This window comes from Elaeis guineensis, chromosome 1 (genome assembly GCF_000442705.2).
Source record: "Elaeis guineensis isolate ETL-2024a chromosome 1, EG11, whole genome shotgun sequence".
In the NCBI taxonomy this organism is placed as follows: Eukaryota; Viridiplantae; Streptophyta; class Magnoliopsida; order Arecales; family Arecaceae; genus Elaeis; species Elaeis guineensis.
Window position 1 is genome coordinate 100,752,176 of NC_025993.2, and position 72,089 is coordinate 100,824,264.

Here is a 72,089-nt window from a genome sequence, read left to right on the forward strand (position 1 = left end):
ATATGGTAACACATTCAAATCAAATTTGAACCTACCATAAAATATCAGATCATATCTGCTTTTGGATGTGAGAAAGGAAGGGTAGAGGACCTTTTGCGTAGAGAAAACTTTATGCAAAAAAGTTTTAGCATGGAGAAAGGTGGGCATCAAGAATTGGGTGGCGCAAGGAAGAAGAGTCCAATCTTTTATGGACTCTTGGTTTCCTTATTTGAATCCAAACCAAATCACATCTGGTTAAGTCTAAATAAATAGATAAAATTTAATCTAATTAGATTCATAATTTTTTAATCAAATTAAAAATTGATTGAACCAAAGTCCTGATCAAATCAGAGATAATTCTTTCTTAGCGATTAGGTCATCCCATAACCTAATCAGGTCAAACCTAATTGAATTTAATTCAATTAGATTTTATCTAATCTTTTTTGCTCAATCAAATTAAGCTAATCAATAATTTAATTGTTAATTAATTTTTTATTAATTCACTAACACTCAGTGAATAAATTTATTATAACTTTTGCATAAGGTTAACCATCAATCAAATTGACGATTAAACCCTTGAATGATTCTCAATTGTTGATCAACAGCATGATCAATCAAAAACTTCTTTTAAGTGTGACCCCAAAAGTTCGAACCTAAGTCAGTAGCATAGAAATAAATTTCTGAACGAATCGATGTAACCATCTAGTAATAGAATCCGACGTTCGAATAGGTTGAATGATGACGAAGCAATATTCAAGAACCTACTGGCATATGATTACCGTATAATTCATCTCTTTGACCCTAATACTCAAAGAGACCTAGAGTTTGACTGTCAACCTTGTAATAGTCATCAATATTATATTTCAATCTTTCAAATCCATCACATGGATTATCCGGGTCTAAATTTTGCTAAATTGAAATACATTAATACATTAACTCCTTATTCGGATGGGTCAATCCCATCTTGACTCATGCACCAACTTGACAAGTACTTGACTGTATCTAAAAATCTTTCATCACTGAATTAAAAATTCAGATAGTCTGATATCAAAATACAGTGAGTTGCTTATAAGTCACCGTGGTGATCTTCAGTCGGAAGGATACTTATACCCATACCCTTTGCGAGCCACTCTTGATAGCAGAGTGCTCCGTAGTTAGTCACGTTCAGTGATGATGTACTCCTATATCTCACCTGCATGCCATACCAATATCTTCACATCATTTGGTTACGAGGATAACCAACACATATGACACACAACGACTTACACTTGATATCGCTATCATCTTTGTAATAGCATATCGTTTGGTCATGAATCAGTTTAAGGACTATATGATAAATCCTTCTTTATCGATCAAAGTAATTCTAAAGACTTCATGACAATACAGAAATTCGTTAGAAGATATAACTTTATGATGAAAAAAATTAAATAACTTTTATTATTGATCCATTCATATACATTTATAACTAGTACAATCATCAAACGATTGGCTTTAGGATATATTATCCAACAACTGTTGCTTTCCGTTGTAAGTTGAATAAGAAAAAGTTAATGTATCAATGTATTTTAATTTAGCAAAATCTGGATCCAGATAATCCATGTGATAGATTTGAAAGATTGAATTACAATGTAGATGACTTATCTAGGATTGACAGTTAAATCTTAAGTTATCCTTGAGCATGAGGATCAAAGGGATGAATTATACGGTAACCATATGTCAGTAGGTTCTTGAATGTTGTTTTTCCATCATTCGACCTATCTGGATGTCAAATCCTATTGCTAGATGATTACATCGATTGGTTCAAAAATTTATTCTTGTGCTATCAACATAAGTTCGAACGTATGGGGTCACACTCAAAAAAAATTTCTGACTGATCATGTGGCTGATTAATGATTCAAAATTATTCAAAGGTTTAATCATCAATTCGATTGATGGTTAACCTTATGCAAAAGTTATAATAAATTTATTCACTGAGTGTTAGTGAATTAATAAAGAATTAATTAATAATTAGATTGCTAATTAGCTTAATTTAATTGAGCAAAGAGGATTAGATCAAATCTAATTGAATTAGATTTAGATTTTTAATTTGATTGGGTTACCTCTTCTTATTGGGTGCAATCAAATCTAATTTGATTGGGATCAAATTGAACCAATTAAGGAGAGTCCCATTGGACTGGGACTTTCTCTCACATCTCCCTTGTGCGCCACCAATATGAAGCCTGGTGTTGGGTATAAAATAACCCCCAGTCGAAGTTCGTATCAGGAGTGACCCTCCCGGGACTCTACCGACGTCCGACCTTGGGTGACATCTTTTCGAACCTCTCCGACAGTCGAACTTCCACAATGTTCCCAAGTTCTGCCGACGGATAAACTCCCACAGCTCCTTCCACAAGTGTCGACCGGATTCTCCTGGCGGACAAACTCCTGCCGCACCTCCCAGGCTTCTCCAACGATAAGCTTTTTCAGTCGTCTATCAGGCTGCTCCAAATGCTCTCTGGATTCCACTATTGGCCGACCTCCTACAATGGTCAACCGTTCTCCGGATCTCTTCCAGATCTTTTCCAATAGAATTCGATCGACTCCAATCCAAATTTCTTCCAGAACTTTGTCAGTGGCCGAGCTTTCCCAACAGTAGATCTCCACGACGGACGGACTCCATCCAAGTTTTTACGACGGTCGACCACCTTCTGAATTTCGTCCGAGCTCCTACGGGAGCCGGACTTCTGCCCTAAGCTCCTATTGCAGGAGATCTCATCCGAATTCTTACAAGGGCCGGACTCCGAGCCCCCACCATGGGCGATCTACTCCGAGCTTCTGCTGCAAGCGATCTACTCCGAGCTTCTGCTGCAAGCGATTTACTCCAAGCTTCTGCTACAAGCGATCTACTCCGAGCTTCTATTACAAGCGGTCTACTTCGAATTTCTACTACGAGCGGTCCACGTCGGATTTCTACTGTAAGCCTCCACCTGAGCTCCTATTGTGAATGAATTCCTTTCGAACTTCTATTGCAGGCAGGCTTCGGCCGAGCTTCCTCAACAAATGATCCCCATTCGGACTTCTACGGGAACCAAACTCCGACCGAACTTTTGTAGCGGACAGATTCCGGACGAACTCCTACGACACACGAACTCCAACAGTCGGACCTCTCCAGTGGGTGAACCTCTCCAGCGCCATCTGACATCCACTGTCGGTCGACCTTCTACCGGATTCTGCACAAAATCGAACTTCATCCACAGAAAGCCTCTGACCGAGCTTCTATAGCAAATGACCTTCGCCTGCAGTACTAGCGCCCAAGGCATCCAACGGTAGAAGGCTCGCCAGCAACATCCGAGCTCCTCTTAGACGGAGAGCTATCTCTCTCCACCAGACACCCCAACCGAGCTTCGGCTGACAGGCCTGGACTCCCTGACAGGCCACAGTAATGGCCACGACTCTGCTCCACTTCCTGTAACGGATCCCACGCGGCTCCATCATGCCCTGGCAAGTCATGACAACGGGCATCACTCCACTCTCTATAACAGGCTCTATGTGGCAGGTCCCGACGATGGCCACGGCTCTACTCCACTACTCTCCGTAACAAACTCCTCATGGCCCTGAACGACCCACTACCAGATGGCAACAGACGTCGCTGTCAATCTGTTACACCCTCTGCCTATAAAAAGGGGACCCCCAGATACGTTATTCTTTAAGCTCTAATCTCTATCTCAAAATTCTGCTGAAATTTTCGTTCGAGCACTCCATTCTTGTTGAGACAGAGAACTGACTTGAGCATCGGAGGGTCTTGCTGGAGCACCCCCAACTCCGGTTTAGACTTTCTTTGTAGATCCCGATGGCGACCGTGACTCCCTCGACTCCAGCTTCTCCAACGCCGGTGGATTTTTGCACCAACAGGATTGACGCTAGAGGAAGGGGCTGTGTCTTCGCGGTACCCTTGTTCTTAAAGGAGCGCTCAACGAGACAGCCTCCGATCATCTTCTCCGACATCTCCTCCTCCGGTTTTCTGCCTGATCTCCACCTAATGCCTCCCCGAAGGGCATCCAGCAGGCGATCCACGACCTCCGTGGCCAGATCTTAGCGAGCTCTGCAAGCCCCGGCCTCACCTCCGGTTTCCCAAGCTCCTCTTCCTCCGACGACGGCAGTCGGCATGGAGCAGCTCGATAATCGGCCTCCAACCGGTTTCACCAACACCATCTCGGGGGAATCCTGGCAAGGAACAATCGGTGTATTGGCCGGACCTCTCAAACGACAAAGGATTGAGGAATCCATAACCTTTACCGAGGAAGATGCTTGGGGAGTTCAATTTCCTCACAACGATGCGGTTGTAGTTTCTTTAAATATAGCAAATTATGATGTGCGCCGCATTTTTGTCGACAATGGAAGTTCGGCCAACATTTTGTTCCATGATGCATTTTCGAAAATATCCATTCCGAATGATCAGTTAGGGCCGGCAAACTCCCCACTGGTAGGGTTCACGGGTGATGCCATGCCCGTGGAAGGAAAGATAACCCTGACTGTGGTTGCAGGTCGATTTTCGAAACAATCCAGGGCGCGAGTGGACTTCCTGGTGGTAAAGGCACCGTCCGCCTATAACGCAATACTCGACCAGCCCGGCCTTAACACCCTCCGAGCTGTGGTGTCGACCAACCATTTAAAGTTGAAATTTCCTACGGGTCAGGGGGTTGGAGAGGTCAGAGGAGATCAAGTCCTAGCGAGACACTGCTACAGCATAGCCTTGTAAAGAAGTGACCAATCTGACCTCTGTCCGATTGATGGATTGGACGCCCGCGACGACCTCACTGAGGAAAGGGGTGGGCCAATTGAAGATCTTGTTTTGATTCCTTTGAATGATGGGAATAAAGAGCATGTGGTGAAGATCGGCTCCAACCTGGGGGAAGAAGTGCAGGCGCAGCTCATTGATTTTCAACAAAAGAATGCGGATATTTTCGCTTGGGTTCTGATGGACATACCGAGGATCGACGCAGAGGTCATGGAACATCGTCTGACCGTTGATCCCAAACATCGGCCGACTAAAAAAAAAATCTGAGGTCATGCACCGGAAAGACAAAAGACGATAGCTGAGGAAGTGGATAAACTCCTGAAGGCCGGATTCATTAAAGAAGTCAACTATCCTGACTGGATTTTCAACGTGGTCCTCATCAAAAAGGCAAACGACAAGTGGAGGATGTGTATAGACTTCAAAAAGTTGAATAAAGCCTGCCCAAAGGACAGCTACCCTTTGTCCAGAATTGATCAACTGGTGGATGCAACCTCGGGCCATGAGCTTCTCACCTTCATGGATGCATTCTCCAGCTATAACCAAATCAGAATGGCACCAGAAGATGAAGAAAAGACTGCTTTCATTACTAACCATGATCTTTACTGTTACAGGGTCATGCCTTTCGATCTCAAAAATACAGGTGCGACCTATCAGCGGCTGGTGAACAAAATCTTTAAAGAGCAGATCGGCCGCTACATGGAGGTCTACGTGGATGACATGTTCATAAAAAGTAAATCCTCAACGAACCACATCGCTGATCTCGAGGAGACCTTCGGCGCCCTCTGGAAATATAAGATGAAGCTGAACCCAACTAAGTGTGCTTTCGGGATGACCTCGGAGAAATTCCTGGGCTTCATGGTATCAGGACGTGGAATTGAAGTCAATCCGGAGAAGATTCATGCCATCCAGGAGATGACCGCCTTAAAGTCGATAGAAGAAGTTCAGCGCCTTACAGGGAGGGTGGCAGCTCTGAATCGCTTCATCGCGAGGTCGGCCGAACAGTGCTTACCCTTCTTCCAAACCCTCAAGCAGCCGAAGAACTTCTGTTGGACCACTGAATGTCAACAGGCATTCGAAGAACTAAAGAACTACCTCGGCTCACCTCCGCTATTGGCGAAGCCCGAACTCGGAGAGAGGTTGTTCTTGTACCTGGCGGTCTCCCCTATGGCTCTCGCAGCAGTTCTTGTTAAAGAAGAAATAAAAATTCAACGGCCGATCTACTACATCAATCGCACGTTGAGAGACACCGAAACCAGGTATACTAAATTAGAGAAACTAACTTATGCCCTGTTGATTGCAGCCCGAAGGCTCCGACCTTACTTTCAAGGGCACACCGTAACGTTACTCACCGACCAGCCGATTAAGGCGATTCTACACCGGACGGATGCTTCCGGGAGGATAGTGAAATGGATGATCGAGCTCACAGAATTCGACATCAACTATCAACCTCGGCCGACAGTAAAAGTCCAGATATTGGCAGACTTTATAGTGGAATGCACTATCCCGGAGGAGGCCGAACCTGAAAAAGGTAAAACTGATGGCCCAAAGTTCTGGCCGAACCCCTCCGAAGAAGGAACAGACCTCCCTGATTGCTTTTGGGCCCTCTATGTGGACGGATCCTCCAACATGGTGGGCGCAGGGCGCGGGCCTGATCTTGATCAGTCCGGAGGGGATCATCATGGAGTACGCGCTGCGCTTCGAATTCTCTACAATGAACAATGGAGCGGAATATGAAGCCCTGATCGCAGGATTGAGGATCGCCAGAGAATTAAGAGTTGATCGGCTCCAAATTTATAGTGACCCCCAACTGGTAGTGGGACAGGTCAACGAAAACTACGAAGCACGGGAGGACAGCATGGCCAAATATCTTGAAAAGGTGAAACAGATCGTCCCTGCCTTTAGTAGCTTCAACATCAAGCAGATTCCAAGAATGAAAAATATCAGGGCCGATCTCCTCTCCAAGTTGGCTACACTAGCTCCGGCCGAACTACCCAAGGAAGTCCTCTTTGAAGTTCTGAAGTGCTCAAGTACGGAAGAATCGCGGCCCGTGATGGAAATCGGCCATGAACCCAGTTGGATCGACCCACTGGTGGCATATCTTAGAGACGGAGTTCTTCCTCATGACGCAAAAGAAACTCGAAAGCTCAGAAATCAGGCCTCCTGATATATCCTTTATGAGGGCAAACTGTACAAGAGGTCATACTCTTTGCCCCTTTTAAAATATCTCCGACCTTCGGAAGCTGACTACGCCTTATGGGAGGTACACGAAGGAATCTACGGAAGCCATCTGGGGGCTAGATCCTTATCCCACAAGTTGCTCCGATAAGGGTATTACTAGCCGATAATGTACCGCGACTCCATTGAATACGTCAGAAAGTATGATCGATGTCAGAGATATGCTAATATCCAAAGACAGCCCGCCTCCGAACTTACACTCTTGAGCGCCCCATGGCCGTTCGCGCAATGGGGAATGGATATCCTTGGACCTTTTCCCGTGGCATCAGAGCAGAGGAAATTTCTTCTGGTAGCAATTGACTATTTCACCAAGTGGGGTGAAGCCGAACCGTTGGCAAAAATCACAGAAGCTAAAGTGCAAGACTTCATCTGGAAATCAATCGTTTGCAGGTTCGGCCTACCAAGAACCCTAATTACTGATAATGGGTGACAATTTACGGGAGCGAGATTTGCTGGATTTTGTGAAGACCTAAACATCTCCCACAACTTCACATCAGTAGCTCATCCTCAGGCCAACGGCGAAGCTGAAGTGACTAACAGAACTCTGCTGCAAGGAATCAAGACAAGGCTCGAAAGAGCGAAGGGAACTTGGGCAAACAAACTTTATCATGTGTTGTGGGCGTACTGAACTATCCAAAGACTACCCACGGGGGAGACCCCCTTTGCTCTAGCCTTCGGAACGGAAGCTGCTATCCCAATTGAGCTCAAACTCCCGTCAGCACGAGTCGTGGCATTCAACAAGCATCATAATTCGCAGGGTCTCAAAGCAAACCTCGACTTATTAGAAGAAAAGCGGGAGGCTGCTCAAGTTCGGATGGCAGTTTACAGACAGAAAGTCGCCCGCTACTACAACTCCCGGGTCAAAAATAAAGTCTTTAGAGCAAGAGACCTGGTACTTCGACGAGCCGCTGTCTCGCAACCTCAGAATCAAAGGAAACTTGCTTCGAACTGGGAAGGCCCGTATGAAGTCAGGGAGATAGTCCAGCCCGAAACTCACTACCTCAGAGAACTCGGAGGAGCAGACCTCCCGCGACCATGGAGCTCGAAATATTTATGAATGTATTATCGATAAATTTACTTTAAATAAAAGTTTTATACCCACATGTCTTCTCTCTTGGCATGAGCTTATATCGACAGGACAATCGAAACTAACCGTGTCAGGAACAGGAGGAGAACCTCATCTCGACACAGTCGAAGGCCCGATTTCTCTTAGATCGGATGGGGGGAAGGCCCTACAACGCCCTTATGTGCCCCCACAGCCATGTTAGGAACAGGAGGAGAATCTCGTCCTAACATGAGCAAAGTCGAAGGCTCAGTTCTCCTTAGACCGGATGGGGGGAGAGGCCCTACAATGCCCTTATGTGCCCCCACAGTCATGTTAGGAACAGGAGGAGAATCTCATCCTAACATGAGCAAAGTCGAAGGCCCAATTACTTTTAGACCGAATGGGGGGAGAGGCCCTGCAATGCCCTTATGTGCCCCCACAGCCATGTTAGGGACAGGAGGAGAACCTCGCCCTAACATGAGCAAAGTCAAAGGCCCGATTCTCCTTAGATCGGATGGGGGGAGAGGCCCTGCAACGCCCTTATGTGCCCCCACAGCCATGTTAGGGACAGGAGGAGAACCTCATCCTAACATGAGCAAAGTCGAAGGCCTGATTCTCCTTAGACCGGATGGGGAGAGAGGCCCTGCAACGCCCATATGTGCCCCCACAGTCCTGCTAGAAATAGGAGGAGAACCTCATCCTAACTTGAGCTGAAATCGACTACATCAGGAACAAAAGGAGAACCTCATCCTGACGCTAACTAAGATCCGGTCATTCAAGACCAGATAAGAAAAAAGAAAACCTTCTCGACGGCCCCTCCACACTCCTACGACCCCGCTAAGAGCAGAGGGAAAACCCTCACTCAAGAAAAGAAAAAGAAAAAAGGGAGAAAGTTAAAAAAGAAAGCGACGAACTACACCAGCGACAAATGAAAAATAAATTACGTCAAAGATGCAGGGGACCTCATCTCAGTAAGGATGGAGATTCTAATCAAAAATCCCCAGTCTCCAAGAAGGCTCTCAACATAGGCCAAGGATAAGACGGCTTCCTCAAGGCGACGAGAAGTTCAGACCTCTGAGCTCGAGCTCCGAAAAGAAGCATCAAACTCAAGTGGCCCCAGACAAATCTGCGGCCATAAACAAAATGGACAGGTCAATGCAACGATGATTGGGTACCTTCGAACGACATCGATATCGAGCAAGGTAAAAATAGAAAGAAATTCGGCGAATGACAACTCAACACATGGGTGGAAGAGGTATTGGAAAATTTTCTTTTCATTTCATTAGCTAAGTATGCATTACAAAGCCCTGAAGGCCGAAAAAGAAAGACGACAAGAAAAGCAAGCCAATGCGGCGATGACCAGGAACCTTCAGACAACATCGACATCGAACGAGATAAAAAATAAGAGAAGTTCGGCGAACGACAATTTAACACAAAGTGCGGACAAGGTAACAAAAAATTTTCTTTTCATTTCGATTAACAAGGTATATGTTACAAAGCCCTGAAGGCCAAAGAAAGAAGAACAACATGACAAGACCTGAAAGGAATACATTAAAGACCGCTTCAAGCTTTCGACTTCTCCTTCCAGTTTCACCTTTCTCAGTAGTATTTCCCAGTACGTATGGTGAACCCATCGGCTCTCACCCTCCACCTCGTTCCACCTCATCATCGAAACCCTAACCCTAAGGGGAAAAGAGCGGGGTAGAACCCAAGGGGGCGGCGGCGGCAACGACGGCGGCAACGACGACCTACTTCAAGAAGAACCGAAAGTACCCCAGTGGTCATGGTAACGCCGGAGGCATGCACCACCACCGTATTCTCTCCGACAATTACCATCCCAGGTACTTCGATGAGGTCGGCATGCACTACTTCCACCGCCCCCGCAACAAGTTCTATTGTTCTGCCGTCAGCACCGACCGCCTCTGGTCCCCTGACCCCGACGATGTCGAGGAGCCCACCGCAGCTTATGACGGCAACTCCACCTCCTTGACCGGTGTCATCCTGTTCGACTGCTTCAAAATTCTCGGGCAGGATGCACCCATCGGCCAGTTCCGTGATTAAATCTCTGTTATTAAAGAAATTCTCCCTCGAGTCCCCTTAGAAGCTGTGGGAGCCTTCGGTGGCAGCTCGGCAGCCGCTGAACTTGTGGGCCACCGTTTCCCTTCTCCTCCTCCTCTCGACCCTTAACCTCCCCTCGAGATGGACCTTCGGGCAGAGGCCCTGGCAGGAGAACTCCTCGAAAAGGCTTGGGGGACTAAAGGCTCGACATCGTAAGGGACGTCGACGGCGAGGGCCGCCCGGGCAACTTCTACGTTCGTGCCTGCAACAAGAGAAAAGAAAGAAGAAAATCTCGAAAAATCTGGAAAGATTGCGAATAAGCCCTCAGAAGCTAAACAAACAAAGCAAGAAGAGGAAGGAACAACAACAATGACAAGAGAAGTTTCAGGACCAACCTAGATTGGCCCAACAAAGGCGGGGAGCCGGCGGAGAGTGCGGGGGTTGACGCGAAGAACGCCTAGGGTCGAAAAGGATGCCGACGAGTGGCAGAACTCTCAGATAGAAGAAAGGCGAAACTGGACTCTCAGGCGAAGTGAAGTCCCTGGAGGGAAGTAGTGGGTTTAAATAGGCAACAGGACCTGGCACAGTCATGATGGCAGATATCCCCAGGCCAACCAATGCCTGCCACGTGTCCCACTCACCATGGCGTACGGTTGACTGCTGACGGGGCCATTATTGCGGGGCACTTGGGACAACGCTCCGGTAGGAATTTTGAAAAGTCTCTTCGAATCGTCCCGGCACACGCGTGCATTAAATGCCAGAATATCTGAGGGCGATCGCACGCAGAATTCAAGGGAGCAACTTCGGCTGTGAAAATTTCTCTGTACTTCCTTCATTCGAAACTCGAACTCGAAAGTAGGGAGACTGGTGTTGGGTATAGAAAACCCTCCAGCCGAAGTTCGTATCAGGAGTGACCCTCTCGGGACTCTACCGACATCCGACCTTGGGCGACATCTTTTCGAACCTCTCCGACGGCCGAACTTCCACAATGTTCCCAAGTTCTGCCGACGGATAAACTCCCACAGCTCCTTCCATAAGTGTCGACCGGATTCTCCTGACGGACGAACTCCTGCCGCACCTCCCGGGCTTCTCCAATGATAAGCTTCTTCAGTCGTCTATCAGGCTGCTCCAAATGCTCTCTGGATTCCACTATCGGCCAACCTCCTATAATGGTCAACCGTTCTCCGGACCTCTTCCAGATCTTTTCCAACAGAATTCGATCGACTCCAATCCAAATTTCTTTCAGAACTTTGTCAGTGGCCGAGCTTTCCCAACAGCAGATCTCCACAACGGACGGACTCCATCCAAGTTTCTACGACGGTCGACCGCCTTCTGAATTTCATCCGAGCTCCTACGGGAGCCGGACTTCTGCCCTAAGCTCCTATTGCAAGTAGATCTCATCCGAATTCTTACAAGGGCCGGACTCCAAGCCCCCACCACGGGCGATCTACTCCGAGCTTCTGCTGCAAGTGATTTACTCCGAGCCCCCACCACGGGCGATCTACTCCAAGCTTCTGCTGCAAGTGATCTACTCCGAGCTTCTGCTACAAGCGATCTACTCCGAGCTTCTATTACAAGCGGTCTACTTCGAATTTCTACTACGAGCGGTCCACATCGGATTTCTACTGTAAGCCTCCACCTGAGCTCCTATTGTGAACGAATTCCTTCCAAACTTCTATTGCAGGCAGGCTTCGGTCGAGCTTCCTCAACAAATGATCCCCATCCGGACTTCTACGGGAACCAGACTCTGACCAAACTTCTGTAGCGGACAGATTCTGGATGAACTCCTACGACACACGGACTCCAGCAGTCGGACCTCTCCAGCGGGTGAACCTCTCCAGCGCCATCCGACATCCACTGCCGGTCGACCTTCTACCAGATTCTGTACAAAACCGAACTTCATCCACAGAAAGCCTCTGACCGAGCTTCTACAGCAAATGACCTTCGCCTGCAGTACTAGCGCCCAAGGCATCCAACGGTAGAAGGCTCGCCAGCAACATCCGAGCTCCTCTTAGACGGAGAGCTATCTCTCTCCACCAGACACCCCAACCGAGCTTCGACCGACAGGTCTGGACTCTCTGACAGGCCACAGTAATGGCCACGACTCTGCTCCACTTTCTGTAACGGATCCCACGCAGCTCCATCATGCTCTGGCAAGTCACGACAACGGACATTACTCCACTCTTCACAACAGGCTCCACGTGGTAGGTCCCGGCGATGGCCACGGCTCCACTCCACTACTCTCCGTAACAAACTCCTCATGGCCTCGAACGGCCCACTATCAGGCGGCAACAGACATCACTGTCAATCTGTTATGCCCTCTGCCTATAAAAAGGGGACCCCCAAATACGTTATTCTTTAAGCTCTAATCTCTATCTCAAAACTCTGTTGAAATTTTTATTCGAGCACTCCATTTTTGTTGAGGCAGAGAACTGACTTGAGCATCGGAGGGTCTTGTCAGAGTACCCCCAACTCCGATTTAGACTTTCTTTGCAGGTCCCAGCGGCGACCGCGACTCCCTCGACTCCAGCTTCTCCGATGCCGGCGGATTTTTGCACCAACAAAGCCCTTCCTTCTCCATGCTAATTTGGTTTTAGCATGAAGAAAATTAGTGCCTCAACTCTCTCTCACACGCCTCCTAATTGCCTCTTATGGATTGGTTAGTTTAGGAATGTTTTTAAATTTGATTTGAAACAATCTTCCTTATCTTGATGAGATTTTGATCTCATCCTAACTCCTTCCATACTAGGCTTTATTTTGTATGACAAAAGAGGTTATTGTGACCGTGGGAAATCAGTTTTCATCGTGAAAATATGAAAGGGGGCATCGCATCTTTTTCTTTAGCGTGAATTGGTGAGAGGGGGCAACATCACGAGGAAGAGTCCAAACATTGTTGGACTCTTCACCCTAACCTCCTTACACGCCAAATAAAAAAGAATTTATTTTTCTTTTGTGTGTGTAAGAGAGACCAGAAAGAGCTCTTCATGTAGAGGAGGCTTTGGGCATGGTTCCATGGCATGAAAAATAGAGGAGAGTTTTCTTCTCTTGGGGAAGCAAAAAACCTAGATTTCTTAGGGTTTGATCTTAGGGTTTGGAAAGAGAGAAAAATAAGAGAAAAAATTATTTCTTCTTCATACTTCTTTCTCATCCTCATCACCTCCAGATATCCTTCTTCAATCTCTAGAAAGGTTTGAAAGATTTGACGAAATGATCCAGATCAGCCAACAAGATGGTCTTCGCGTGAGCTAGCATTCTCGAGGAGACTGATCAGATCGAGACTTCGAGTGAACTTTTTATAAAGATCAGACATGTGTGCAGCTACGAACAATCAGCGAGGATCATCTTTACCATGTTCCTCAGCAACGACGATCGTCAACCCATACTCAGCTATTGAGTTCTGAACTCAAATAGATGTAGATTTGATCTACTGCTTACATCCATACATGCAGATTTTATCTTCTCATTTTTTTAGATTTTATATTCTATATATCATGTCATAGATCTTAGAGTAGGTTGATTTGATGATTAGATCATATGCATATTAGGTTAATATGATTAATCTAGTTGCTTTTCGTTGCGAATTGTTCTAAAAAAATCAATGTTAGATTAGCCTTTATATTTGACTATGTTTTATGCTTTATTTGGCACTTCTTGTAATAGATATTGTATTGTTTGGATACCCCATTTTGTAAACAATACAATATATTAATGAATCTTTGTCTCTCTTTATCTTATTGTGTACTATTCTATTTTCTTATGTCTATTAGGTTTCCATGTGTATGACTTTTATCAATATCTACTTTCCAATTATACACTCTATATTAGACAATACACTTTGTAAAAAAATTTTAATTAGAATTACATCAAATTAAACAAGCAAATCTAGCCTAGAAATTAAATTGAAAAGATAAACCTACCAAAGATCTCTTGTTATGCTTACATCCTAATTCTCCTCATGTGATTTTGATGATGACAAAAAGGAGGAGAAATATTAAAGAGAAATGGACAATGCATCATAAGGACAATGTAAACATCTAATTTAAGCATAATCTAAGGGGAAGATAATGTAAACATCTAATTTAAGCATAATCTAAGGGGGAGCACACATGGACCTTACAACTAATTTTTTATGCACAAGTTAAGGGGGAGTTGTCAAAAATCTAAAAATTTGAGAACTATGATAACACCAATTTGAGCATCTGAATGTCTTGTAACTATGTGTACATATTGTATATCTTATTTATACATTGTATTCTTTCAAAGTGCTCAATGTTTTGTCATCATCAAAAAGAGAATGATTGTTGACCTTCTTAGTGATTTTGATAATAACCAAATATTAGAGTATGCATTCACTAATCTTTTTCAAGTTTCCTAAGTTTATTTTGTAGAAAGAAAGCTCTTTGAACAAGAAAGGGAAGAAACTAAGTGTATTCAGTGGAGAGCCCAAGTAAGATCAAAATGGAGTTGACATCCAATGAAAATGGCCTAGGAAAGGGTTCGAGTCGACTCCAGAGATTTTAGAGTCGACTCCGGCACGATTTGGGTACTCGCATGCAAGCTTCGCATGAGGTCGAGTGAACTCAAAATCATCCGAGTCAACTCTGTCTCAGGAAACAGAAAACATGTTTCTGTCCATTGAGATCGAGTCGATGATCAGGTTTTTGAGAAAACTCAAAGGTGGCAGCCGAGTCAACTTCGATGGATCCAAGCCAACTCCGTCTCAAAGGTTCAAAAATTTCAGAGAGCTGATTTCAGGCACTTGAGAGCGAGCCAACTCGAAGAGTAGCTGAGGCGACTTAAGAAGACAGCCAAGTCATTTCGAAGATAGACGAGCCAACTCGAGATGCGGCTGACAGCCTTTAATGGCTAGTTTTGCAACTGCACAACTTTTTTTTCAAGGGCTATATCTCATCTCCAACAGTCAGAAATGGCTAGTTTTGGACTTAAACAACTTCAAACTTAATGAAAAAGCTCCAGATTTAAAAAGAGAAGCAAGAGGAGTATTTAAGAGAGAGAAGTTACTATTCTATTAAGAAAAAGAGATAAAATAAAAAAATTCTGAACTTTCAGTATTTAAGAGAGTTTACCTACTTCCAAACCAAAAATCTCCTAATTCGCTGAGAGAAGTAAAGAGCTTTTGAAAAGCATTAACTCCAAGCATTCAAGAGGAAACTACTAAGCTATATCGACAATAAATTTGCTCAACCAAGGAGCTTCTTTTGTTGTAACATTCTTGTTCTTGTTTATTTGCTGTAATTAGTTTCAGCAAGGGCTAAAACTAATGGAAAGATTTAACCCACCCCTGTAATTGGATTGTATAGCCTCGATCAAGGTGTGTAAAAGTTGTGTTTGGTGAACCTGAAGAAAAATCAACTGGGTTTGTGGATAGTGAGCTCGGTTAAAACTATCCAGCTGTAATCTTGAGAGATGATAGTAGAATTTTCAAGAGTGTTGCTTGGAGAGTGGACATAGGTACTGGATGTGCACCGAACCATTATAAAAATCTTCTTATCTTTGTGTGTGTACTTGCTTTCTTCATTCTTTCATTCATATATTGCATTCATTGCACAGTTACATTAAACACGAATTAGATAATTTAGCACATACTTGTTTTAAGTTTTAAAAATCCAATTCACCCCCCCCCCCTCTTGGGTTATTTGACTGGGCAACAATTAAATAATTATTATTTTATTTATAATAAATTTTAAAAAATATTATTATTTATTAATGTAATTAAAATAGATTTTAAAATACTTAATTATAATTTTTTAAAAAAAATTAAAAATTCTTAACAACGGCATCTGCCGCCGCTAATAGTTTTTCTAAAATTTTTATTAAAAAATTAAAAAATTATTAGCGATAGCAGTAGCAACGACAATGGCCATCGCTAATAATTTTTTAACACTTTAATTAAGAAAAAATTAAAATTATTAGCGATGATTTTTTGTTGCAAATACCATCGCTAATTACCGTTATTAGCAATGACGGATTTACCGTCGCTAATAATAGTAATTAGCGACAAGGTTATTCTCATCAGATTTTTAGTAATCGCATGCCGTCGCTAATACTATTAGCAACGGTAAAATGACTATTAGCGACGGCAGTTAGCCATCGCTAATAGTCTATTTTTTTTATAGTGTATTTATGGAGATAAATGGTAGGATCACTTTGTAATATCTCAAAAATTTGAAAAATTAGTTTAATAATTTTTAAATCGAGAGAATATAAATGAAATTAGATTAAAATTGATGAGATATTTTTATAATTTATCTAAAAAAATAAAGAACACATTTGGGCCTCTCAGGAAGATCTGGTTACAAACTAGAGTTTCACAAAATAGACCGCCCTCGGGGGCTAGATGCTTAAGTGTAGTCTCATAATAGCTGATCTAGTTTCATGGGTCTAGGCTTTGGAGCACTTAGGCCAGCCCAACCCACTTACGGCCCTATTAAAGAGACTCGAAATAGAAATCTTGACAAAATTTTCTTTTCTAGGTGATGGAAGACTGTTGACCTTTTCTGGCCATCGAGAAGATGCTATAGAGATCATTATCTTATTAAGATATGGACCTTGAACTAAGTATTCTAGGAATAACCCCATGATTCCCTCACTCTGAGGTGTGGATATTCCCATTTCTGTCCACCTCCCATTCTTTTAAAAATGGATGTTGTGGCATTTTTTTTTTAATTTCCATGTTTTTCAAACATGGGTCATTTGACTTGTTATTTGAATATTTTTTTCTGGTAAACAAAAGCAAGATGATCAATTCAATACAATTGCTAGATTGGCATGATTATGAGTTGCATAAGTCCGAATTTTAAAATGATATACTTTTACTACTTCTCCTTCATATGTTATAGTGGGAAAGTAAGAAAGATCTGCAAAGATCCAAAATTTTAAATGAATAAACTTTTATTCCTTCTCCTTTATACTTGTGGCAGCTTTATGTAGCCTGCTTAGTGTCTTAAAATTGAGATATGCATGAAATAGATATAGAGTTGGTCAATTTTATGGTCATCAATTTATACCGATCCTATATTTTTTTTTTTCTTTTCCTTCTTTTTTTTTTCCAGCAAGAAACATTAATAGTGTACAATGCATAATAACTATGACATTTCCATATATGTTAGTTACAAAAGCACTATTAAGTTTGTAGTCATATAATAAATATTAGAAAAACTTACAATTACATTTTTTTAACTTTTCGCAATTTGCATATACATTCTCAAACTTCTAATTTTTTCAATTAGATCCTAAAATTTAAGATTCAGTTGCAATGTACCCTAACCATCCTTCTCTATTATAATCCATAAATATGTGATTATCATGTGATATAACTTTGGATGTTATATTTCATAAATAACCCACCATTTTAGATTAGGAAAGCATTAGTATGTTTGGTAGGAAGGGATCGAGGAGATCATATGGCTATCACATGACTCCTATTCTTCTTTCTTTCTTTTTGTTGGTTGGGTTTTGCCCAACCTGATTGGATGTGGTGAAGATAGAGAGAGGAGGAGAGAGTGGAGGGAGAGGACCTATAACAACTCAAAGTGCCCACAGGTCTCTTAGAACACAATCATCCAACTTTTCTTTTCCTTGCTTGCTTGAAGTTGTTTCTGTTGTTTGTATCCCATTCCAATAAAAAAAAAAAAAAAAACTACAGCAACACGCCACTAATTAATTTACTGCTTGGGTTTCAAAAGCTTTGCATCAGCCAAAGTTTGACTTAACCGAACAATCCAAATCAAGTGGTGGAAAAAGTGTCATCCTCTGTATTAGCAAATTAGACGAGATAATTTTTTTTTAAACCTACCCAATCTTTCATTACCTAGCTAATTAATTGACCCAACCCTACTCATGGCTCATGTAACCATATATATCAATTGAGACATCCTCTCTATCCTCAAAGTGCCATCCACCCCAAAAGTGCCATCCAAAAAAAAAAAAACTACCATCCACACCGACACACCCCTATTAGAGAGTTTGCAGGTCAGTCATTTGCTTTATGGAATAACCGCAGAAATGTAACCACCCAAAAAAATCGCATGGGGCGGGCACTAGAGAGAAAATTATGAGGTGAGCTTCATCATTTGCCATATTTCTCCTAATACTGGTTTCAAAAAAAAAAATCTAAAAATCAAAAACTCCTACTAATAGAATTGTTAGTCTCGTAATTAAAAATAAAAAAGTATGGTATCCAATTTCTTCCTCATTTTTATAATATGCTTTTTATCGATACATGTTATATGGCCAAATGATATATACCAAGCAAATTAATCATCAACCAAGTCCATACATATCTCTAAATAAAGAGTTACACAGTTTTTGGAACATAAAATTCAATACACAGCAGCAAGATAACACATATTAAGTACCATCTAAAATAAAAGGTGTCATCCAGATGATACACCCCGAAAGTGCCTTCCAAAAAAAAAAAAAGTGTCATCCACATTAAAGAGTTTGTAGATCAACCATTTGCTTTATGGAATAACTGCAAAAATACAATCATCCAAAAAAAATTCATATGGGGCGGACATTAGAGAAAAAATTATGGGGCAAGCTTTATAGCTTGTCATATTTCTCGTAATATCAATATTAAAGAATAAACCTAAAAGTTAAAGATTTTTTCTACCGGTGGAGCTATCAATCCCATGATTTTTCTTATAAAAAAAGGCATTCTCTCTCTTTTTCATTTTCACCGTATATTTTTTATCGATACATACTATATGGACATATGAAATATACTGAACAAAGTAATCATCAAGCAAGTCAATATATATTTCTAAATAAATTGATAAATACTTTTTAGAATATGAAGTTCAAGAATATACAATCTATGATTAGATGATACACACTTAGCAAATTAATCATTGAGCAATGCAATACATACCTCCAAACAAATTAATACATAGTTTTTGGAACATTATATATATTCACTAGTACATACTACAAGATCTGATAATATATATTTATCGATTTTCTAATACATACTGCAAACTTCTTTGATATACACCTAGTAGTGATCAAATATATATCTATAGATAAAAAGCATGTCCTAAAAGCTATATATTAATTTATCTAGAGGTGTGTATTAGATTATTACTAGATGTATATTAGAAGAATTTATAGTATGTATTAGAAAGTCGATGAGTGTATATCACTGTACCATATAGTATGTATTAATGAATATAATATTTTAAAATTTATATATCAATTTGTTTAAAGGTATGTATTTGGTTACTAGATGACTAATTTTCTATGTGTGCATTATCTATCTATATATTATGTATTAATAAATTTTATATTTTGAGAATAATGTATCAATTTACTTAAAGATACACATTAGATAACTACTGGATCTGTGTCAAAGAAGCTTGCAGTATATATCAGAAAGTCAATGAGTTTGTATCACCATACCATGTAGTGTGTACTGATGAACATAATATTTTAGAAATTATGTGTTAATTTGCTTGGAGATGTGTATTGGGTTGCTAATGACTACTTTGCTAAATGCATATCATCTGACTGTGTGCCGTATATCGATGAACTTCATATTTAAAAAAATTATATATCAATTTATTTAAAGGCATATATCGACTTATTTGATGATTAATTTATTTGATATGTATCATTTAATTATATAGTATGTATCAATAAAAGTATAATATAAAAATGAGTAAGGAAGAGAGTACTATATTTTTTTATTTTTAATTATAAAATTATTAATTTTATTAATAAAAATATTTAATTTTTAAATTTTTTTTAAAAAAATTAATATTAAAAAAAATATGATAAATGATGAAGCCCGTCCTTCAATTTTTTTTCTCGATGGACCCCCGAATATGATTTTTGTCTAAACAATCCTCTCAAAGTCCATAAATCTGCAGGAAATCACAGTTACGTTGGAAAAGGACATGGTATGCTGTATTCTACTCAGAAAAGTCAAATGAAAAAAAAAAAAAAGCGCCCCAGGTTCCCCCTCCCCCTTCTTCCAAGGCTCGTACTCCTCTCCCTCCTCCTTCGACCACCAAAGGCCTTGTCACTTCCTCTCTAGTCTCTCCTACCTCGCCCACCGGAGAAAAAATTGCAACCGTTCTCCCAAGGGCTAGAAGGATCTCATAGCAAGCATGAACACAAGAGAGATCACAAGTGCTGGTGTGTGTGAGATACAGGAGGTGGAGGAGGAACCGGGAGCCTCTGAGTCCCGGCAAGCGGTGCCGGCGAGTCTGGGCAACGGCGTGGATGGCGACGACGTGTACGTGGCAGTGGGGAAGAGTAGTTCGAGCATGGATGCACTCTCATGGGCGTTGAAGCATCTCGCCAAGCCTTCGAGCTTCGTCTATCTTATACATGTCTTCCCTGAGGTCCATCATATTCCAACTCCATGTACGTCTCTCTCTTTTCTATCATTTTTCTTTCTCCTAGAAAATTTGCTATAGATCAATGATTAGCCAATAAGCATGTTTAGCCCAAGCCATGAAACATGCCCAAATCTATCACTTTTTTTTTTTTTTCCCGAAAAATAGTTTTCGATCCAACCAAAATGAGCCGATGGCGTCGCTCTAGTTTAGAATGATCATGGCTCTTCTTTTCCTTTATCTAGAAGACGATTATAGTATTAGAAGTCAGACGGTATCGTTGGCTCCAATAGTTTGAAAATTTTTGAAGCAATATATATTTTTCTTAATTTTCTTATTTTGGAGGTGGGGGGGAAAAAGGAATTCTCGGCACAAAATTCCAATATTTCTAGTGGCCTTCAGTTTTTCGGGTGACTGAGACAAGGTAGCGAGTAAAGACTCTTGGCGCGCATTCAATCCAGCCCTCGAACATTGAAATCAAAGATGAAAAAATTTAGGAAAAACAGATTAAAAGATCGTTTGGCTGCATCCTTCATTTTCAAGTGAAAGGCATCGAACATTTAAACCACACCAAGCTCAGGACAAACGTTGGTTGCCTTCTCCTCATAATGAAAGGCTGACAATGGAAATCAATAAGAGTTGACTTCAACAAACGCAAAACTTTTCCATCCAATTGAAATCAATTATACGGAGTTATACGTGATTATGTATATTTCTATTCCTCCTAAAGACAAAAGAAAACAAGGAAATTGAAGATTGGTTGGTATCTCAAGAATTATTCCTTTCTCAGAGGTATTAACTTCCCATGCGTGTTTTTTTTATTCTTTCTCTCTCTTTTTTTTTTGGGGGGAGTGGAAAGGCATTGCAGACGCAAGGACGTGCTACCTGTAAGTCTTTGTTTCGGAATTGGTGGACCTGGGAGACGACCATCCATGCATTGGTTTTCCCAACGGGACAAGCAGGCATCTTTGATTCTTATAAAAAGTTAAGAAGAAAGATGTCTTCCAGACAAAGGTGTTGATATTCGCAATGACTCGTGATCGTGATGGCTTGATTAAGATTTATATATCGTCGTGACCTCATACCTCTCTAACTGCGACGGGTTGTATTTTTTGAATCAATACTCTTTTCCACGAATCCACCGTCATATCATATACTGATCACTTCAAAATTTATACAGATAGATGAATGATGTAGTTTGAAATGTTTTGAAATGCATACGATATATGTCCTAATAATTATTGTTTTATGCAAAAGATACAACCCGAATCCAACTTAATGGGCATGTTTTAGGGACATGAGATATTAAGGTCAGCATTGAACTATTTTGGTCAGAATTCATTAAAGGGAAGAAGTTATAAGTGATGCGTGGCCAAAGGTAGAGTTCATTGAACTTTTTTGCTAAGGAATGAATTTATAAATAATCATACGAACTGTGGGACCCAAGCCAAGGAGGGCAGAGAATTGATTGCAACGTTTTATGCGTGAACTTGGGAGAATACCCTACCTTGTCAGACAATGCCAAATATGTCCTTCAAAAAAGAGAGAAGAATAATTTTTAATTCACATCATTTTAGGGCAGTATACTGGCATTTTTCGAAGATGTGGTCAGAGTTAGATACGAATATATTTTATATGTGCTCATCACCTAACCTGCAATCTTGTTTTTCATATTCCAATTCTTTTTCCCTTGAATTTTGAAATAATATTATTCGATGCCGTCTAAATAAGAATTGGGTACTGCTGATAGAGCTGAGTTTGGCATGCAACAAACTGTAGCCTAGCATGACACATGGGGACTCGTTTGGTTTGTGGAAAAAATATTTTTTATTGAAATATTTTTTTTGTGAAAAGCTGATGTTTGGCATATGATGTTTAAAAAAATAATTTTTATGTATTTGATTAATCATGAAAAAATAGTATATTTTATAATATCTTATATTTAGTTGAATATCTATTTTTCTATAAAAAAAAAAGTTGAGCAAAATATCTGTTATATCTTTAATAAGAGAAAAAATCTTCTCATATTTTATGTAAAAGTTTAAGGATATTTTTGAAAAAAAAAAAATTACTTCAGTTCGTAGCTAGTAGGAATTGGATCTTTCTATATTTCACAAGTATTTTTCTTTCCTATGAAATATGAAAACCTTATTTTCATAGAAAAGCTATTTTTCTATCTAGAACTTTTACTAAATATAAGACATTTCTCTATCTTTTCATTGGCCAAACTTTCCTCCTTCATTTTCTTGCAAACGAAAAGAATCCTAGGTGAATAAGAAATAGGCTGCATTTCTTACTTCCAGTGTTTGAATAAGAAATTGATGACACCTTTCTAACTCATTGGCTTGCAAAAATCTAGTGCTCGCATCATGATTTCTTGATATTTGCATGAGGTGTTGTATCCTAGTTATTGAAAGAGCTCTGATCTTCACAAGAAGTGGGGATTGTGCAAGAATTTAACTGCTTCTCATTTCTAATAATTTCTGAAAGGCATCTACCTATGCATGGTTGGGAGCTAGAAAACTTATCCATGCCTAGAAATTTGTCTCCTAGCCTTCTCCTCATAATTAAATACTATTTTTTATTTGTATCACACAGAAAAAACATCATTTTACACTAATATTCTCTCCATGGTTAGGAATGCTCTTGGACTTTAAAAATTAAATGCTAGTATTATAACATATCAATATTGTAGCATCGGTTATCAAATAGCATTAGCAAATATTTCTTTTTAGAGTTTTTAAAATTATTGTTAGCTAGCATCCATGGATACTTATCTTTATAATATAGTAGGAACATTTCCAAAGCACCAACTTAGTGAAGATCAAGTGGAGAGCTACATGCATCAAGAGAGGACCAAGAGACAAGAAATGTTGCAAAAGTACCTAAACTTATGCCATAGTTCTAAGGTAACTTTATTGAAAATAATGGATTATAAGTAGCCATGTCAATTTCTTTAAATCCTTGATTCTGATATCATTGTTTTTACTTTTCAGTGAACCATTTTTCTCTTTTGTTTTTTTAAGAAAGGTGAAAACCACCCAAGAATGTAATACTATGATTAATCCCTAGAGGTGCCTAACTATCCTAACAAATTAAGGATCAAAGAGCTTCCCTATCATCTAGAAAAGCACATGTTTTTCTTTACCAAAAAAAAAAAGCACAAGTTTTTCTATAACTCCCCTTGGCAACTAATTGATATGGAAGACACCATAGTTTATTTTTTTAGAAATATGGTGGGAATGCCATCACTAATGTTTGAATCATGGACGCATTCAAAATATGATAAGCAATAACAGGATTTTAATCATTATAATGGCTTCAACTACCAACAATTATATTATTAACATAAATAATGTGAAAAATATAAAAATCATCATTTCCTGATCTAATGCAATAATGATAGTTACTTTTACTCGTTCTTTCTTTTGAACAAAATAATATATATTTAAAATCTCAAATATTTCATCTCAAATTCCCTCCACAAGTTATTGTACCATCAAAAAAATATATTATACTATCTAATAAAACAAAGGAAAAGATAGTATCGTTTATTTTTCTTCTACTTTCCATTATTTTCCATCTTAACACCATTATAATAATCATTATTTCAGTGATTATTTTAATATTAAAATTTAAAAATTTCCTTTTGGGATAAATAATGGGTATTATAATAATTATAATGGTCAATAATAAATGTTATAACCATTATTTCAAACGAGGCTTGTAACTCAAGTGGGATGCCCACAAGCTAATCTAAGGTTGGTTAACAACATAGTTTAATTCTTGCACCTATAGGTGCAAAAATGGACATCATCTGTGCACCTTTGCGACATCTATCACTAACATGATACTGGGCAAAAGTAGATATGATTCATTCTAATTTATTGTAATTGTGGCCAGATGAACAATATATAATTTAAAAATCTTTTCATATAGTCATTAAGAAGGTGATAATCAATCTTATAAAAAAATATGAATTCACTTTGTTTTTGGTAAGCATTTTCAGGTGTGAAAACAAGAAAAAATGCTTGTATAAGTGCCTTAGTCAAAAATTAGAAATTAGTTCCTTCTCTTTGCTATCCTTCAATTCCTTTTCCTTTGAATGTGATTGATGCACTAATTTGGTACGTCATATACCTATGAATGCCAGGTGGAGGTGGATACTTTTCTTATTGAGAGTGATCAGATTGTAAAGGCTGTTGTTGATCTTATTCCAGTGCTCAACATAAAAAGGTTGATTGTGGGTACCACAAAAGCTAATGTGAGGTAAATCATATTACAAAAGCTAATCTTTTCCTCATTGCTTTTTCCATTTGGAAAAGAAGAATGGCATATACCAGTTGTCCATCTGGGGAAAGATGAACCATAACATAAGTTCATAATTTTAACATTCCTTTAAGAAGTAATAATACAATGAAACATATTACTTTGGCTTCTCACAAGCATTTTGTCTTCCCAAAATTAAAAGGGAAGACCTTAATCTAAAATCATTAAGATTAAGAGCTTTTTTAAAGTGCTCCACAAATATATTGTTGAACCACTTTGAAGTCTTAATCTTGATGATATTAGATCAGAGTCTTTCCATCTATATAGTTGGTGTTCCTTTTTGTAATTCTTTCTCCTGTTTCTAATAGAGCTAGCTAGGTGGACTTTAAACTCTCATTTTCCCTTAAAAAAAATAAAATAACATATTGGTTACAATGCATCCATTCCCCATCAGGCAAAGGATTGCTTAATGAATTTGGGTTTCATTTTGATTGGATTGGATAGTGTTCATAATATCATATTAACATACGAAAGATAACTTTCATACAAAGAAATATATAAAAGACAAGGATGCTATAATTTTGAGTGGTGGAGTAGGTGATTAAAAAAAATAAAAAAATAAAAATAAAAAGCCCACTTAAGCTCTAGCAGCTATACTAACAAGGATGAACAGTGCCCAGAGTGACATTGCTCCATGATCACCAAATTGAAGCTTTCAATTACACATAAGACCTAACCAACTTCTATCATAGACTAGGTATTTTATTTCAAAAGTCAGATCAGATTACAAATGGAAATAACTCTTTTGGTAAGCAAAACTTAACCTTGCTAGGGCCTAATTCATTGTCAATTGTAAACACATCTTTGTTTATGTGTTTATATGGTTGAGAGTAAATCTAATTCTTGACCGAAGCCCTTCTTCTAGGGCAATATATGGATGTCTTCCATAGCTCAAAAATGTGGATTGAAGTAACTCTCAATAAAATGTAGTCTACTTCCAAGCTTGCTTGGTAGATATTTTCATCTCAGCTGGCTTGGAAGGGAGTAACTATAAGCATTTTTTTTCTTTTTTTTTCTTTAATGAGATGTCTCTTAAGAGACATCAATAAGTTGCTTTAAGGCATGTTTGGATGCCAAAAGATTTTATTGGCCTGATAGAATCTACTTGCTGGGACTTCTAATTCAAAATATGTTGAAATTCTAATAAGAGGAGCTAGTCATCCAAGGAGCCAACCAAAACTAATCTCCTTGTGTCAAGAATAATGGAATCCAATGGAGGGAACCAGTTTAGGTCAGAATATGTTGCAACCTTAATTTTCTTCTTCATGTCAAACACATGGATAAGAAGGAAATCCAACATCCAAAAGAAACAAAACCCCATTATGACCTAAACTTAAGAAAGGATAAGTGCCATAGGTAGTTGAAATTAAAAGAAAGTTCTAGAATTTTAGTCTAGGTATTTATCTTATCATCCACCATAAATTGTGATCATAAATCTAAATTGTTCCATGGTAGAGAGATGATTTACTTTATCCCTAGAAAATAAAGTTAGGTTATGATCTGGATGACTTTCTAGTCTCTCCCTCACCTCTCTAGCTCCTTCCATCCTACTTCCAAATAGGAAACTGGCATCATCTAACAAGATATTCCCAGCATTGAAATAGGCCCTTAGTTTTCTAGTTGGTGATCTTTAGGCATTCAAACCATCTTGTAGATGAAATAAGAAAAAAATAGGTATGGCCTAGAAAAAAGCACTCAAGATCTATTATGCAAATCAAGAATTACCCTCATGCATGATGGTTAGGTGGTTTAAAAGATCTGTAATGCGAGCATGGATCCTCCATGGTGCATGGTTTACATTATAAAGTGTTGTATAGTGCAAGACAGCCGCCATTAGAAGATACATTGCTGTCAACTAAGGCTACCATATATATCATACACAGTGTATCACTATTGATAGCTGTCCATCTTCTGATGATAGCCATCAAACACTACCCAGCATTCTGCATCACAAATAATTATGATGCCTTTAATGCCTATTTCACTCAGTAGTCATGAAAAACCTAGTTGGGATGCCCATTGGATTTGGGTATGCAATGGGGTACATAAAATATTATTCATAGCACTTATGGTAAGAGAAAAAAAATCTAAAAATCAAAAACTCCTCTAACTAATGACATCATCTAGGGATTAGAAACAAATGCAGCATTCTTTTTCTTCTTAGTTTTTAGAACATGCTTTTTTTTGATATATTATATAACCAAATGATATATACTAAATAAATTAATCATCTAGCAAGTCAATATATACATCTAGATAAATCGATATATAATTTTTAGAATATGGCATTCACCAATACATAATAAACAATCAAATGATATACACTTAATAAATTAAATAAACCTAGAAAATCGTATACTATATAATAGTATTGATGAACACTATGTTTTGAAAACTATATATTGCATACTTAGAGGTATGTATTAGCTTCCTAGATAATTATTTTGCTTAATGTGTATCATATGACTATATAATATGTACTGACAAAAGGCGTATTTTGAAAAAAAATGTATCGGTTTACTTAGAGGTGTACATTGAATCACTACTAAGTATATATCAAAAAGACTTGCAGTATATATTAGAAAGTCAATTAGTGGTTATTATTCAACCATGAAGTATGTACTAGTGAATACAATATTTCAGAAACTATATATCAATTTATTTAGAGATGTGTATTAGGTTACTAGATGACTAATTTGCTAACAACATATTTTAAAAATTATGAATTAATTTATCTAGATATATATTAACTTATTAAATGATTAATTTGCTTGATATGTATCATCAGGTCATATAATGTGTACCGATGAAAAGCATGTTCAAAAAAGAAAGAGGATGTCGTGTTTCTTTTTAAATCATAGGACAAACAACTTTGTTAGTAAGAAGAGTTTTTCACTTATAGGTTTTCTTTAAAATGAGCACTAAGAGAAACGTAGCAAAATAGGAAGCATGCCGCATATTTCTTTTTGTGATGCCCATCCAATATGATTTTTGCTCATTTGTGGTTGGTGGGAGTGATGTTACTTGGTTCACAATGGCCATACATATAGCTACATGGTAGCTTCACACACTCTCCTACCTTATCCTTCTCCCACCAGCAACCTAATGGTCAAATGCCAACAATATGGCTAGATTCTGGAAATGTTTGAGTTACCTGTCTTCATTTGAAAGTCAATAGATTATCATGTTGAAAGTCAATAGATTATCGGTCACATATCATATAATAAGTAAATAGATTATCATGCTGAATTCCAAATCCTAATCCAAACCAGTTTACCTTCTAATAATTGGATCAATTTGGGAAAGTTGAAAACCATTAACATTCTTAATGTACTCAGAAGATGGAGGAGAAACAGCAAAGCAGGACAAATACATAAAGATGCACCTGACTACTGCGAAGTCAAGATTATATGTGATGGGAGAGAAGTTAAACCTCCTCCGGCAACATTATCCTCACCAAATCCTGTTACTGCCGACAGCAAGAACAAAGACAGCGAGCAGAGTCACAGAAACAAGGATTCCGTACTTTGTATTTGCTTTCCAGGAAAATCCATGTAGTCTGCTCTTATGTTTCATAAATCATAATACTGATGGTCTTTACTAGCGAAAACTATCGAAATCATTCTTTTAGAACTATGTGATCATTTGTTTTCATGATGGATTATGATATAAACTTGATAAAGTGAAATTACCAAAGCATTCTATGACACTGTTTACTAAGCTAGTCAGACTGCATTCGATAGATTGATTCATCAAAGATTTTTTTTTTTTTTTGGGAGAAACGTTATTTTTTTTTTGTAGCAATTTAACTTAAATGTACATGGATTCTACCGTAATCCGTGAAATAGTTCTGCATGAAGATTTGAATGCCCCATTTTCGTGCCTAATGATACGACCACAAACACTATATGATGGGCTAGCGAGTTGGTTTAGTGAACTGGGAGAGCTATCACTAAATGTTTTGGTAGAAGAGTTAGTCAGCAAGCCCAAAGATTAGTACCCTAGGAATCTTTGTGATATTGCACACCCAAAAAAAAAAAAAAGAAAAGGAAGAAGAAGAAGAGGAGGAAATCTTTGAGATAGAACAAGAGTTCCAAGCTCTGTATCCTGTCATCATAGGTGGTGAAAACTTGGTCCATGGAAGATATAGGCTGGGTGACATCAGGTGCAGCTCGGTTGTTTCTGTTCAGACAGCATCACTCTTGGAATGCACATTTTGGTTGGCAGAAGATCACCATTGAGAGTGTAGGCCTCCGGCGATATGGAGTCCAGATCGATGTGGTCAATCTGGTTCAGTTGGTGATCATCAGCACAGAGGCGCAAAGAAGACGTTGAGGAGGAGGATCAGAGTTGCATTTTACTGTACTCATCTTTTGTCTTTGGTTCACTAGTTTCTTTCATTCATCACTTAATAAAATCAATGAGACTTGCTTGATATTTTTCTCTGAAGGAAAGATATAGAGTAGAGCAAAAAAAATTTACAATGACTGAATACATAGCAAGGACAGCGATAAGAAAATGAAGATTTCGTTTCTCACATCTTGTGGGGAAAAATCTAATTCCTGGTATGATGTATACCTTGTAATTAATACACAATCAGAATTCCCAGAGGTCTCTTCATCTGTCTCTATTGCGCTCACTGGCCATACATCAAGCACTCTGAAGGAAAAGGGTCTTATTTTAGCCCCCTTGTTGCCCCACTGATTTCGTCCCGAACCAAGACAACTCTCCAACAAATAATCCCTCTTCGGCCAAATGCATTCCAAGCACCGGGTTGTATGTTACTACAAACTCCTTTGCCTTAGAAGCACATCAAAGGTTCTGTCAAGCTGAGTTGTTGTATCTCAAAAAGTCGTGTTCCCTCCCTCATTTAATGTGAGGAAAAATGTAGTAAAAGAATTAGCAGTGATTGGATCAAGATATATGGGTGGCAGATCTTTAATTTCGATAGAAAATACCACTGACCTTTTTAGATATGATGTTACTCCAACATAAATATCTATGAAAATATCCTCCAACATCACCTTTATTAAATGGCATAGATATCTTTTGAAATTATAACTTTACCACTAGATTTCTTTTCTGGTAACTCATTAATGCATATACTCAATATTCTAAGTGAATGAATCAATCCCTATATTTATTTCATCAGCCAAAAGAGACAATATGCGAAAGGCGCAAATCTATAAGGATTCGCAAAGTTTTAGTTTCTGTCCATACACGATCTTGCTTTACCTTTATACCAGACAGCCTCATGCGCATCAAGCAATCAGCAAACAGTAGAAATCTTGCCACCAGCCACATTAGAAGAGTTATCACCCCCAGGTAGCTATTTGGAGTTGAATCTGATCCTTTCAGAGCCTGCATAATGGCCGGTGAAATATCATAACATTTATGAAGAGAGGTAAATCAAGGCAATGCTTGCACAAATAGAGAAATGAACTGAATGGTGTTGCAGCTTAATTAATAACATCAGCTCGCTATCACCTAGAATTAAGATGGAATTTGCTGAATGATGAGCTAAATAGCTTCCCCGGCTAGAATAATTTGGCAATACATGAATCAACACATGGTATGAACAAAAGCTCCAGGAAGTTTTAACCTGCTTCAGTTGCTATTGCAAGTGATTCCAAGATGATCAACATAGGTCTCCACAATCTAAATTACTCCTCAAATATACCAGATATTCTTTGCCAAGCTTAAGAACCAACAGGATATAATGACCATATGACCCAAAACACCTAAAACAAATTAACGAACGGAAGCTTTCTGAAATCAATGACAGAGAGCGAGATATTTGAGTAATTAACATTAGAAACATAAAAATATTTCAGCATTCATTAAGGAATACAAATTTGGAAATTGGATTGTCCACTGGGAAACAACAGAAGCAGCGTGACCGAAATCTAACAATCTATAATTGAAATCACCTGCCATCCTGAAATATGAGAAAACTCTACACCTTCCCTTGATACAACAAATCTATCCAGCTAAGGAAAAACCCAGTTAAAAGAAATCAAATTCTAGATAGTTATCAGACCCTTTCTGATTAGCCGTAGAGGCAACCTTTTCACTTGTTGATGCTGGTGGTCGTGGGGACCAGTCAACCTCAACTGGTTTTGGGATCTCTGGAGGGCTTGCACACCGTATCAAGGCCCAGTTCACACCCTCAAAGAAAGGGTGCTGTTTGATCTCTGTAGCCCCACGCTTGTATGCAAGCCTATGCTGTGGCTCCTTCACAAGCAGTCCCCTTATCAGGTCTCTTGCAGAGAAGCTCACAATTGGAGACTCCGGGAACCGCAAAGGCTGCCCAACAACATTGAAGAGCGTGGCCCTGTTACCTGACCCTTTAAATGGAGTTTTGCCAAACAAAAGCTCATACAAGAAGATGCCAAATGTCCACCAGTCCACGGCACTCCCATGCCCCTCACCTTTGATAATCTCGGGGGCCAAGTACTCGTGTGTACCAACAAATGACATTGACCGAGCATCAGTAGGCTCTGCTATGAGCTCAGGCAATGGACTAACCTGGTTTCCAATCTCAGGTTTTGGTTTCCGCTCCTTCTTGGACTTGGAGAAAAGGCGGGGCCCAAAGCAGGTGGTAGGGGCCACGCATGAAGGCTGTATGCAGGATGGTTCAATGCATGCAGGCTGGACACAGTAGACTGGGTTGTTTCTTCGGAAGGACTCAGAGTCTGGGTTTGAGGACTTGATGAGTGTGGGGCTAACTGCACATCGGAGGGAGAGGTCAAAGTCGGAGAGCATGATATGCCCATCCTCCCGCACAAGGACATTCTCCGGCTTAAGATCACGGTATATGATACCCAGCATGTGTAAATATTCCAGTGCAAGGAGGACCTCTGCTACGTAGAACCTGCAATTTAAAAAATAATAATGAATAATGCGCATGCAACTATTTAGTTTTCTTTTTAAAGAAACCTATAATACAACAGGTGAAATAAAAATTTTGTTTAGGTAATTATCTCATGTCAAACTGATAATTGGCTTGAAGTTCTTAATCATCTTCAATTTTTGAAGTTCATGCATTTGAGTTCAAGACCTGATTGCCAACAAAGATAGCAGCTTGTTAGATGCTGAATGGGAGCTGAAATGTGTATGAAAACAATGGTCCCTGGATTGATTAGCGATAATTAAATTTAGCATTAGTTGCAAGAGTGTGACTTTGCAGCGCAAAGCAAGTGGCTGGTTGGTGGATTACGCTAAAAGGCAATTATTTTATGCAACTAGAACTTTTAGTTGGCCCCTATGATTTTATTTTAAAGCATTTCAAACAAAGTCTATGAATGAGAGTGAAACAATTAGTATGGCTTCAAAAGGTAATAACAGCTTTTGTCTCTTCTTATAATTTACTTAATATATATAACTGTCTCTTCTTGCCCTATACTGAAGGTCTCCGATCTCTTAGTTCTGCAAGGTCTTTATCTTTCTCCTTTTAACCAGAGTTTCATTAATGATGATCTTGGTTTCTGCACAGGAATTTTAAATTTAGGCAATAGTAAAGTTGTAAAAACATCATTCACATGTAGAATGCGTCTAATTAGACAAACTTCTAATGTGTCAACTCAACCCAAAATATTTCTTAAGTTCTTGCATCAGCTTTCTTCATCTTTGGTCTAACCGCAACTCAATCTCTATTGTACCAATCATTGTTGCCATTATCTAATTTCTCATACTATGGCTTCTTCAAATACAAGAAGCAAATGAGTGGATAGTGTTATTTTTAACACCAAATATCAAGGATTCAACTCCCGGCGGGACACCGGGATGGGGTACAATCTCAAGTGTCAAGATAGGACTGTTCCACTATCGTTACAGCATCCCGATCAGCATATCTTGAGACATCTCCAGTCCCAAGTATCTAGATGGGGTGCATCCTATTCCATGGAAAAAACGAGACAGCCCCATCTCACGGGATTTAAATTATGCCATATAGATGCTTCAAGGTGAGGTGCCTTCACATCCTAAATTTTGAGAGGTTAGCACCTCACACCAAAATTCACCATCACCTTGATTCAGGCAGCTAATGAAAAATCATGGTCAAACACTCACGCTGCCAAGCCAGTTAGGCAAGCTCATGAGTTATGGCTGTGATGACACTGCACCACAGCAGAACACAGGTAATCAAAAACACCTTCATGGATATTTTTCAGCTAAGACGATAGGTAAATCTATGAAGGCCCAACATAATGACAATATTAAGAAAATATGTCTCCACTTATGACAGCAGACTGAACTTTAAATTAAGGTGCTTGATATTCATTATCTCAACCATGAAAACAGGGCCCTATGGTCAAGCCTTGCTTAAGATACCATGGTATTCATATCACACGGTTAACTAAAGACCAATACAAAAATTCTTGTCTTGCTTGTGAACATCCTCTCCAAACATGGTAAACAGGTATACTTCAATTCAATTACCAACTTTAGGAAGGCTGCAAATGAATATTTTCTGGATTCCACACCACCCAAATGCAAGTTGCTGCCACTTCTGACAAGATACAAGCATCCTAAGTCACGAATATGCCATTTCCTGACTTCAAAATCACTACTATTTTATTTATAGCTGTGGCTAACAATGATAACAGCAAACTTGCATCAATACCTTCATGCTCATCAATTTCCCATGCTGCAGAACATAAAGTATCTGTGGAAAAGAATGATAGGCTGAACATGTTAAGGAATTTATCACCAGCATGGTTGATAATCACCATCACAACTCAAAGTCCTATCTAAAATAATATAGCAATCAAACATATTGATTGTGTTGGTTATCGCTGACAATGCACAATCTCCATTTATGGAGGCAAGCAAAATCCCCAAATAAGGTAGATCTTTAATTCAACATACACTGCCGAGCCAAATTGCTAACAGCTCTAGATGTGGATCTCCATACACTTCAGAGCCAAATTGTATCCCAACCATGTCCAGGATGATTAAAAAACAAAAAAAAAAACTTCATTGATTCACTATTTTGCCCTCCTCAACATCTCTCCTTCCTTTCACTATCAAAACCACAATTCCGCCACCACATCATAGTGCTCAAATGTAAGACTGTCAACTCCCTTGCCATTAAGTTCTAATTATTTATTAAACTTCTCGCTTATAACATACATCCAACCTAGCTTTTCTAGTTTCCCCATTTTACATAATTCCTCCATCACGATCTTTCACTACCTTATGCATGAATTTAGTTGACCAATATCAATGTTGGTGCTAATTCTTTACACTGCCATCTCCCATGATCTTTTCATTATGCTTATAATCATCATTCTCCAAGATGCTTCTTTAACTTCTTAACACAACATCCTCTTTTACCTTGGTTCACAAATCATTACCTATCATTTCTTCCATGCTATATCATACCAGAAAGTCTATCTTTAAGCATCAATATCTATTCTAGCTTTAAGAGAATTGGAGATGCCAGTTATGCTTCAAATAGTAGAACCATGTTTCTTCTATGAATTAATGAATGATTTCATGTTTGACATGAGAGCATTCAAGAACAAGAGTAGAGTGGCAGTTATGTGGTAAGCTTGATCTCTTTATAACAGGAATTGGATAAGATCCAAGAATTGATATTGTCAAATTTTGAGTCAAATTTTAAGCTTGCAGGTTAGATCAGTCACTCCCAGCAACGTCAACAGTGGTTACTAATCATGATGTTGCGATAATGTCTATAAGATTGTCCAATGTAACCTAAATAGAAGGTTTAAGATCATTTTTTTCCCTATCTGCTTTCATCCAAACAGGAACATGGAAAAACATGTCCAAAAACATGCCTAAATGCATGTGCTTGTGTTTAGAATACCCAAATAACATCCATGGGCATACATAACAGGTAACATACTGAATAAACAACAAACACTCCTCATGGCACCAAAATTGAGTTTGGATCAAGGTTTGTAAATTCAGTGTTGGTCTCAATTGGAAAAATGAGTTTCAGTTCCAGCAGCTTTGTCAATTTCGGTGGTTTTGGCACTAGTTTTGAGAGTTCTAGCCTTAAAGAATAAAAATTAAAAATTAATAACATGGGGAGAATAGAACAGACATTTATGAAGTTCACTATATTGTTTGGGAAGTTTTGCATGTAACATTTAAATTGGTTTCTCAGTAAACAAATTTTTTAAAAGAAAATGTAAAACACTAAGCCATCATCTTTAGACTTCAGAATGTAATATCATGTTTTTTTTTTTTTGGTGGCTTTCTAACATAACATTAAATAAATACCTGCAATAGTTAAATTCTATCACCGCCAAATGTATGTCAAAATATTAATACTTGGCTTCCTCTAACTAATGTTCCAATGCTTTGGAATCTTCAGTAATTATATAATATAAGCTATAAAGAGAATACATATTTAACATTTAAACAAGCAATGGGATGAATAGGAAATAAGTTATGCTCCTCTTCAGAGGAGGGGTCCTGCACCTCTTGAGTCCAAAATCAATATTGGGGCACTTAAATCGAAGATCCACACCACTAATCATGATTTATACTACTATAAATGCATAAAAACAAAATATCACATATTTTAGTGATCGCTAATCTATGAATCATGGGTACACGTGCGATTGTGCTAAAACATATGATAAAGCATTTAAATTGAGAATTAAGTTTATTGATCATGACCTACACACATTAAAAAATATATGGATTCAAAAATCAATAGCTTTTGATGCTGAGATCATAGCAAAACATGATCTCACATCATTTTAACCATTCATTTTTGTACCCACATAATGCACCAGTTAGGGACTACCAAAGTATATGATTTTTAGTTTTTAAGCAGTTTTAGTGGCATGAATTATTATTAAGGTGTGAATCTTTAATCTGGATGCTCCACTATTAATTTTGAACTTGAGAAGAGTAGATACTCTTTCCTCCCTAAAAGAACAAAATCTATATCCTATACACACATACACACAGAGAGATATAGAGAGTATAAATTCTCTCCTCTCGAGAGGACCAAAATTCATCACACAACACACAATATGGTCCAAATGGTTAATTTGTTTGACACTCCAAAATTTCCATATCAGTTTCAGCTAAAACCAAAAAAAAAAAAAAAAGAAAAAAAAAAAGATTTTGGAGTTCCAGTAAAAACTCTGACATTTGCTAAAATTTCATAATAGCTGAAAGAACTATTAAGATATACTGGATGAGAAACAAAACAAGAAGGTAATCCTCCATAATTTGCATACTTAAATAAGCTCCACAATTAACAAGCACACTTCCATGTCAAATAAACAAACTTAATAATATTGAAGAAACATTTATCCCTTAGATCATCTATCATAAGGTTAGACTAGGTATTTCGTTACAAGCAAAAATTTGGAAAGATAATGTAATAATGAAGACACTCTGCTGACTTTATCTGATCTAGGCATGTCGCACATTTCAGCACCTAGATATGTTGTATGTCAGGAGATGGAACTGGTCACTTAGGTAGGCCCTCACAAGAATATGGTGCAAGTTCCAACAGCCGCAATCATCAATAAAATAGAAAAATATTAACAGTTTTATGCAATAGAAGAGCTTGAGCTAATTAAGATAATGATGTACCGGAAAAAGCACTTCTGCATGCTACAAACAAATTGTAGAGTTATTAGTAAAAAGTCAGTGCAAGGGCTGATAGTCATTTATAGATTGATATCAGCGAACAGCCAATTTTATGTACAAGTCATTTATTATTTTGTCCCAAACAAAGGTTGAGTCCTCGATGCACATATGAGCATTTTGTGCATAAAAAAAAGGATGTAACGGTAAGGCCACAGTCCGTAATTTAAGAGAACAAATTAATAGTATGAAGTCCTAAAGCTGCTTTAGTAGATGATAAAGCAATGAATAATCACTTAATACAGCATGGTCAACGGAAGCATTGATGAGTAGTCAATCTCAGACTTGTATAAAATTGTAAGAAAATAGGAAGAAACTAGGAAGGCACAGATGAATTGGTCAAAGATTTAACCCTTAATAGGTTCTGAAGACAAATATCTGAAAGATGGCATAAGGCTTTTCGGACAGAGGAAACAGAAAAGAAGGTGCTCTCAAGTAGTAAGGTTAACTTCTTCAACAGGATTGCATATATAATCATGAAGTCAATTGAATAATTCTGGAAACTGAAGTGCAAAGTTTACTGATCCAAAATCTGGTTTCACATAACTTTTCGATAGTGTGATGACATGTGTGATACAAGCTTTATTTTTTGCTCTTTACTACTTTTTGACATATCAATGACACTCCTTTCCAAAAGTGCATAATCACATTACATTGCTGGGGCCATTATGAGAAGGTTAAAAAACCAAGTAAACAAGCTAACTGAGACCATCCAAGAGTTCCTTATAAAAGTAGTAAAGCATAGTCATCCGGGAACTTTACCATTGAAATGGGGTCAACTATTATCAACATAATTTGAGAATGATTGAGCAGAATCTATGACTGGCCCTAGTTCCTTCTAAAGGCAAATTAAGAAAGAAATGGATTGTCATGTCCATTGGCTGGCAGGCCAATCTATCTTATGGTTGCAGTTTAAACTTACTAGAGGGCAACCCTCTAAGATTTCCTTAGACATGGAAAGAAATTAGAAAAAATATAAGTTGACAATGTTTGATAAAGAGAACTCTTTTGATCTCTTAGACATGGATTTTAAGCCATCGAGCCAAACTGGAAAGCAGTCAATCTTCAATATGTTTTAAAGATAACTTTACAGCACAATTTTGATTTGATGGAGGACTTGTAAAGCTCATGTTTAATGACTCAGTTTAGAATGAGTTTCCACCAATGAATTCCTTCTGATGTTATCGAGAAAACATAAAAAAGAATCAAGTCATGGTCATAGTTGGTGATGATCACATGCTTTACTGTGGCTGTGATTCTTGACACTTCATATGTGCAAGATCAGATGAAAGTTGCATGGATTAACATTAGTTTGCCACCTAGAACCTGATGCCAAGTTTCTGATATCAAATCAGAGAGACTTATCAACAGCTCTTTTACACTTTGACAAGCTACGACCTCTCTACAGTTCATGAGAAAAGGCATCTCCACAATCAAATTGTACCTGTTCTGATTCAAATTCCTGCACAGGAATCAGGTGCTAAGTGAAATTGGAGGGTTACATGATGGTTACAATCTTGTCAGATCTGTCAGAGCCCATTCTTCAGTTTCAACACTTACCTATTTACACAAACTTCATGATGCTCTCTCCAAACATCCAGCAATTAAACTACAAACAAAACCGCTGCAGCAGCATTTGCAGCCAAAAATGTGTGTGCTCTGGAAATGATTCTAACAGTTTACATGGATAAAAGTAAAAGAAATAAAGAAGGTTCCATAGTTATCAAAGAAGTTGAAAATAATCAAATCACTTACTCTGCAGCATTACCCACATGACATAGTTTAAGCATGAAAAATTACTGAATTCCAGTGCTATTTTTAGCACAAGAAAATATAAGGAACCACATGGATAAACAAGTGAATGTCTGCTTAAAATAAATAATTGATGACCTTACCAGACCACTTAAATTTTCAACATGGAAAAAAATTGATTGCGCTAAAAAGTTGAAGTAGCAGAACTTACTTTGCAGCTTGCTCTGGAAAATATTTCCCAGGTTGCCTCTGTCGAAGGGTGTGCAGATCTCCTCCTGGGCAGAACTCCATCACAAGACATGAGAATTTATCAGTCTCAAAATGGGTGTACAATGTTGGAAGAAATGGATGATCAAGAGACTGCAGTATCTCCCTCTCAGTCTGAGCCCTAAGCAGCTTCTTACGACTTGCCAGAGATGCCTTGTCCATGACCTTCATTGCAAAATAACTCTTTGTTCCACTTAACTCTGATAGATACACACTACCAATATCACCACAGCCTAGTCTCTTTAGAAGCCGGAAATGGCTCAAACCCAGAACACCATCTCTAGCTCGCACCATTTGAATCGCTTCCCATCTTGAATCATTTGCTTTGTGAGGCTTTGTAACACTACTACTCATGCTGCTACATGAGCTCTCATCACTGACATCAGTGCTTGTACTGGCCCTGCACATACTGCTCTTTCCACTCTCAACAAAATCAGCTCGGTCACTGATCTTAGCACTTCCGCTGGTCTTTGTGACACTGCTGGTCCCATCACTAACTTTGGCAGAAACAAAGCTATCATTTGCACTGCTCCGCTCTGAAATTTTCTTTTCTTGTTCTACATTAGCTTCCAAGCTTGAGGTCCCATTCGACTGTGGCAGTTCCTCTGGATCTCTTTGTTGGACTGGTTGTTTAAGACTACCAGAGGAGGGATGCACGTCTTTAGATTCTGGTGAAAGGACAGTCTTCTGAGGAACCTTATCTGGTAAAGAGTCAACAGATTCTTTTCGATGGTGATTTGGTTTTTGGTCTGCTACCTCTGCTGCACTATGTTTCGGGGTGCTCTGATTTACAGATTTTGGCATTCTTCTGGGCGTAGTGGGCTCTGATTTGCTTGGTTTAGGGATCTTCAAAGGTGAAGGCTTACGAGAATTTGACTCTACCGTTTGGTTAACAGGTGTTTTGAGCTGTTGTTCAGAGCAAGTTTGAGGAATAGTTTTTGAAGCCATTGAACTAAATGCTGAACTTGTACATCTAGCAAGTTAAACCAGTCCATGACCTGCTCCATGGTTTCAGAAAAAGCATGCAGCATTCTGCTGAAGAATCAAATGCCTTCTTCTCCATCCTCGATAGATCTGCACATGTGGTGCTCCACCATCAGATAAAGTTCATAGCACTGTGAACGGTGCAAGAAAGAAGACAGACGTTGCAACTAACATACGAGTAGCAAAGAAAGGAAAGAATACATAAGCAAAATCTGCCTTGAAAAAATATCCCAAAAGATCAAAAAGCCAGAAACTGCATGTTTAAAACATGCCCACCTCCCATTCCAATAACAAACCTAACTCCTCAGGAAAACCATGCTGATCTATCCATCAAGATCCCAAATGCAGAGCAGACAGATTCACTCACTTAATAACTTCACCATAGTCCAAAAGGATGAATACTTATGTAACAAAAAGTGCTATATAATTCAGAGCCCCTTGGTAGTATAAGATCTAAAGAAGAAAAGAAACAAGGTCATCCAACAATGCATCAGCACAAACAGATCCATATACTTGAGAGGAAGACCACAAGGCATAGACCTAAATCGACCAAATAAAAGGGCTTAAATAAAGTAAAGGTCGCATAAAGCGCACATCAAGATTCAGTCTTTCCACAACAGAGAGGAAGGTGGACCCTAGACTTATAATAAAACACTTTCTCTCCAACAAAGAGCTAGATGCAGCCTGGATTTGTACATCCACACTTTTATAAAATGCTTTTTCCAGGAACCCCAGAAACCCCCATAATGAAAAAGATGAGAAAAATGTGAAAACTATGAATCAAGGACCAGGGATCATGGCAGCCGCATCAAAATGCAGTCTTTCTCCACCGAAAGGTTATAAAAACCAAAATAGCACCTAAGAAAGGACCTTTCAGCAAAAACAAATAGAAAGAGGGAGTATCTAGAGATTCATGCAAGCCCTAATGAAATGTTATTCCCTTGAAATGCCCCCAATCCCCACCTTCAAAACATCAACAGAGATCTAAAAGGCAGATCCAAACCTTAATACAGATCCAACTCTAACAAAGGAAAAAAGAACAGAAAATAGTAGCCGTAAATGGAGATGTAAAGAAATCCAGACAGAAGTGAGATAAAGGGAGGCCAAAGGCATTTACCTTGTCCTCAAAGATCACAACTTTAGTTTGACAGACGGGAGGTAGTTCTGGCTGCAGGCCTCCCTCCTCCCAGTCTCCACAAAGAAGAGAATAGAGGAAAAGGAGAGAGAGCTGGAGAAAACAAAGAGGGATCAAGAAAAAAAAAAAATAAAAGAAAGGGGGAAGTTTTAGAAAGGTGTTGGGCCTGTAGGTGGGGGTGTTGAATCTGGTTATGGTGTATGTAAAGAAGAGAATAGAGGGGTCAAAGGTAAAGCTAAAGCCAAAGCTAAAGCTTCTCTCCTCCGATTATTCCATTATTTTTATTTTTGTCCACAACCCAAAAGCCCTCCCTCACTTGTCTCAATGCCTTTCAAATTTACCCCCACAAATCCCCAATATCTAGGTGCACTTCCCCCACAGCCCCTCATCCCCCCCTAGGAACCAAGACATTTTCTAAATGACAAAAATGCCCTCCTTCACACAAAAGCCAATTCCTACAGCTTTTGAAATGACAAAAACATCCTCACTCTCTTCGATCCCTCCTCGTCCCCATTCCCCTCGACCCAATGCATTTTGGGCCTTGGATAAGAAATATTTAAATAAAGATTAATACCTCTCATGCATTCTTTTGTTTGGGTAAGTAATCCAGGTGGATTAGAGGCTGATATTAATAATAGTGTTGTGGCCAAACCAGAAGGCTAATAGGTCGAGCTCCCTGATAACGATGCGTGAAGCCTGTCAGAGTTGGCAGCCGCGTGCTGGACAACCATTTGAATTCGATTTGCTCTTGGTGCAGCTCTGCAGAGCTTGTTTACAGTGTTGTTTGGCAGTCACGGTGGAGTGGGATGACTTCTGATGTTTAATTTGCACAAAAACTATGTGAGCATATGCTTCCAAATTTATTATCACGCTAAGCAGGAATAGGTGTGCAACGTAATGCTCGTGGGGCCACGACAAATCATATCAGCTCAGTTAGCAGCATCTATGGCTCTGGTGCACTTTGGCCGCAGCTTCTTAATTACCATTAAAAAGAGAGAGGGGAGGATGGGTTCAAATAAGGAGCATGGGGAATCTCCTGTAGGTTTAGCTTGCAGCAAGATTCATGGAGGGTCCCAAACTGACAATCCTGATGGATGATGGTGCCCATTCATCAATGCCACAATGAACTCAAAGCCATTAAAATTCCAACATTAGGATCATGTTTGGGGCATGTAGTGGAAAATCTCTCATGTATTTGCTCCACTTTATGAAATTATGAATACCTTTCATGCATAACAATTATCGGTGTTAGCTGCGACAAAAGCTTCATTGTTCTTTATGTCTGTTACGTCGATCGGCTAGTTTCCATCATGGCAAACAGGTCGCCTTCAATACATATCCTGGCAATTGCTATATTCTCCTATACTCAAATCACTTTCTTTTTCCTTTCTCCCCTCAATGTGAAATGCTCTAAAGTGGTCCAGAAGTCACATTTCAAGGTCATGGGGGTTTCTGAAAGGTATCTTTTAGGGGTTAGGTCAATGTTAGGCCATTAAGCATGCTCAAGTGTGACACCCTATCCTTCAGAGTAGAATATAGCCAAAATAAAAAGGGCTATATCAGCCCATGATGCCTCCAACGAGGTCTTCTAGAGAGCCAATGCAGCATTGTCCCATGAGAGCAGAGCCAGGATTAATCTAATCCTTTGTTTAAGATAAAAAAAACAAAACCCAATGAAGCCTATGCATAGGGCCATGAGCTAAAGCACATGGAGCTCTCCGTGATGGGCATCTCAAACACCTCTTCCGCAGTGTAAAGCTCCAAAGATTGTGCCATTAATTAATCTCCTTTAGTTTGTTCTACCTGGAGAGTGCATGTGCGTTGCACATGACAGATAGGAAGCATTCTGAGAATGGATCATTGTTAATTTAGGATCCAACTTATATGATACAGTAGATAAGGGCATTGTGAGAAAGGATTGCAGATAGAAGATGGTGAGCTTGCAGCTCATTAAGAAGCAATTATTAAAGTAGGGGATGGTCGAAATCATAGGCATCAGATTGTGATGGAATGACTGGAATCTGTAAGCTCATATAATCATGCCGGTCGCATGGACTCACAATTGACAACTAGGTTGCAGATGAGGCTATTGTATTTGCCACATTGAAGAATTCTGTTGCATTAGTGATCACTTGCAGCAGTGCAGATTGAGCACGTCAGGATATGAGAGATGGATCAAATGGTCATGATTAAATGTCCGGACAGGAACACACATGGATCAAAGCTGGGATACTGCAAAGAATTGCAGGAAAATCTACCGTAATTGCTTAAGTGGAAGATGACCAAATGGCAATGCAGCCTTTGGCAGAAGACCTGCAGGGAAGACAGTAGTTGGATTCAGGCACACATGCACTAGAATAAATTACAGGCAGAGAGCAGCAAGGTGCTCATTAAGTAAGATTAGACAAATATATTTGGAGATTAGTGCGGTGCAGACTGCCTACATAGGCAGCCGGCGGGCGGCGGCAATGGCCAGCAGGTGATGATGGGTGGCGGTGGCATCAACAGGGTTCGAGGCAGTTTTCATTTTCACAAAAAAAAAAAAAAAAAAAAAAAAAAGAGGAGTGAAAATCACTTCCCTTCTATTCTTTTTTTCTGAAAAGTTATAAAATATTTTCAAAAAAATCTAAAAGTAAAACAAGTAACCAAATGAGTTCAGTTACCATGTTTTCTGAAACAAAAACCAAAATTGAAAACTGACAGCAATGCCAAACATGCCTTAGAATAACCCACCAATACTTGTCATAGAAATTTACCCAAAAAAAAAAAAAATATACTAGTCATAGAAATGCTTAAAAAGTCAAATAAACTAAAATAACATTGTATCTTCTTGCTGCATGACTGTTGTATTTGATTTTCTAGAGGGACATTATGTTATTATTTACTAATCCAAAATTACTTTATGGTTGCAATTTTTTGTCCATGAGGACTGACGTGCCATAAGATCGTTGCGTTAGATTATCATCCTCAGTGAATAAAAGCCTGCTGCTGAAGTTTGCAAGCAACATGCTCCCATTTCAATTTCAAACTACACTACCGGACCTGAAATTTCAAGGGGTAAAACATCCAGCCGATTCAATCATTCAATCATTACACCGCGGTTAATGTTGAGATGCATGCATCTGAATGAAAATGATATGCACTGGCAACATCCAACAAGCAGAATGTAATTTGTACTCTGGATACAAATGCAATTTGGACAGAGATTTTGAAAGCAATCAGTCGGCACTTGTGGCTAGGCTTTCAGATTTATTTAGCAAGAAAACAACCGCCAACAGGATGTGCCAGACATGTCAATTTGCTGTGCTCTCAACCCAAAGCAGCACCAATCCATAGACAGTACGCAGGTTCGATCAAATCCCACATGAACTAAGGATATTGCATCAATTCAATGACCTGTGTCCCCACAAATTGATTGGTCAGGGCACTTAAGCCACAAGGCATCTTTCGTGGATGTAGTCCCATAAAAGAAGATTTAGTTTACAATCATAATTGGTGATGCTTCACCCATGACATAATGGGGAAAGGTCTCCAGGTGTTGGTTAAAAGTAGCTCAGGTTCAGCCTGAACAAAATTAAACCTGACCGCACACAAGCCCGAGCTATCTGAACTGATTCAAACTGAAACCCAGATCCAATCCATGCTTTCTCCAAGAAAAGATGAGGCCCCAATCCTGGAGAACACAACAGCAGACAGCCTGGCCTATGGCCAAAAGGGGCCAAGCGGTACCGGATGTCAGGATCAAAGTTGTTCACTTAAATGCATGACAACGCAAGTCACACAATGTGCTTAGCCATGAACCACGCTCGGTTTCACCAAGGTCAGGACACTGGAGCCATACAAACCTTGAACTGGCCAAGTTTGGTCTCAAAGCCTCGTGCCAACAACCTGGTAATTCTCATAATTCCACACCGAAGAAGGCTTGGTGGAATCAGGCTCAACAAAGATTATAGAGCTATGAGCAGACAGCCTGCAATCAATTCACCCTTGATTCTGCAAGATGTTTCAGTTTCAACACAGCAGCAACGATCCTGCTGAAGCATCATGAGCCAACAATAAGCATTTACACCATTAAAGGTAATAGGTGCATTATCTTTGAAGAACTTACGATACCAACATAAAGAATGTCCTTGACATTAATACGGTAACCAGAAATTTCTCAAAAAGGAGACAGAAGAAAAAATAGCAGACTTAAATACTGAAATTGCATTTGAATATAAAGCAGTAGCTCATTCAAGCTCTTCAAATCTCCAAAATAAGGCATCTGTGCTGACTCGATCATTCAATGTTTCATGCCTACCTTTGCTGATATGCACATCATGTTATAGTCCAGTCACTCCTAAATTTCTCAAGTACCCAAAATTGTCTACAATAATCAAGACATTCAAGGTTCAGAACTTTAAAATGCAAACTCTTGCATATTTTTCAAGCATACTCTACCATTTAAATTGATCTTTTAGCAAGCTTTTTGGAACAACATAAAAAACAGTTAAGCGCACAGAATGTGACCAGTGATGTCCACAAAATGAGGTATCAATATGCATTTAAATGAAAGCAAAAGTCATCACATCTTATGGTTTGAATTTTGAATTTTAATTTTGCAAGTCTGACCGTTGAATTTGACAGTGATTGCAAAGCCATACATACATGCTGAATCAACAACATGGAGCTATTTATGAGGGCTTCTAAATAAATACTGGTGACTCCATAGACAGGTGTTTGTATGCCACTTTATAACCAAAGACTAAAGAAGGAAGACCCCCTACCAAGCCATTTTATTAAACAAATGAAAAGACGGAGATTCAAAGAACCATACCCCCGCACGCACAAGCCACCAAAAAAAAAATCCAAGAAGAAGAAGAGAGAAGAAACGGAAACAGAGAAGGTTGGCCAACCAAAAGAATTTTTTTCCCTTAACTCATTGATTTCTGCATCTGTTCTACCAGAAGCTACTCTGGTCTAGTCAGAAATTTAATCCATGAATGGAACTACCTTCAGACCTTTTTTATCAGAGAAATAATTATTATATCAGCAATGGATCAAACATAAGTTTACCATAAATCACCTGGCTTGATAAAATTACTCTCAAACGAATTGTGCATAACCCAAAAGAAAGAAAGAAAAGAAAAATAAATTGTACCACCTACAATAATAAGAGCGGCAGCCCTAATTAAATAGTAGATGTTAGTCATAATAATTTTGGACAGAAACAAGACATCATGGCATATTAGGCACAACCACCTAGGAAAAGCCAAAAGATTTGGAGGCAAGATGTTGGCATAACAGATTTGTTGTTTTCTTTAGAGTTTTGAGTTGGTTGAGCTAAAAGACTTCTGTAAACTCTAAGAGTTCTGGAAGATGCCCAGATCAACACAACTATCAGCCACCACAATGCAACTTTTACATTTGATAGGAAAGAAAAATAGGTGTCGTTTAACTGCAACTCTTTTCTGAACTTACATGTACATCTTATGTTGATGTAAACTTCCACAGTTTATGACCATATTAATTAGTAACCACTGTTCACCACGAGATTACTAATATGTATTCCTCAAGTTACGAAGAAACCAAATGACTTGTGAGCTTTACATAGAATAATTTAACAAGCTGATGCATGAACATGGCAAACTAAAAAAAGATGAAAGATATCTTGTTATATTGCATCAAAAGATTTGTTTGAGGCATAAATAAATTATTTAATTTCATATTTATTTTAATTAATCTTCTGCAGACAATTTGAGCAGTTGGTGCATTACATAATATTTTCAATAAAAAATTTCAGTTTTCGACACACAGCAGATATGTATATTATTTTCTGAATAGGATGATTTTAGTACTTTCTGAGATTCCCATAGTTCACAAAACAAATGTTTTGTGTAACTCCTGTAAGTGAAAAGCTCCAGACACCCAACCAATCCTCCAACTGAAAATTGGGAGGGGGAGAAGATTCCTAAGTACAAAGTTCCAGTAAATAGTCATCACCAGCTTATTTACCAGATAATTTAGTGATCTGAGACAACTATCAGCTCAGTTTGTCATGCATGACTAGTCCAACGACAAATAACAATTACATTCAAGCTGATAAAGGCATCAAATATTCAATCAATGAATCAAATGACAAAAAGAAAAAACTTCAGATTCTTCACCTTTAAATAGAAACCAAGTTGGCCATCTTTTGGCAAACCAAATGAAGAAAACCCCAAGATCACTTGAAAGAACATTCCTAAAAAGACCTAAGATCAACAAAAAGCATATTGTCAGTAATGCTGAGCCTGAGATCAAAGCTACATCTGACACATATAAGGCAAGACACCTAGTTCTATTTTAAATTCACTCTCCACATTCTCAAAAACAGAATTGAGGTTGTTGTCCTTGTATTTCAAGAACAGACATAGTCATCAAGGTCTAACACCAATAAGGAGGTTTACCTTTGAACTTCTATCATAATCCCCAATGTTTTATGACACCGCATAACACTCCATGGCTTATAACAATCAGTGCCACATGGATCCTTAACTTAAACAATCCACCATACCCTAGTTTTTGGATTATTTAGTAAAACTAAAAGAAACTTGAAACAACTGATGCCACATGAATCCTCAGCTTTCTATACTGCTAAAGAACATCAGTATAAAGTGCCCCTTTTTTTGGGTGAAGGGTCACAAAACTCTGAACTATCTCTTTATTAATGTAGTATATTGAATGATGGATTTCTTGGTAAAGTGTTATTGACCAGTCAACGAAGGATTATTCATCAGAATATTTTCCAATATTTTTTTGTTTTCCTATTTCATATCTTCGATTTTGTGGAAGACTATTCATGGTGAGATTTTGACAGGCTAAAGTCTTAGGAGACCTAGTTCTAGGGTCCACCTGCACCAAGCTCTGAGGTACTGAGACAGCAATGGACCTACAAGCCCCACTTCCTAACCCATCTGTCTCTTGGCTCCTGCACTCCCACACACCCCCCACTTCCCCCCCAACCACCACCCTTCCTCTTTTCCTCCTCTCAATGGTTCATTGATAAACTAAGTGCTGGTGCACGTTATATTATTCAAGACTGTTACAGGAGGGTCCTTAAGGCAATAGCCAGACAACCTTTGCATGCCTCGGTGCCAGTGGCTGACTGGGAGCAGCTTGGAAAGGATTACAACACGGCCCATGACCACTTTGGTTGCAGGAATATTTGACTGAAGGGTGACTCTGCTACCATTATCAGTGGGGTGTACGGACTGCATAGCAACCCCTTGTTGCGGAACCAGGACAATGTAGTCTGTTATTGACACCCTGGAATGGTTCTGAGCTAGCCACATCTGTGGAGATGACAACTAACCAGCAGATTGCTTAGCTGGAATGGGCCAAGGAGAAGACATAGACATCTCCTCCCATGCCTGTCTACCTCTTCCATTGGAAGAACCTGCTGGAGCTGATTTGATTGAATTCTCTTATTTCAGATATTCTGAGTTGAGGGATAGCCTCTCTCTTCACCAACAAAATAACATAAAATAAAAAATCATCGGCTTATGGTCCCATTTCACCCCTCTTTCTTTAGGATTAATATCACATGAGTGATGTTAAAGACCATCACCCAATCAAATGTTTAAGTTCATAAAGATTCATTGTAGTATTTTTAACAACAGCTGACAACTCCTTGATAGTATGAAAAATTAAATCCATTGAGTTTTAGAGCTGTCACTGACGCAACTCAGGAAAAGCTTCCTGAGGTCAAACTCTTTTTTTCTAAAAGCCAATTTTGCATACTTTCAGCCAATGCAGAAAACTTAGAATCAACAAGAAAGGATATATTCAAGTCCTATTCTGAATATAACTTCTTATAACAGGCAAAAACTTGAATAACATCCTTTTTCTATGCAATCCATACACCATCTACCTATAATATGTTTATGGCTCAAAGTGAACTAATATTTAGTGATCATAACATCTATCCTTGCAGCATTTGTCGTATAAGGTTGTTATCATTTCTGATCTTGTTTACTCCAATAATCAATATCGAATCCCTTTATATTTGCATTTTATACTCAGTTTTAACTGATTCCCAGTCCATGTTTTTTAATTTGCCTTATTTTCCTCTAATTAGGCCCTTTCTCAAAATTGTCAAGGCTGAGTATCGTACGATCAGTAAACTTCGCAGCTGGACTTATCGCAGCTGGTTGACACCCCTCTCCTCTTTGGAGAGGTCCTAGGTCTGACTCTGAAAGGTGGCATTACCACCAGATTTCTCTAAATAAAAAAAGAAAGAAAGAGCAGGAGTAACTTCATACAAAGTTCTTATGCTTTGATTCTCTTTCTACCTTGCTGTTAGATAATGCACCAAACAGAAGAGCCATTCCTCAAGGAAAAAATCTAAAGTTCACACAAAACCTCAATAGAAGTGGTCGATCGCCTTAAGGTAGTAGCCATCATACCCAACCCCAATTCTCAACCACCCCCCCGCCCCCACCCCCTGAAAAAAGAAAAAAAAGAAACTCATATATCAAAAGTACTGGAGATAATTTCCTCATATCATTGAATTCCTACATCGTCCAGGTACTTTAAAAGATCACATTTTATATGGGTACAACTAGACCACATACATTCATGACAACCTTCCCAACCTTCATCAATAATACCACTACCGAACCAAATTTAATCAAAGCTAATGTTCGCTTCATTCCACTAGATAACAATGTGACTACATTTCTTCATATTTTTTTCTTTTTTTATTGCCAATAGCTGGTAGCGCAGCTGGTTGGCACCTCACTCTCTACATTGAATGGCTCTGTTTCAAACCTAAGTGGTAGTGAACAACCACCTCATTCTCATTAAAAAAAAAAAAAAGCCTAAATTTTTACACCATTTTTCAACAGATTATATATCCTTGATTGTCCACATCTCTTCAACATTTTATCACTGAAACCATCTAGTCTTCCTGATGGAATCATGCATCAAGTTCCTAGATTTCCAGCAATCATTCACCATTCTCCTCCTATCCCTAGATTGAGTTTCATGAATATTCAAAGATATAAATCATTATTATAGTTTCTTCCTCTCTGGCCCTTGTACCTTGCAACTAGGTTTCCCTCTTTATTCTTGGACTGCCAGATTTTACTCCAAAGATTAGATTTTTACGTCCCTACTAAATTGAAAACAAGTTCTTGCCATGTTTCCCTTATCTCCCTTCAATCAATTTGAATATCCTCTCACTTTCTCCTTCCCTCCCCAGCTTTTTTCACACCCAAATGACAACATGCCACAATTTCACCCAGATGTTACCAAGAGAGCAAAACAACTCAACTTGAACCATATCTGAATCAGTTATCAAGCAAGATACAACCTTCGATCAAGCATAAATAAGAAGTTAAAAGATAATGAAACATTACGACCCTGTTTGGCATCACTTTCAATTTCTAGTTCTCAGTTTTCTACAGAATACATAAACCAAAGAAGGAATGGTGTTTGGTACCCAATTTCTATTTCTAGTTTTTCATAAGCTCTTTCTCAGTTTCTAGAAATTGTGTAAGGTAAAAAAATCCGGTTTCCAAAGTTTTTGAAAGCCAAACAGCTCAATAACACCAGCACTGCCTCTATCCCCACCGCCACCACTACCTTGTTGCCCTCTGCTTGCTGTTGGCTGCTGCTGCCAGTCACCACCAGCACATCAACACGATCGCCACCGTAGCCTCTACCAAATGCAACTAAACTAATGTGACTGCCAAACAAGTCTCAATTTTTTTTGTCTTCAAAAAAACAAAATATAAAAATTCATTTTAAATTTATAAAGACCTAAAAACTAAAAACAGGAAGTAATGCCAAATTACATTGTATGTGAATGCCCGTTATTATTTGTCCCGATTAACTGTGCTGCTATCAAACATTCGATGGTGAGTAATTAGGGTTTCAAGTGGACTAGACTGACCCGCTTCCAGTTCAGAACAGACCTAAAAGTAATCTAATTGATTCCAAACTAAAGTTATTTGGATTAGTCTTTGATCAAAAACTATGACATGTTGGAATACGGATTGGATATGCATCACTAAGTAACCCAAGTTGAAACTGGACCACCACACTATACCTCCTTAAACTATAGCAATTAAGATGTTTTTAAAAAAACTTTATTGCAGTTAAACATCAACTTTTCTTGTTGATTATGGTTTACATATGACTATAAGTCACTTCTTATGCAGAATAAGTTGTCAACAATGCCTATAAAATGGAAACATATTGGGCTTGGACTCATTATTTTTACTTGATTCAGATATGGATTTGATTTGTGGTGTGTCAATCAGTGATCCAACCCAAACTACTTACAACCATATAAGTGATGTGATTCAAAATACCAAAAACTTGGAAGAAAGCTTTTTCAGGAAATTCAATTGGAGATCTTTAAGCAAGGCCTTCATCCTAAATCTAATTTTGAATGGATACATACTCAACGATTGGATTCTAACATGAGGAGAATCTAACTCAAAAAAATCAAAAATCAAGAAATCATAAAAATGTTATAGCTTCAAATTATAAAGAAACATTTTTTTGCTTTTTCTTCATGGTCATCATTCTATGTTTCTTCTGATGATTTGGAAGTTCAATGTATTTTGAGTTTTATTACTCACGAGACTTTGCATCCTAAGGGGATAGGAGGCATCCTAGCTGTCCCATCCCATCCCATCCTGTTACAGTGAAAAAACAGGACCGGGCCAGGGTTGGGATTCCGAAACCCATCTATGTGGGAGAGAAGAAGAAAGAGAATAGAAAAAAAGGAAGAAAAGATGAAAAAAAGGAAAAAGTGAAAGAAAAAAAGAAGAAGAAAAATAAAAGAAAGAAAGGAAAGGAGAAGAAAAAGAAAAGAATGAAGGAAAAAAGGAAAAAGAGAAAGAGAAAGAAGACGAAAAAGTTAAAAAGAAAGAAAGGAAGGAATAAGTAAAAAAGAAATAGGAAAGAAAAAAAAAAGAAGACAGAAAAAAGAAAGAAAAGAAGGAAAGAAAGAAAAAAAGAAAAGAAGAAGGTGAGAGAGACAGAGGATATCTACAGGGTCGGATGATCGGGACAGGACAGGACAGTGGGATGTCCCGTTCCATGGAGAAATCAGGACATCTCTGTCTCACGGGATTTAAAACCTTGATTACTTAGAATACATACACTTTTGTGTTAAGGGCATATGTCAACTTGTCTTTCTTCCCCCTCTTTATCTGTTTGACATGAGATTCAAGGAAACACTGCCCCAACCACATGTAATTTTTACCACCTATGAAAGTAAAGCTCTTGCATTTCTAATTTCATCCATATGGTTACAGAAACAAGTATATAAAATGTTGTGAACGAAACATTGCATAAAAGTAGCAGTGGAGAGATTACCAAGGCAAAACCCTCTTACTTGAAGGAAAGATGCATTCCAGAATATCAACAAAAACAACACACTGAGTCATAAGCATGCGACAATTTGTGATCTTTTTACCTACTTCCTTCTTGCAGCCGAAAGGGCTAGGATTCTGCACCAACTCCACAATTCCAATATCAAAGGGAGATAAGAAGGATGTCCAATATAACTAATGCCTCTGATATCAACCAGAAGAGAGGATAACATATATAGGGGTGTATTATTTGATTACCATGAAGACCTATTAGTTGAACCATTCTCCTAAATCACCTCAGAAGCAATCAAGTGTCCTATCAATCAGATAATTGCACCAAAACCTAACTGACCACAGGCTGTCAATTTCTGATTTCAAGTAGCAATTTAGAAACCCTCAGATCTCCACAGCAATTGCAGCTGAGTGCACGTCAGTCCCCTTTGCTGATCACCAAGCAAGGGGCATGGTAGAGCATGACAAGTGCACTTGCTGATATACTTCATGTCCATTTATCCACCTCTTTTGAGGTAGTAAAGTATGCCACAACTTGATTCTTAGCAATATACAAGAATTTCATTAAACAAGAATTAGGGTCATTTAGGACAGGAAAAGACTGAGTCCCATAGTTGCACCTATTTGCCAAACTGCAAGGAATATTATGTTCTGGTATTCCTCTGATGCTGCTCTCTACCATAGTCCAAGAAAATGGAATCAGCATTTACCTCGGTAAAAATGATACTCAGTTGAAAACTATAGCACTTGTTGCACAATTCACTAAAACAACCTTCTGCAAATCTTCCAGATCTAATGGATCACCTTCCACAGAGCCAATGAAGCATGTTCTCAGCTACGGACAGTAAAATCTCATGCAAACTCTGTGACTGGTGCTGGTTTCCCAGACAGAACCAACATGTCTCATATAACATCTTGCACACCATGGCCTCTGAGTCTTCATCCAATCTTGAAAGAATGCGCTGCATGTCTGATTGTATTACAAGCAACGTAGAGTATCAATGCAGAAGCCACTACCTAATGTCCAACTACTGGCAACTAAAAAACCAAGGTCAATATATTTAAAAGAAATTAACCACTCAACCTTCATGAAATAGATAGCAGCAATTTTTGAGTCCCATTTTCACTGCAAGAATAACTAAAATCCATCATTTTAAGATGACATAACACCTGCCTTATTAAAATGTTGTTTGTTGCTCAAAGATTATGTAATAGTTTTCACATTTTGAAACATGAAAAGAAATTGTTAAGGGATGAAAACACGTCAGAAACTTTAAAAAAATTATTAGAGAATCCTTGTATCAGAGGCAGGAAATTCTTGATCAATAGCAAGAGGGACTGCTAGTTTTTTTTGTTGGAGACCGAATACTTCAAGTAAGAAAAAAGAAAAGATAAGTCAGCAACATTGTTTTCTAGGAGGCTGATTTCCTTGGAGTGTTTTAACCAACAGACCAATCTTTAGCAACTAGCAACCATAGCATACATCTGATTTCACCAAGTTCAATTTACAATGAAGTGGAAACAGTAGGTTTCGTAGAGCCAATATTCTCAGTAGCACATTATGAATCCAAAGAACAGTGTTGACAATTATAGAACGGAAGGACATAAAGAATCTGGAATATCAACCCAAATAAGATTATTTATGATAAATGTGTACATCGATCATGCTTATACGTTCAACTCGATCCCCATTTTCTGAATGCTTAGGTACTACCAACTGAAGATATAAATGGAAAAAAAAAAATTGAAGAACTAGAGTTTCCATTTGAAAATACTGATGTTTTTGTGTTTTTAACAAATATATCAAATTTCATTATATTGAACTCTACAAATAAGTTTGTGTTTATGTAAGTTTATGTTTATCATGTACTCTCATCTAACAATCCCAAACCAGATAGCATTAAATTACATTAGCCTAGAGGTTCCCTTTTTCAAGTTCTATCTGATTCGACATGCCCTCAGGACTACTAGGATCATGATCATATCCATAAACTGACTTAACACAAATGATACAAATATTAAATGCTTGCTCACTAAGATTATAATTAATGCTGATTTGGCAAATTTTTTTTTAAAAAAAAAATGATACTTAGAAATCACTTATGTCAAGCCTGTTAGTTACTCCATAGTCCCCATAAAGAATGTAATTACAACATCAAACATGTAGCTCTTTGTAAAAGGACTAGCTTTGGATTCTTCCTATATATGGTGCAACTGCTAGCATGCTCATCTGCATGTGTGTGTACAAATAGATTCCACTGAAATCTCTTGAATAAAATGCTCTACATGTCTTAAAATATAAATGTCTGTGTACAGTTTACACACACATAGGTGTCATTGAAATCTCCAGATTCAGCTGCCCAAAAATAAAAATAATTTAAATGTAAGTGATTAGTACCTCTTGAAAAGATAGCAGAATTTGTTGTGCCTTTTGTCACCGACATTTGTAATGTCTTCCTACCATGGACTTTCTGATAGAAAAGAAAGAAACAACCCAGAAAGGGACTTCCAATATTACAAAGAGGAAAAGAATCCTAGAGAGAGATAGCATTTTAAATAAAGAAATGAATGAGATCACAGAAGATATGGTAACTTGCCTGATTTGAATTATGGTGCAATAACCCAGGGCTGTCTAACTTCAACCCAGAGAATGCTGCATCAATAATCTGGTGCAGTTCTTACACCACCAATATACTATGATATGCGACATGGTAAAGAACATTCCAGAAGAATGTGTTCCCTTATGCCCTTGGCTTTCTCAGTTTTCACTTGTTCATCCAAGGAAAAATGTGTGCCATGTACCATATGGATAAGTATGGCAGGAGATAACCAGAAACAAAGATCACCCCTCGATTCCACTCAGTGCCTCATTGATTACTTCTCGAATATCCCTGGCAATCATAGCATATGTTTGAGAGCTAGGAGAGCAGTGTCTTTCCTCCATGATAGATAACATCTCAGAGCATATGTTGATATAGCCGTTTTCAAGTAGACCATCAATAAGAATTTTCCATGCAACTTCATCACAGTTATAACCCCTCTCAAGACAGTCAGCAAACAGCATTTTAGCCTTCTCAAAGTTTCCTTCATCACAAAGCCCTGAAAGAAGAAGCTGGTAGGATTCCAAGTGAGGTAGATAACCACATTCTACCATGGATCCTATGAATGTTGATGCCTCGGAATACCTTTTCACTTTGCAACAGCAATTAATTAAAGAGGTGTAGATACCTTGATTGGGAGATATCCCTCTTTCCTTCATATGAGAAAGCAGCATATATGCTTCTTCCAACCGGCACTCTTTGCAGAACCCTGAAATGAGGACATTGTATGTGACCACATTTGGAGTGCAACTGTGCTTCATCATCTCCTGCAAAAGCTCCAATATAGTATCTATCTCTAACATTTTCCATAGCTCAGAAGTATTGGCAAGGACACTGTTAACCTGCTTCCTCTTGATGAGATGCTTGAGTAGAACTGAATAAGTCCAGTAATCGGGCTCACATGCAGCATCCATCATGTCCTTGAAAACAGAAAATGCTCGATCTATATATCCTATATTCCCACACCCATCAATCAATGTGTTATAAGTCATCAAATCGGGATGAACACCTTCTTTTTTCATTTCTAGCATCACACTTTCTGCCTCTTCTACCCTGCCTTTGCTGCAATAGGCACGAATGAATACTGTGTAGGTGATAGCATTTGGCTTACACCCTGAAGAAACCATTTGCTCAAGCATTCTTTTAGCATCTTCAGAGTCCCCTTTCTTGAGCATTTCGTCGATAAGAATCGTATAGGTGACAGTCGTGGGCTCTATTCCCTTTTCAAGCATATCGTCTAGTAACGATATTGCTTCTTGCGATTTATTTTCTTTGCACAAACCGTTTATCAAAACACTATAGGTATATGAGTCTGGCAAGCAGTCCTTAGAAACCATTTCCTCCAGCAACGAATGAGCAAAATCAAGCTTTCCAGCTTTACATAAACCATCTATTAAAGCAGTATACATCACCCTGTTTGCCCTTACCTCCTTCTTGGTAACAGACTTAAAGAGTGAGCAAGCTTCTTCAATTCTCCCACTTTTGCAGAGGGCATCTATTATGATAGAGTATGTCTGTTGATCAGGCACCAAACCATTCACTTCCATAGAATCAAGTAGTCTAAAAGCACTATCTATATGACCCTCCTTGCATTGTCCATGAATCAAAGCAGTGTATGCAATAAGGCCTGGAGATAACCCACTCTCAAGCATCCTACTCAACAAAGCCATTGCCTTGTGCACGCTCCTCTCCTGACAAAACCCATAAATCAACTCATTATATGTCCAGGCATTTGGCTGACAGCCATTTGATTCCATCAATTCCACAATCTCCAATGCAGCATCAACATGCCCTCTCTTACAATACCCATCAATCAAGGCCGTGTAGGTGACAACATTAGGATCCAAGCCTTTGTCAAACATCTCGTTTAGCATGCTTTTCGCATCATGTAGCCTATTATCCTTACAAAGGCTATCAATCATTGTTGTATAAGTCCAAACATCTGGTTTGCACCCATTCAACTCCATCAGTTTCATAATCCTACAAGCATCAACAAATTTTCCCTGCTTGCAATACCCATCAATCAATCCAGTGTAAGTAAAGACATTGGGAAACGACTCTTTCTCGATAGCCTCATTCAACATGGCTTCAGCATCCTCAAGGCGATTCTCCTTGGAAAGGCTATGAATCATCATTGAATATGTCCAAGCATCTGGCTTACACCTCTTTAATTCCATCAGCTTCATAATCCTCAAAGCAGCCTCTATCTTTCCGCTTTTACAGTACCCATCGACTAAAGCGTTGTAAGTCACAGTACTAGGGACCAAACCCCTGCCAGAAATCTCATTCAGCAATGATTCAGCATCCTCAAACTTGCCCTCCTTGCAGAGGCCATCGATCATCACTGTGTAAGTGTGCACATTTGGGCAGCAGCCATCGTCACACATATTTGAGAACAGCACAAAAGCTTTGTCAATCCGACAGGCCTCACAAAGCCCGTGGACAAGAATGGTGTATGAGAATTCATTCCTCTGGCACCCCATCTGCGGCATCGTCACAAAGACCCAACAAGCCCTATCCAAATCCTTGTTTTTACAGTAGCCTAAGATCAAAGAATTGTAAGTAAAGGTATCGGGTTTCAATCCTGCTTCCAATAAGTACCTTAAATACTGCTTTGCCTCAGCAATATTCCCTTCCTTGCAGTAGGCCTTAATAATCGTATTGCATGTAATGACATCCGGCAAGATCCAATCTTTTACAATCTGTTCGTATAAATCCTTCATCTCATCAGTCATTGAAAACCTCTCGAGGGACCTCAACAGCATGTGATAGCATCGGAGAGACGGCCTGAAAACGGCAGGGCCACCTGTTCGACGAAACGCTCTAATGGAATTTATGGCGGAGCGCATATCTTTGGCAGAATTGCACGACTTAACCATAGAGACGACGATCTTCTCGGCATTGACGGGGGATTTGGAGCGGAGGAGGTTACCAAGGAGGGAGGCATACGAGTCTACGGTGTGGCAGTAGCCAGGCCACTGGCCAACCCACTGGAAGAAGGCGAGGGCGGTCTCGGGGTCGAGGGGGCGGGTCTGGAGGAGCTCGGCGACATGGAGTGGGTTGAGGCGGGGGACCAATCGTTTCAAGGTGCGGCTCCGGCGCCAGTGCCGGCGGGAGAGGATGGAGGAGAGCTGGGAGAGGAGATGGGAATCGGGTGTTGGGGTTTTTGGGGGTCGGGTTTCCAGGACGGCGGCGGCGGCGGACGAGGAAGAGAGAGAAGAGAAGGGTCGGGGAAGGAGGTTAACGAGGAATAGGGAAAAGGAAGACGGGTGGAGGAGAGGGATGGTAGACTCATCGGCGGTGATGGCAGCGATCCATCTACTTCTCATGGCAGTGGGTTTTAGGGTTTAAGGGTTTTGCGTGGTCGCTGCTCGCGGTGCTGCGCAGACGAGGGACCGCCAAAGAGGAGCGGTCTGGGAAAAGGAGGACAGATGGATTACGGTGATGACCGATGAGCAAGCAAACCAGGTGCCCCGTAACTTGGTTTTGTTAAGCCTGAATAACCCTTGTTTCGGTGCTGCGGACCGGATTCAAGCCATTAATGTTTTAGGTCAAAACTCTAACTTGAGGAACATAATGTTCACTATAATGGCTCTATTACAGTATAGTGGTCAAATGTTGCACTTGGAGCAATGATGATGGTAATGTACATGTTGCCCTTCATACAGGATTGAATAACAAGGATAACAATTGTATTTTGATCTCATTACTGATTAAATTACTTTTCTAGATTTAAATACTAGCAGATTCGAAAAGAAAAAAAAAATATTGATGCGTGCAAATCTATCGCTATGGCAAATACATCAAATAGTAAAAGTATATGAGTAGTGTATCGTCCCACGAGAATTAAAAAATAAGTATTAAAAAATATCTTCTTAAACTTTATTTAGAAAATCGATTAATAAAGAGAATAAAAAAAATAAAAAAAAATAAGAAATTGCAATAGAACAGAAAGGATGTGATTGTTAGGGTTGAAATTAAGAGCAGATAAATAGTAAGGCAATCATTTCACCAACTCAATCAATACAATATTCAAGTAATCATGCAAACTAGATCAATTTTTGTTTCATGTGATGGCAGAGTTTTCTAAGATATTCACTGCCCTTTGGTCCAGGCATGACAAAACTATCACTACTTATTAACTATCTTTTAGTCCAAGTGTAATTTAAATAAGCAATGATGCATTAATTTCTATGAAATCCTCTAATTAAAATATGCTGCATCCAAAGCGTACTAAAATTACCGCATGCATAGAAACCTTAATCCGATTCAAATACAAGGTATACAAATCAAGAAGCATTGACATAGAAGTACTTGGTCCATATCATCTATACCCATCAAAACAATTAGAAGATGGTGAATAATCTAAAAGCATTAAAAATAGATTTATATACTCCTCATAAATAAAAATTAAACCTAAAATCTAATTATACTGAATATTGTATTAAAAGAGTGGCTACACTCTAGCTTTAGCAAAAAAAATTTAGTTCATGATGAAAAGAATAAAAATAGAAAATAAAATAGAGATCATTGCAAATTAAAGATAATATGACTGTTTATTGCTAAATCTACTTCAATCCCTGCTCTTGGCATGAAGATGATTGGTAGAAGATGGCTGGTTGTGAAAAAAAAGAGAGAAGAGAAAGAGGGGTTTTTTTCCTTGTTTTTGATCTCAGTTACTCCCATTTGCTTCATCTCAGGTCGTCCTCTCTTATAGGCTATGAATTTTCCACATCCTGGTAGGCCACGGAGTCCAAAAATACCTCAAATTAGTATCCCAAGCGAGTATATCAAGTGAAATCAAATTCTAACTGTCGGATGGAATTTAAACACTTCAGATCCAGCCTCAAACATCCTTAATCAGGTCGGATCCATTATCAGCCATCTGATCACACATGATGATCGATTCTGGATCATTGGATGGTGCAAAACATCTCTTCTGTTAAGTTTCCTGACCGGCATCAACCACAGCCGTTGGATCAGGCACAAAAATCAATCTCAGCCATCCGTCAGTGCTCAAAATTTCTTCTCTGTTTCAATTCTCCTGAACGGCTCGAACGTAGATTGTTGAATCACAATTTTGGATGAAATGCAGCCATCCGATCGTGCAAAACCAGTAGGCCACCACCGTTGGATATGGGATGGAAGGATCTCGACCGTTCGATCAAATGTTCTGTGCCTCTTAGCCATCGATCAGTGCTAAACGAGCTTCCGCCTCCCATGCGCTGCGTAAAGACTGGCGAAACTGTTCGGTGGACCGTGACAAAGGATCTGTGAACTGGTCGGCCGGTCCATCGTGCACCGAAGGCTTTAAAATGAGTTTTTAAAGTGATTTTTGCTTGATTTTGGTTTCGATTTTAGTGTGGGTTTCTCTTCTTTTTATTTCTTTCTTGGAATACAAAATATGCCCACATCAGAGTATAATTTTTAGCAACATAAATCAAAAATGAATCAAAACTTAATAAATAAGGATAAAAATTTAATATAAAAATGAGCTTATCAAATACCCCCAAACTATGCTTTGATCATCCTCGAGCAAAAAGAATGATAAACCAATAAATAAGCTCATATTTATGCATTCTAATCTCAATCTTATATTAACTTCCATACTTCAAAGATAGTACACATATATGATTTAAGAGAATATATAGAACTCAATCAAAAAATTTTATAATTCAAGTGTTAATAATATCTAATCATGTAATTTGATATGTGTGTGTGAATAACCAATCTCAAGTTTCTTTCATGTATTCAGTTATAATCATGCAAACTCATAAAAAATGAATATGAACACTTCATATGCTTGCTCTTCTCACAACTCTCCACTAATATAGATATTCTTATTAACTTAGATCACAAGGTCTTTATTAGATTGTAATAGGGCTATGATTTTGACTACCAAAGAAGGGACAAGAAAAAATCAAAAGCAAGAGATCTAAAAAATTGATAAGAACTAAAAATATGCAGCATTCTTCTTCTTCTTCTTTCTTTCTTTCTTTTTTCTTCTTTTTTTTTTCAATCACTCATTCTTGTTATCCTCTAGTCACTTTGCTTACCATAATCCCTAAACTAATTCTTTTTGATGTACTTGGCATTGTGGCAAATTGCTATTGAACTTTCTTTCTTTTTTTTTACTACTGAAATAACGCCCTTTTGACCCCTTTTTGCTCTTTTCATATATTCCACCAAAATAATACATCATAAGCATACCTCTTTTCATATACCATTCTCCAAAAAACTCATAATTATGCATTGTAGCTTCTCTTGAAGGATAATTTATTGATTTTTTAGGCTAGAGAGTAAGTTAATAAGGTTAAAGAAATAAAAGTGAATGATGGACTTTCCTATGCTCTTAGCACAGGCCCATTCTTTTTATTTAAGGCTCAAAGGGGGTGACCAGTGACCATGTAATAAGGTAGGTTTTTTTTTTTTTTTTTGGCTCAAGTGTATCAAAAAGTGTCTAAATTATTTTTAAGTTAACAGATTGTCTAGAATTTCACCTCGAGTGTAATAAAACAAGTTCTAGAGTGTCCTATCATAATTATAGAGTTCACATAATTAGTCACCAAATAACAATCAATTTACAAGATCATTGTTATATGTGCTCAAAGAATCCCATCATTCATGAACTAGATAAAATTAAAAGAATCATACAATTTCTCAAGTATGGGTTCTCAACATTCTTTTAAATCAAATCCATGACAATCATATTCACATATCAGTGATGTTCAAATTAAGAAAAGAAACACAAATATGAAACTTAAAATATCAATTCATCTCCTTTTGCTCTAGAATTTCTATATTATTTTGAGTTTTTGATCATGCCATTTTTTTTAATCATGCCAAGTTTAGGATTAGTATAATTCTCCACCCCCCAAACTAAAAGTAACATTGTCCTCAATGTTTAAAAATAGATAAAAAAAGAGTAAAGAGGAAAATAAAAACTTTTCTGTCTGTGAGTATGCATCCAACTGATATAATGTGATTTTTTTACCCCCAAACTAGCATGAGCTTTATCTTCTCTGTAAAAATAAAAACACACCAAAACAGTAAAAGAGCAACAAGACACTACTGAAAATTTTAAAAAAAAATCAAACTAAAGAAGTAAAGGAAAAGAAACAACCTAATCAAGTAGTTCTGATTTATAATCGTCAGCTTAACTCTCATAAGGCTCTAAGTTGGATCTTGCAACCAAAGGACTGCCTTCTCTCCCTCAAAATTTTCACCTATATAATGCTTCAACCTATGGCCATTAACCTTGAAAGTACCTTTTGATTCATGAGAGATCTCCACTGCTCCATACGAGTAGAGTTTAGTAATAGTATAGGGATCTGTCCATCTTAATTTTTGCTTTTCTGAGAACAAATGTAGCCGTGAACTATACAGGAGAACTTGCTATCCCACATGAAATTCTCTCATTACAATATTTTTATCATGCCACTTCTTAGTATATTTTTTGTACATCCGGACATTCTCATGGGCATCATGGCGAAACTCATCCATCTCATTAAACTGCATCAACCTGTTCTTTTTTACATCTTGTATATCAAAATTAAGAGTTTTCATTGCCCAATATACTTTATATTCTAGCTCAACAGGGAGGTGACATACCTTACAAAGACTGACCTATATGGGGATATACCAATAGGTATTTTATATGCAGTCCTATATGCCCACAATGCATCATCTAATTTCAATGATCAATCTTTTCTAGATACACTTACAGTCTTTTCTAAGATTCTCTTTAACTTTTTATTGGACATCTATACTTGACCACTTGTTTGTGGATGATATGGAGTAGCTATCTTGTAAGTGACACCATATTTACTCAAAAAAAATTTAAATTATTTATTATAAAAGTGTATGCCCCCATCACTAATGATTGCTCTAGGAGTGTCAAAATGTATAAAGATATATTTTTTCACAAATTTGATGACTATCCTAGCATCATTAGTTGGAAAAGCTGCTGCTTCTATCCATTTTGAAACATAATCTATAGCCACAAGTATATATTAATTTGAAAAAGAACCAAGAAAAGATCCCATGAAGTCAATACCCCAAATATCAAAAATTTCATACACAAAAATATTATTTAAAGATATTTCATGTCTTCTAGAGAGATTTTCAGTTCTTTGACAGTAATCACATGAAAAAATATAAAAATGAGCGTCTTTGAATAAAGAGAGCCAATAAAAATCTAATTGAAGAACCTTATAGGCTGTTGGAAATTATGTCCTAAAGATAATCGTTTGATGATTGTGCTAATTATAAATATATATGAATTGATAAATAATAAAAGTTATTTGATATTTTTTATCACAATGATATATCTTCTAACGAACTCCTATATTATGATGAAGTCCTTAGAACTACTTTGATCGATAAAAGAGGATTTATCGTGAAGTCCTTAAATTGGTTCACGATCAAATGATATAATATTACTAGGACGATAGCGATATCAAGCGTAGATCGTTGTATGCCATATACGTTGGTTGTCCCCATAACTAAATAGTATGGAGATACTGGTATGGCATGCAAGTAAGATATAGTAGTACATCGTCACTGAACGTGACCAACTGCAGAGCACTCTGCTGTCAAGGGTAGCTCATGAAGGATATGGGTATAAGTGTCCCTCCGATCTAAGATCACCACGATGACTTGTAAGCAACTCACTATACTTTGATGTCGGACTAACTGAGTTTCTAATTCAGTGATGGAAGGTTTCTAGATGCAGTCAAGTACTTGTCAAGTCAGTGCGTGAGTCAAGATGGGATTAACTCCTCTGAATTAGTAAGAGATATGCATCAGTATATTTCAATTTAGTAAAATCTGAGCCTAGATAATCCATGTGATGTATTTGAAAAAGATTGAAATATAATATGGATCACTTATCTAGGATTGACAGTTAAATCTTAGGTTGTTCTCGAGCAGTAGGGTCAAAGGAATGAATTATATGGTAACCATACACCAGTAAATTCTTGAATATTGCTTCACCATCATTCGACCTATCCAGACGTTGGGTCATTATTGCTAGATGGTTACATCGATTGATTCAGAAAGTTATTCCTGTGCTACCAACTTAGGTTCGAACCTATAGGGTCACACTCAAAAGAAGTTTCTGACTGATCATGTGGTTGATCAACGATTGAGAATCGTTTCAGAGCTTAATCATCAATTTGATTGATGGTTAACCTTATGCAGAAGTTGCAAAAAATTAATTCACCAAGTGTTAGTGAATTAATAAAAGATTAATTAGCAATTAAATTATTAATTAGTTTAATTGGATTAAGCAAAGAAGATTAAATAAAATTTAATTGAATTTAATTCAATTAGGTTGGACCCAATTAGGTTATGATATGATCTAATCACTAAGAGAGAATTATCTCTGATTTGATCAGGACTTTGGTTCAATCAATTTTTAATTTGATTAAGATTTGATTAAAAATTTATGAGCCTAATTAGATTGGATTTCATATATTTTATTTGGGCTAAACCAGATATGATTTGGTTTGGATTCAAATAAGAAAATTTAGAGTCCTTATTGGAATAGGACTCTTCTCCCTGCGCCAACCCAGATTGCATGCCATATATCTCCACACACAAAATAATTTTGTATGAGATTTTTTCACACCAAAGACTCCTTTCCCTTATCTATCCCACATCCAAATATGATTTATTTTTGATAAAAAAAAGATTCTAAAATTAGATTTTAAAATATTCTTTATCACGAGAATCTGTTCTCATCCAGATCAACCTCTCCACGCCAAAAAAAAATTTTCTCCTTATATGTATGATATTTTGAGAAGATTTTTTGTGAAAGATCAGCTAGAGAATTGATTTACTATAAAAAAATATGGAAAGGAGCATCCCATATTTTTTTGATATGTTTTGGGATATGAAATTGTGAAGGAAAACAGAATCCTATAAGAGTCCAAGATCATTAGGACTCTTCATCCCACCTCCTTACACACCTATAAAAGAGACTTTTGCGGTTTCTTTTATGTGTGAAAGATACTACAAGAGATCTCTTCATGTGGTAGAAGTTTGGGCATAGTTCATGATGTGAAAAATAGAGAGGAGGGTCCTCTCTCCTGGGGTGTGCACAAAAATCTGAATTTTAAGTTTTTGGTTCTAAAGATTTGGGAGGAGGAAATAAATTAGAAAAAAATTATTTTCTTTTCCATCTTTCTTTCACCTCTTCATCTCCTCATCTTCAACCTCTAAAAAGGTTCTAGAGATTTGAAGAAAAGATTTAGATCAGCCAAGAAGAAGATCTTCACGTGAGCTAGCACTCCCGAGAAAACCGATCAGATTGAGGCTTCAAGTGGATTTTCCATAGAGTCCGGACTCGTGTGTGGCTACAAGCAATAAGCAAGAATCCTCTCCATCATGTCTCTCAATAGTGAAGATCGTCGACCCATGATCAGGTATGGAGTTCTGAACTCAGATTAGAAGTAGATGTGATCTACTGCTCATATGCATGCATGCTGATTTTATCTTAAGATTATTTCAGATTTTATATGCAACATAACATGTCATAAATCCTAGAATAAGTTGATTTGATAATTAGATCATAAGCATGTTAGATTAATTTGATTAATCTAATTATCTTTCGCTGTAATTTTTAAAAAAAATTTCAAAATACATGCATGAAATCGTCTACACATCCTAACAGTGGTATCAGAGCCTAGGTTCATTATGATATGATTTATGTGCATATTAAATTTGAATTTTAATTTTATTTAGATTTGATATGTAATATTTTAATCTAAATTTAATTAATGGTTGATTGTACAAACTGACATAAGGTTGTCCTGCTGTAAGGTTTATCCCTTACAGTGAAAAGATTATCCTAGTTTGTGCTAATCATTGATAAAATCTGATTTTATGTCATGCATGTGATGTTTATGATCTAATTTAGATATGATCTAAGATTATAATCAGATATGATATAATTTAGATTAGATCTAAATTTATGCATATATGATATGTGATTAGATTAGAAGATCCGATTAGCTAGTACTTGGATTGGATTGATCATCAGGCCATCCGACCATAGGAGCAAGAAAGGTTTAAAGATCCTCTTTTTTTATTCGATGGGGTGCTCTTATGGCGTGTAGGATACCATGTGATTAGATCCCATGAAAAAGAAAGCGAAAGGAGAAAATTTACTTTCTTACAAAATCTTAGATCTTGAAATTCTAGGTGTTGTTGTATGCGATGCAAGTAATAAAGAAGTTAGTTATATCTAATCTTATTTAATCAAAATTATTTTAATTTAAAATCATAAAAAATTTAGATTTGATCTAAAAAATTTTATGATTTATATGTGAAAATTATTTTTAAAACCTTAACCATGTTGATGCAAAACTTAATTGAGAATTAAGTATTGAGTTAATTAAATCTAGAATTATGATTTAAGATCTAATGATATTGCATAAAACATAGGACATGGGTTAGCTCAAATCAGATCTTCTTAATTGGGTTAGACTTAAGGTTAGAATCAAAGAGTTAATGGACTAACTAGAGAAATTGATTAAATCTAACCAAATATTGAATTAGATTAAATTAGAGTTTCTCTAGAACCAATACAACAGTTGTAGATGGTCAAGTTCATATCTTTGATTATACCAAATGGACCTTGATTATGGCTCAGTGGTTGAACCCGAATCATTTAGGTTGGTCAAATCGAAACTAATTAACCAATGGGTGTCTAAGGTAAGTTTGGCATTTCGATCGGTGGTTTTTAATTATAAGCGGCTTATCTGGCTATTTCGATGGTGTCTAAGGCAAACTTAGCAGATCCTCCCACCGATCTCACTTACCTAGCTAATTTAGTGAATTATATCTTGATTAGACTGTTAAGTGATTCGAGTTGACCCATATCATTAAGATTAATCAGTATAACTGATCTAGGTGCCAGTTCAACTAGTATAACCTTGATCCAATTCAATGACTTAGTGAAGTCAGTGGGAGGATTATGGTTTACTAGTTGATCTCTTCTCATCTCTTCTCTAAACTAATTCTTAAATCTTTTAAATTATTAGGTCCATAAAATGAGCTAGTTATTGAAATAACTAGATCATAGTCTTCCATTAAGATGAATGATAATAGATCCATTATTTCATATTGACATTGCAGGCACTATCTATCTGGTGTTCTCTCTGAATGATGGAATTATCATTCATCATATGATGACTCTGTTGTACTATTTGATGATGGTTGGATTGATCGAGCTATCCTCGGACCTAATCATTCATTAGTTAGAAATACTAAGTAGGTTCACGTTGATGGTTTGACCTCATCGAAACTTTCAGTGAAGGTCCATCGCCTATTAGAATAAAATCTGAAGTAAAATTAATTACTAAAAATTATTTGAAGAAATAATTGATTGAGAACCTACCCATAGATGCATATGAGTTGATCGAACCATCCTCGAGCTTGTATGTAATTTGTGTGGATTCTAGTACATGCTAAGAAATTAAAGTAATTCCTCAGATTGAAGATAGAAACTACCAATTCGATTAAAATAGTGAGAGAAACTTTAGACTAAAGCTCAAGTCTTAGGCTTAATCAATTCATAAACATAGAGGTCTTGTGTTTTCCTTTTAGTTATGGGTAAATATCCATTGCTCTATTCACTGTTTGATAGTGATTGATTTATAGGATCCAACTTCGATAATTGATATCAAAAGTTGCAAATCGTTTTAGAGTACGAATGGATTCTAAATATTATTATGGATCCAACACCTGAAGTTTCCACATCCAACACATATGATGCGATCAAAGACACTTATCAGAAGTGGCCACATGATCAAATCACCATATAGTATTTTTGAAAGTAAAGAATATGAATTTAGTTGTAAATTCATTGATACTCAGTGAGAAAAAATTCTTCAAATATTGAAGGAGTTTTTCATACCTTCGAAGATGTGTCTTCAGTGTGACAATAATTCTTTGAGAAAGAAAAAGGAAAGAAATATACAAAAGAGTCGTACTTGGGCTAATGAGTCTGAACTGACAAAAGAGTCTAAAATTAATTTAGTCTGACAGAGTCTCTTGATCCGAACAGACTAAGGAAGAGAAATCAGTAAAGGATTGCTGAACAAGGTACTTATATAATAACACCTTGTGATTTCTCTATCTATGACACTACTACCTAGATATTGGATATCAAAAATTCATACAAATTGTTGCAATGACTTCAAATTAGTGGAAAGCTTGAAAACAGCAAGAGATTTCTGAATATTGGAGTTGGAAGTTATGTTCCAATCCTAATTTTAAAAATTCTTGAGCTTATTTTTAATTCTAACAATGTCATTTTAGTGATTGTCACTATTGTTTAATAAATTTTTTGATTTTATTATGAATGATATCAAAATCATGTGGACAACTAAGAAATGATATTTGTGAATAGTCATAGCCTGTTAGTGTATTGTACACAATCAAACAAGCTCCTTGAAGTAGATAATATCATGAAAGCCTACCTTTGGCAATTTAGGCTTGATTATTATTTAATAATAGGATTAACAGGAGATAATTCTCGAAGTCAATAATTGTGAATCATTGTCAATCTATCAATTCTATCTCTTTAGTAAGATGATCAAGTCACTTTTTGTTGAAAAAAGTAAACGAACCAATGATATTCTGAATCTGATACATACTGATGTATTGGATCTATGAACATGTTTGTCATAAATTTAGATTATTTAAAATATTCAAATAAATTCATAATAAGGTAGAAAAATAAACTTGGAAAAGTATTGAAATTCTTCGATCAGATCGAAGAGGAGAATGCATTTCAAGTAAGTTTTGACATATCTAGAAGAGAATAGGATTCTCTTCTGTTGGAATCGATTTTGTTGGACATCATAATTCGATCCATGATGGGGTTTAAAAGACTGTCAGTCTTCTTTTAAGGTTATGCTCTTAAGACTGCTTGTTATGTTCTAAATTGGATTCAGAATTAATCAATCGCAATAATTCCATATGAGATATGAACTTGGCGTAAGCCAATATTCTCTTACCTTAAGATTTGGAAGTATTTGGTTTATGTCGAGTATTTGCAGACCGATTAGCTTAGATTTTGATCCTATATATATTATTTCATAGGATAATCCTAAAAAATCTAGGAGATATAACTTCTACCATACTAAAGAACAAGAGTTGTTTGGCATTCTTTTTAGAAAAGGAGTACCTTGGTGAAGGTACTAATGCTTTTAATGTAGAACTTATGAAGTTTGATAGGTAAAATAACTGACACAATCTAGTGAAATCATAGAACTGGATTGATTAGATCAAACTCAAAATTCATTGTAAAGGCACCATTAAGGAGATCCGTTAGAGTATCACATCCGTCAGATAGATACTTCGATATCTAGGTCCAGGATGTGAACTTGTTAAACTCGATGAGAACAATAAGAATCTGATCACCTACATGGATGTCATGCAGAGGTTTGACTCTGAATAATAGCTTAGAGCCATAGATCCGAAATGGAGTCTATGAAGGTCAACGGTGTATGGACATTCGTTGATCCATTCGAAGGGATAATGCCCATAGAGTATAAGTAGATCTTCAATAGGACTAGAATAGCGCAAACGAGAAGGTGGAGACCTACAAATCTCATTTGGTTGCCTAAGGATATTATCAACATTATGGTATTGACCATAACGAGATATTTTCTCTTATGGCAATGCTAAATATTTTGGAGTTGAAACGTGTATTTTGATAAGTGATCAAAATGCATGGCTTCGTTGAGAACGAAGAAGAACCCTGCAAATATAAATGGGTTAATAGTTCTATGAGCATATTTCTTGTTTTGTATGTGAATAAAATTCTCTTAATCGAGAATGACATTTCTTACATTACAGAAAATAAAGGTTTCACTATTATCATAATTCTCCATAAAAGACTTGAGAAAAGTATCTCTCATCCTAAGGATGAAGATCTATAGAGATAGATCTAAGAGACTACTTGGGTTTTTCAAGTCTAACACACATAGGATGTTTATGAGTAGAATATGTTCTATCATGTACACAATGTATGAGAATTGGATATGGTATATTTACTAGAATAGTGAGTGGACACCTGCAAGATCCAGATAAGAATCACTGAAATGTTATTCTTAAGTATTTGAGAAATACTAAGGATCGGTGACTCGATTATGGAGAATCTCACTTAAAACTTGTGAAGTATGACTCTAATTTTCAGTTGGACATAATCATAGCAAGAATGTGTCGGAATATATCCATATCCTAAATAATGGAGCAATCTACTGGAAAGGTTCCAAGCAAAAAAATATAGCCAAATTCAAATTGCGAGGCAAAATGCATTGCAACATTCGATGCTTACAAAGAAGCTATATAATTGTACAGGTTCACTGACAAATAAGGAGTGGCACCCTCTAATGATGGTCCAGCTGTATTATACAGCACCGGAGCCATAGCTCATGTCAAAGAGTCGAAGTCTCATTAGCTTATCAGGCATTCTGCATCGCTACCACCTTATTCAGAAACATCTATTAAGATGACATCAATCTTTAGAAGATTGACAGAAAGGAGAATTTGACCAACTCATTTTACTAAAGTCTCGGTATCTAAGAGTTCTGAGATGATAAATCGAAGATAGGTATGTGATACTATACTGATTGACTTTAGTCCAAGTGAGAATTATTGAAAATTATGTCCTAAAGTCAATCGTTTGACGATTATGCTAATTATAAATGTATATGAATTGATAAATAATAAAAATTATTTGATATTTTTCATCACAAAGATATATCTTCTAACGAACTCGCATATTGTAATGAAGTTCTTAAGACTACTTTGATCGATAAAAAAAAATTTATCGCGTAGTCCTTAAATTAGTTCGCGACCAAACGATACACTGTTACTAGGACGATAGCGATATCAAGTGTAGGTCATTGTGTGTCATAGACATTGGTTGTCCTCATAATCAAATAATATGGAGATACTGGTATGACATGCAGGTGAGATGTAGGAGTACATCATCACTGAACGTGATCAACTGCGGAGCACTCTGCTGTCAAAGATAGCTCGTGAAGGGTATGGGTATAAATGTCCCTCCGACCTGAGATCACCACGATGACTTACAAGCAACTTATTGTACTTTGGTATCGGACTAACTGAGTTTCTAATTCAGTGATGGAAGGTTTCTGGGTGCAGTCAAATACTTGTCAAGTCAGTGCGTGAGTCAAGATGGGATTAACCCCTCTGAATTAGTAGGAGATATGCATCAGTGTATTTCAATTTAGCAAAACCTGAGCCTGGATAATCCATGTGATGGATTTGAAAAATATTGAAATACAATGTGGATGACTTATTTAGGATTACAGTTAAATCCTAGGTCATCTTCGAGTATTAGGATCAAATGGATGAATTATACGGTAACCATACGTCAATAGGTTTTTGAATGTTGCTTCACTATCATTCGATCTATCCGGACATCGGGTCATCATTGCTAGATGGTTACATCGATTGGTTCAGAAAGATATTTCTATGCTACCGGTATAGGTTTAAACCTATGGGATCATACTCAAAAGAAATTTCTGACTGATCATGTGGCTGATCAACAATTGAGAATCATTCAAGGATTTAATCATCAATTTGATTGATGGTTAATCTTATGCAAAAGTTACAATAAATTAATTCATCAAGTGTTAGTGAATTAATAAAAAATTAATTAGTAATTAAATTACTGATTAGCTCAATTTGATTGAGCAAAGAGGATTAAATAAAATCTAATTGAATTTGATTCAATTAGGTTTGATCCAATTAGGTTATGAGATGATCTAATCGCTAAGGGAGAATTATCTCTGATTTGATCAGAATTTTAGTTCAATCAATTCTTAATTTGATTAAAATTTGATTAAAAATTTATGAGCCTAATTAGATTGAATTTTATATAATTTATTTGGGCTAAACCAGATGTGATTTGGTTTGGATTCAAATAAGGAAACTTAGAGTCCTTATTGGAATAAGACTCTTCTCCGTACGCCAACCCAGATTGCACGTCATATATCTCCACACACAAAATTATTTTATATGATATTTTTTCACACCAAAGACTCTTTTCCCTCATCCATCTCATATCCAAATCTGATTTAGTTTTGATAAAAGAAAGGTTCTAAAATTAGATTTTAAAATATTCTTTATCAGGAGAATCTATTCTCATCCAAATCAATCTCTCCATGCCAATAAATTTCTTTCTCCTTATATGTGTGACATTTTGAGAAGATTTTTTTATGGAAGATTAGCTAGAGAACTGATTTATCATAAAAAAATATGGAAAGGGGTATGCCATATTTTTTTAGCATGTTTTGGGATATGGAATTGTGAAGGAAAGCAGAATCCTGTAAGAGTCCAGGATCATTAGGATTCTTCACCCCACCTCCTTACACACCTATAAAAGGGGCTTTTGCGGTTTCTTTTGTGTGTAAGATACTAGAAGAGAGCTCTTCACATAGTAGAAGTTTGGGCATAGTTTATGGTGTGAAAAATAGAGAGGAGGGTCCTCTCTCTTGGGGTGTGTGCAAAAATTTGAATTTCAA

The 72,089-nt window shown here is 37.6% G+C and overlaps 3 protein-coding genes across 25 annotated transcripts; 1 reads left to right on the plus strand and 2 right to left on the minus strand.

Annotated features, from left to right (window-relative positions):
* Nucleotides 1-20,036: 20,036 nt before the first annotated feature.
* On the plus strand, nucleotides 20,037-28,420 carry LOC105060742 (U-box domain-containing protein 33). 2 transcript variants are annotated; one of them, XM_019845870.3, is made up of 4 exons: nucleotides 20,037-20,483; nucleotides 23,246-23,364; nucleotides 24,609-24,724; nucleotides 28,126-28,420. In XM_019845870.3, the coding sequence occupies exons 1-4, from the start codon at nucleotides 20,225-20,227 to the stop codon at nucleotides 28,340-28,342; spliced, it is 711 nt and encodes a 236-aa protein (XP_019701429.1). In that variant the 5' UTR covers nucleotides 20,037-20,224; the 3' UTR covers nucleotides 28,343-28,420. The 2 variants fall into 2 exon arrangements, with proteins under 2 accessions (XP_019701429.1, XP_010942862.1); XM_010944560.3 differs by having other exon boundaries at nucleotides 20,040-20,483; nucleotides 28,123-28,420.
* Nucleotides 28,421-30,568: 2,148 nt separating this feature from the next.
* Nucleotides 30,569-40,819, minus strand: LOC105060743 (serine/threonine-protein kinase D6PK). The gene is made up of 3 exons (XM_010944561.4): nucleotides 40,542-40,819; nucleotides 38,385-39,514; nucleotides 30,569-31,658 (listed from the first exon to the last, which is right to left on the minus strand). Exons 2-3 carry the CDS (start codon nucleotides 39,386-39,388, stop codon nucleotides 30,791-30,793), a joined length of 1,872 nt encoding a protein of 623 aa, XP_010942863.1. The 5' UTR covers nucleotides 39,389-39,514; nucleotides 40,542-40,819; the 3' UTR covers nucleotides 30,569-30,790.
* Nucleotides 40,820-43,682: 2,863 nt separating this feature from the next.
* LOC105060744 (uncharacterized) lies at nucleotides 43,683-57,988 on the minus strand. 22 transcript variants are annotated; one of them, XM_073257429.1, is made up of 5 exons: nucleotides 54,517-57,988; nucleotides 54,318-54,390; nucleotides 52,630-52,889; nucleotides 46,706-46,792; nucleotides 43,683-44,590 (listed from the first exon to the last, which is right to left on the minus strand). In XM_073257429.1, the coding sequence occupies exon 1, from the start codon at nucleotides 57,846-57,848 to the stop codon at nucleotides 54,762-54,764; it is 3,087 nt and encodes a 1,028-aa protein (XP_073113530.1). In that variant the 5' UTR covers nucleotides 57,849-57,988; the 3' UTR covers nucleotides 43,683-44,590; nucleotides 46,706-46,792; nucleotides 52,630-52,889; nucleotides 54,318-54,390; nucleotides 54,517-54,761. The 22 variants fall into 22 exon arrangements, with proteins under 22 accessions (XP_073113530.1, XP_073113531.1, XP_073113523.1 ...); XM_073257430.1 differs by having other exon boundaries at nucleotides 43,683-44,593; XM_073257422.1 differs by lacking the exon at nucleotides 46,706-46,792 and adding an exon at nucleotides 51,912-52,045 and having other exon boundaries at nucleotides 43,683-44,593; nucleotides 52,166-52,889.
* Between the last annotated feature and the right edge of the window lie 14,101 nt (nucleotides 57,989-72,089).

Bases quoted from the DNA above. Each gene is read 5' to 3' on its own strand.
- LOC105060744 (XM_029260621.2), bottom strand. From the start codon at position 57,848: ATGAGAAGTAGATGGATCGCTGCCATCACCGCCGATGAGTCTACCATC.
- LOC105060743 (XM_010944561.4), bottom strand. From the start codon at position 39,388: ATGGCTTCAAAAACTATTCCTCAAACTTGCTCTGAACAACAGCTCAAA. The intron at 31,659-38,384 runs GTAAGTTCTGCT...TTTAAATTGCAG, and splicing joins TTTCCAGAGCAAGCTGCAAA to GTTCTACGTAGCAGAGGTCC.
- LOC105060742 (XM_010944560.3), top strand. From the start codon at position 20,225: ATGAACACAAGAGAGATCACAAGTGCTGGTGTGTGTGAGATACAGGAG. The intron at 20,484-23,245 runs GTACGTCTCTCT...TTTATAATATAG, and splicing joins CCATCATATTCCAACTCCAT to TAGGAACATTTCCAAAGCAC. The intron at 23,365-24,608 runs GTAACTTTATTG...TATGAATGCCAG, and splicing joins ACTTATGCCATAGTTCTAAG to GTGGAGGTGGATACTTTTCT.